At 57.9% G+C, this 69,505-nt stretch overlaps 1 protein-coding gene across 2 annotated transcripts; it reads right to left on the bottom strand.

Moving 5' to 3' along the window:
• Positions 1–12,251: 12,251 nt before the first annotated feature.
• On the bottom strand, positions 12,252–28,694 carry AHDC1 (AT-hook DNA binding motif containing 1). Of its 2 annotated transcripts, none has more exons than XM_075553000.1 (4): positions 28,595–28,694; positions 28,441–28,478; positions 23,261–28,177; positions 12,252–12,664 (listed from the first exon to the last, which is right to left on the bottom strand). In XM_075553000.1, the coding sequence occupies exon 3, from the start codon at positions 28,101–28,103 to the stop codon at positions 23,304–23,306; it is 4,800 nt and encodes a 1,599-aa protein (XP_075409115.1). In that variant the 5' UTR covers positions 28,104–28,177; positions 28,441–28,478; positions 28,595–28,694; the 3' UTR covers positions 12,252–12,664; positions 23,261–23,303. The 2 variants fall into 2 exon arrangements, with proteins under 2 accessions (XP_075409115.1, XP_075409122.1); XM_075553007.1 differs by having other exon boundaries at positions 23,261–28,180; positions 28,595–28,642.
• Positions 28,695–69,505: the final 40,811 nt, after the last annotated feature.

Genomic DNA, 69,505 nt, shown 5'->3' on the forward strand with positions numbered 1-69,505 from the left:
GCCCTGACAACCCTCTGCTCTGCTAGCCAGAGGCAGGGGCCGATTGGGAGCCATCTGTCCAGAACCTCTTCCCCAGTGCACTGTCACTACATCTAAAATGCCACCATTAGCAATCCACTCCTTCAGGAGGCAGCCTGGCATGGCTTAAGAAAAAACAAAACAAAAAAAACCCACCCTGGCTCTGCAGTCTCTCTCTCAGGCAGACCTGGGGCTGTCTCTCTACCGCTGAGCCCCGACTTCTCTATCTGTAAAATGGAGTCACCCTTCGCCACACACGCAAGTGTGTACCCCGCGCCGATGCCCTCGGTGGCACTCCTCCACTGGGCAGTGCTGCCGCCTGCCTCCCACAGACCAGTTGGGCAGTTACCACCCTCCTGTAATTGTGGTTCACATTTGCCTTCCCACAGACTGCGCCCAGGGGGATGGAGGGGGCTCTTCTCTGCTTGTTCCACCAACAAAGAAGGTGGATGGGGGAAATTGCTCTGCCTTTTGTTCTTCTTTCTAGAAGGTGCTGAGCACCTGGAGCCCTGGTCCCTGCCCTCTCTTCCCTCCTCTGGTCTTTGTTTATCTCTCTGCTATCCATCCATCCATCCTGCAAAGGTTCCCAAGTCCCTCCTCTCTGTGGGGCTTCTGAAAGGAAAGGACACAGGTGTGACTCCAGCCTACAGGTGAGGCAGGGGTCAGATTCCCTGAGCCCAGCCACCCACGGCACACCCACGGCTGGCTGGGAACCTCAGCCCAGCTGCCTGCCCCCTCTGTGTTTTTCCCTGCTCACTCCCCAGGCAACTGTCCAAGCTGAAAGGGCCCTGGAAGTCATTAGCTCAAGCTCCTGAGTCTGCAGCCAGATGAAGAAACTGAGGCCCAGAGAGGCTGTGGCTCGCTCAGACCCCACAGCAGCTCCATTTTTGAGCTGACAATGTACCAATTATGTGGGCCTGCTTGGGAGGCGGCTTTTGGCTCTCTCTGCCCTGCTGACAGCTGTGTTCCCAGCGGCAGCTGGAATGCCAGTGGGAGGCCGGTCTGGCCTTTGCCCCTGACTCCCCAGGGCAGAACCAGGTGGCTCTGGTTGGGCTCAGGGTTGTGGGGAGGACTCTGGGGGACAGCCAAGGTACGGGGGGGGGGCATGGGATGACTGGAAATGAAGAGGCAACATTGATTCCAGAGGCTAAATCCGAGAGCCCCAAGTTCCTGCGCCAGCTCTGCCACTCACTTGCAGGGTAACCTTGGGTGCCTCACTTGGCCTCTGACCGTGGGCTTTCTAATCTGTAAGGTAGTGCGTCCTTTACAGAATGAGAGCATTTTGTCAAGGGGCAGCTGTGAGATTAACGGGGTTTTCATTGTTGAGTGGCAAGGCTGCGGCCCGCGGAGGAGACAGGATCAGCCCCAGGCCCAGCGTGAACGCACGTCCCCTTCCCTCTAAGATTCTACATCAGGCTGAACACACGGCTTTGGAGCTGAACAGTCTAGACGGTTCATAGCTGAAGGAGGAAGCAGGACCAGAGAGGGGGAGCTAGTTGCCCTAGGTCACCCAGTGAGTCTGGGGCCAACATGGGCTCAGAGCCCAGACTGGACCTGAGGTCCCCCTGCCCAGCTGCCTCGCTTGCTCTTCCAGCCCCCCTTGGTTTTGTTTCCCCCAGTGAGTGGGCGCAGAACGGGCCCAGCTTCCTTCCTGTCGCCCTGCCTGCCGTCTGCCACGTTGGCAGCCGCCTGCAGCCTTCTTGTCCCTGCTGCTACTGCTGTGGCGGCGCGGCCTCAGCCGAGATCAACCCGCCGAGAGTTTGCCCAGAGCCGCCAGAGCCAGCCAGGGCCACCAGAGCCACCAGAGCCAGGGCTGGGGCTGAGCTGGCTGCCTCTGCCAGCCAGGGAAGGAATGAGCCAGCCCACAGAGGGAGGGAACAAGGGCGGAGTCAACTACAATCTTCCTACCTTCACCTAGCAGGGTCCAAAGCCTGGGGGGGCTGGAGGGGTCTGAGTGTGGGGTACAGGTAGCTAGGTCTGTTTGTGGGAACGGGCACAAGTGTGTGTGTTCGGAGGAACATGCTGGGCAGGTCATCAGTCTGTGTTTACTTCACAATGTGCACAGGTGACACTGTGTGTGTGTGTGTGTGTGTGTGAGAGAGAGAGAGAGTTTGAGGTCTATACACACACAAGGGCCACTGTGCATTGGGGTGAGTACAGGGAAAGGTGTGTGTTCTGACCTTTACACAACTGCCTGTGTACGGAAAATGCACGCCCCAGCAGTGTGTGCACAGAGAATCAGACTGTCACGGACACAGGCTCTGTGTGTGCACAAAAGGGTCTGGAGGTGTGCCTGGGTTCGTGTATGTGCGTGTGTGCTGGGGAACCGGCTGAACTTGGTACTGTGTATAAGAGAGCAAGGACATGTCTGAGAGCCTGAGCCCGTGTGGGCACGGGAACGCTGACTGTGCGCATACGGGAATGCCGCCTGCAGCTTCAGTTTTGTGCTTGTCCCTGTGCCCGGAAAGACACTGTGTGACCATGTGGGCTGGTCCAAATGTCCCAGGAGCAGGCGCACTGTGTCCCTGTGCTGGGAGGCCTTTGTAAGTGTGCTTGTCTCGTGCGCTGCAGCTGTACTGTGTGTGACGGGATTTGTTTGCCTGTGTGTGAGGGGACAGGCGGGCAGGCAATGTGTTCCCTGGCTGCCTTTACACCAGGTGGGGTGGCCATCGTGCTGTGCAGGGGCGGGGGCACCCAGCATAACAAGTCTGCCCTGCATCTTGGGACAGCGAGGCCTGGCGTGCGAGGTCTGTGTGCACCGCGTGCTGGAGACAGGGCAGGCTTCAGAGGCCGTGTGAGCCCTGGCTAGGGAGGGGGAGGGCAACCATGCCTGTGTTTGTACTTGTCTGTGCGCCCAGGGTCAGATGCGCGCCATGTGCTGCCTCCTGTGTGCACAGGTGGCTGCTGTGTCCAACCGTGTCTTTGTGTGTTTCGGGTCGTCTGAATGTGCGCAGGAGGGGGACGAGGAAGGGGGATTTGAGTGCGTGCCTGTGCAGGCCCCTTTAACGTGGCAAGTCTAAGAAATGTCGGCCTTCTTGGCAGCAAATCTGGGCTTGGTTCCACTGGGGGTGTCTGCAGAGAGGGGCTCTTAGAGGGGACGTGCTTGAGCGAGAGAGACAGGAAGGGAAGGGGGAGCCAGCCCGTGCTCGGGCTTTCCAGGAGGGGAAGCCAGACATTGGAACTTGTCAACGCTGCCTCCCTCCCTGCCCCCACACCCCCTCCCCCCACTGCTGCCTCCCCTCCTGGCGCCTGAAGGCTGCTGGAAGAAGGACAGACAGACAGACAGTGCACACATAGACTGGTGTACCATGCCCAGAGCCTGAATGTAAGCCCAAAATGCACAAGCAGGAGGCTGAGCTCCAGAGGGGCCAAGGAGGTGCTGGTGCCTGGAGAAGCCCGTGTGCTTTTCTGTGCTTGGGGCAGGGGGTGCTGTTGGCTGCCTGTGCCATCCAGGCTAGCGACCAGGCCTGGGCAGTGGAAGGCCTCTGGGGAGGGGCTCTGATTGCTCTAACTAGCCTCCCAAGGCCCCCAGCCCCTCTTCCTGTTTGTATGACTGCTACTGTGCCATTGAGAATTCCATTGCCTCACAATCATTGACTGCAGTGTCTTCTTTGGACTGAGACAGAAGAGGCCCAGAGAGGGACAGCAACTGACCCAGAGTCACACAGCAAACCGAGGAAGAACTCACTGGCATGCAGGACTCCTCCCAGCTTTCTCTGCTGTGAACGCAAGGCCAAGGGCAAGCCAGTCCCATCCTCCCTTGGCCTACTTAGCTCCTTCTCCCTCCCAGGCCTTCAGAATATGAAAATTACCTCTTTCTCTTCATGTGGTCCCAAGTCTGTTTGCCTATTAGTATGTCTGCTTGTCACAAGGGCCTCAAATACCCTCTAAAGCAGTAGAACCCAGAAGAGAAGAGGAGGGCTTGGTTCTGGGCCAAGGGCCACTGGGGAGATTGGGGTAGGATGGGAGATGGAGAGACAGAAAGTGACTCGCGAAGCAAGGAAGGAGCAGAGTGAAGGAGGGAACAGACAAGGTCTGAGAAGGGGTGGCCGCGCCCTCTTCACCTCCACCTCTAGGCTGGGCACCTGGGGCAAACTTGGAACTCTAGGCGAGTCCTGCCTCTTCCCCAAGGGATGGCATCCCAGGGATTCCCTAGGGCCCGAGATCAGCCCCCAACCCTGAAGCAGCAGTCTCATAAGGACAAAGCTTAAACCCAGGTATGTGTGGCTTCTTAGGCGCACAGGAGTTGAGTGGGAATGGGTGGTTGTGAGTGAGCTGGGACTGTATGTGTCCCTTGAACATGTGACAAACAGGCTGGGCCATGGCTGGGGGAGAGCTGGAGAGAGAGAGAGAGAGAGAGAGAGAGAGAGAGAGAGAGAGAGAGAGAGAGAGAGAGAGAGAGAGAGAGAGAGAGAGAGATGGATAGAAACATTCCCCCACTACCAAGAGGAGTGTGTGTGCATGGGTTTGCATGTGTCAAAACAGGAAAGATTGTGTGAATGTGCACTTATGTTGTGCTTTGTCTTCTGCATAAATGGAAGGTTGTATTCTGTATAAATGGAGAGTGAAACTGTATACAGATGTAGTGGTGTGTATGTGTATGTGGCGGGATTGATGTATGAGGTGTATATCTGATTGCATGCGTGCGCGGTTGTGTCTACACTGTCTGTGATTGTTTTGAGGTCATCTGGGGAGTGGCCTGTAGGAGTCCTGACTAGGGATTGTGTGTGCAACCGTGTGTCTATGTAGGGCAGAAGATGTGAGAGGGCTGTTAACATGCAGTTGCCTGTTATGGAAGAGGGGAGATTCTGTCGGTGGTTTTTGAGGCAAATACTTGACTTGCTGATGGGCTAACTTTACCCATCCGAACGTAAGCTCTTTGAGGGCTGGAATCTTTGGCTTTTTGGCTCCTGGTGTCCCAAATGTCTAGAATCGTGTCCAATACATCCCAGGCACTGCTGAATGTACAGTTCATGGATGAATTATGAATCAAGGTGCGCATGCTTGGCTGGCTGTGGTGGCTGTGCTGTGCATAGGGGTGTGGGTCCATTTCCGTATCAGGGATGTGCGAGTGGATATTTTGTGTCTAGGTGTGTGAGGTTTTAGGCATAAATGACAGGTAGACTAAGTACATGTACAGCTCTCTGTGTCTGCCTGGGGGGGTGATAGTGTACTTGGGTGAGCACAGCAAGGATTGGAAGACAGGGCTGTGTACTTGCTTGTGTGCAGTTGTGGGTATATGCGCATGGGGGCGGGAAGGCGCCTTTGGCTTCTCCCAGCCTTCAGCACTCACTCAGCTTCACCCCAGGTCGCCTGCTGCGAAATGTCAGTGGCAGAGAAGCTAAAAATATCTGCTCTCCTCCTCCTGCTTACTGCTTGGGCTGATGGGACTGTGGGGCCCCAGCCGGCCCCTTGGGCCCTGTGGGGAGGAGGAACTGCTGGATGAGGGGGCAGGGGAGGGGGAAGAAAGGAAGGCCCTCTTCAGTGCACCCTCCCCCAATTTCCTCCCCCAGCTCCAAAGGGAGGCTTCAGGCTCACCTCTTTCAGGAAGCCCTCAGGAGCTGCCATATGTGCGTGTGTGCATGAGAGCATGCATGTGTGGGCCTGTCTGTTCGCTGTGGTCTCAGGAGCTGCCAGGCCTGTGTTCAGGTGGGACTCCTGAGGGAGATCCTGCCTCTTCTGAGGCCGGGGAGTCTATCAGACCGGACCGTGCTTCCTCTGTCAGCCCGGGGACTTCCGAGGACAGAGCTGGTCTCTTTCTTCAGACAGAGGGCTCCTCGGGACAGAGCTGGTGTGGCTTTCTTCCTAGGGCTGAGGGTGAGGCTGGGCATGGGGGTGGGTGATCTGGTCCCAGGCCAGTGTGTGTTTGTGCTGTGGGCACTGTGTGGGTATGGGTGGGTCCTGTCCAGGCTGGCGGTCCTTCGGGGTCCTTGTCTCTTCACATGCTGGGCTCTTCGGTGTGTCTTGTCTTTGCCCTGTGGACAAAGTTTGGTGAGTTGTGCCCCTGTGTGGATGTGTACGAACGAGGGCAACTCTGAGTGTGGGTGGGTCTGGGTCTTGTGTCTTTTCCAATGGAGGCCTGCAAACACCAGCTGGCAGGAGTAGGGTTCACGCAGGAGCTGCTGGTGTTAGCATGTGTGTGGGGGGGGTGTTCTGTTGGTGTGTGTCTCTATTATATGGTCCCAGGCTGCTATCATTAAGTTGGTTGTGATGCCTAATGACTGAAGAAGGCGCAGAGTGACTGGTTTCTGAGAGTAAATGTTTACAGGAGCAGACACCGGCATCTCTCTCTCTCGTGGAGCACCTGGTGGGCTTGAACCGTCGACTTTGTGGTTAGCAGCCCAACGTCCAACCCACAGCACCACAGTCCCTGCTTCTCCCCTGATCCAGACACCTGAGGGTGTGTCTGCGTGTCAGCATATTGGTCATCTGATGACTGTGCTTCTGTGTACTCGTGTCTGACTGTCTGGGGGCCTCTCTGTGCCTGTATGCCAGTGCCTCACTGTCAGATTGATTGGGGGACTCTGTGTGTCTGATACATCCCGTGGCATGTTGGTGGTACCTGTGTGGGTTGGAATCTGTACACAAACGGCACTACCCTCTTCTCCACTCCATTCCACTCCACGCTCCATCTTAGCCTCCCACTATTTCTGCATTGAAGGCCTCAGGCTGCGGGTGTGCAGTGTGCACCCACTCCCCCCTCCCAAGCCTCTCGCTCTGGGCGCTGCTCTCCCGCTCACTCTCCTATTGGACTTGAGGTAGGAGCTGAAGCAAAAAGGGCAGGCAGGCGGAGAGCCCAAGACAGCCAGGGGCCGGGCCAGGCTGCCACAAGGGCCCTGCCTCAGCTTTCCTCCAAGCAAGCGCTAAGCCAGAGCCTCGGTTACATGTAAACACCAGCTGTGTCAAGACGAAGCAGCTTCTTCTAGGTCAACAGACAGCTGTGGGGTTGCTAGGCAACTGCCTGGTTTCCCCCCACCACCATTAGTCCCCCCCTCCCACAGCCTCTACCTGCAAACCCTTGGCTGGCTCCCCCACCACAGGGTACCACCACACCCCTCCCTGCCAATTAACACAGCAGGGTTGGGGGGGTCATAGCAGCTTGACTGGGGGGACTCTAGGGCTGGGTTTAAGGTGTTGGGGGGATGTTAACCCTTCTGGTGCCATTGGGCCCCACCTCAATAGTGGAGGAGAGTAGGACTGCATACGAAGGGGGAGATGCTGAGGGAGTGGGAGCTGAGTTGTGGGGCTAGCTGCCCACCCACTCTTGTTCCCAGGTAGGTAGGTCAGCCTGGACTGGAGCTGGGCAGGAAGCAGATGGAACCCCGCGGGTGTATTCAGGATTGTATTAATCGGTCAGCTCCCCTTCCCCTCCTGCCTAGCCAAGCCTTTGGAAGGCTGAAGAGCTTCTGGCAATCAAAGGGTTTAGTTCCCCCTTTACTTTCCCCCTCCCGGGATCGCCACCCCCATTTCTAAGGCAGCACCTGCGCTCCCAGCTGCTAGGTCCCGGCAGCCCTTGCAGCGCCCTGGGCCCTTGCTCCCGCCCAGGCCCAGCGCGCCTTCTGCCTGGCCTGGGTCTTCTCGGTGAGGATGTGGGGCTGGGAGACAGGGCCACACCGCCCCGACCTTCCCGACCACCTCCCCCAGCTCCAGGAAAGGGGTTCGCCTCTTCTGAGTGGGAATCCACGGGCCCTGGGCCGGGTGACTCTAGAGGAGCGGGAGGGAGTGGAAGGAGGGCGCCTGACTCGCAGAGGGGTGTCTGTGGGGGCAGCGCCCCTAGCCGCCATTAGTATGCGGCCGCGCTCTGCGCGCCATGGCAACCTCCCCCGCCCCCCCGCGGCGCCAGCCGGGCAGCCGGGGGCGCAGTGCGCACCTCTTCTCCCACAGGTGGCAGTGCGCGCGGGCGGGCACGCACGCACAGGCACGCACATACTCTGGGGCTGCGGGGACGCCCCAGGGTGCGCCGTGGGCGCCAGGTGCGCTGGGTTCCCCCCACCCCCCACCTGTGGGCGTGTCCCCAGGTGCTTGTGACTTAGCCCCAGAGGGGTGTGCGTCCCTGAGAATGTTCTTCTGCCCTGCCTGGGTGTGTCCTGTGTCTCACTGTGTGCCTGTGTCTGACGGCCCTTGAGCGGCTGTGCTCATTTGCCTCTTGAGCCTTCAGTCCCTTTTCTGCGGTTGCCTTAATGTAGCCGGGTCTACCTAAGCCTTTGTGTGCCTGTGTGCAGGTGTGTGACCATGTGCGCTAGTGCCGGAAGGCGTGTCCGTGGCCCTGGGTGACTGTGTGCCTGCCTGGCTATTTGTCAGTGTTTGACTGGAGCATGTCTGTGTGTGTGCGATCCCTGGTATCGCATGTGACCCTGTGTCTGGCAGGGCATCTCGGACCTTGTGTTTCTGGGTGTGGCTGGTTGTGTGTTGATTCTGTGCCTGTATGTCTATCCCTGAGGATGTCCTCAGGAGTCTCTCTGCCTCCGTATGTCACCGTGCCTTCCTGGGAGCACCCAGTGTGTCCTGGAGTGTGGCTGTGTGTCCAAGGGCTGCTGGCTCTATGCCCTCCTTGGCTTCACTCCCTGCTGCCTGAGTGAGCCAACACCTGCTCCCTGAGCACTGGCCCCCTTCCCCCACCTGGCAAGGACAAGGAAGGACATGGAGACAGAAACACAGTGAGGGGGACACAGAAAGCCAAGGAGTGGAGGGGGAGTGAGGCACTTTGCCTGCCCTGGCAACCCTCTGCTCTGCAAGCCAGAGGCAGGAGCCCGATTGGGAGCCATTTGTCCAGAACCTCTTCCCCAGGGCCAGACACCTGGATCAACTTCAGCACCTGGACACACCAGTGAGCAGCAGATGTGAAGACTCGGACGTTTGACACAGAATGACTGGCTCTGAGGTGCAGGGGCCTGGAAACACACACAGGACTCAGCACCAAGCCCGGAAGTGCTGAGACAGGCCAGTAACCAAGGATGTGGTTCCTCCGCTTCTCTCCCCTTTCCAGCCTCGTGTCCAGCCCCAACTGTGCCTCCCCCGCAGACCAAGCTGAGTGCACCTGACCCTAGAAGTCTGGGGCCCCGGGGCTGGGCTCAGCCTCTTCCTCCCAGCTGGCTTGTTCGAGTGCTCTTTCAGTACATATGGCTCGGGAATAAAATTGAAAAGATAAATAAAAGCTGTTATTCAGATAATAGTGTTTTCATTTGTTTGTAAAAATATATTTATGGCTGGACAGTATTAGCTCGTCTACCTCAAAATTTTGACAACTCCTGACCTAGAGGAGGGGAAAGTAGACTGCAGTGTCGCTGGGGTGGGTGGTAACCAGGGCCCGGGGCCCAGAGCTTTTCACAGTGAAGCAGCGATTCTGGAACCAGAGTGTGTGGATTTGAACCCTCACGTCACCATTGGCTCACTAGAATGGTCTTTGCAGTGACCTCTCCTCATTTGAATTTCCCATCAGTGAAATGGGGGGTGACAGTTTCAGTAAAGCCTTGCAGGATTGTTGTGGAGACTGGATTCGGTACAATGTTTAGAAGAGTACCTACCACTTAGTAAATGCTGTATAAGGGATGTTACTATTCCTTGTCATTGGAAAGCTTTCTCATGACCGAATGGATTCATTTTTGGAGGAAGTTTACAAGCAGATGCTGCCCCTATAAATCGCTATAGGAAAGACGACCTTGGGAGTCAACTTACCATGGGATCCGGAACAAGTTACTTACTCCACGTCTCCGGAGTTGTCGTCCCATCTGTGTCATTGCTGGGTGACTTTGAATTGCATCTGGCTGATAGTGACCTTGTGTGCAGGGGTGGATCAGCCAGCCAGCCAAGTAACCCCATGATGTGGTGAAACCCATGTGAAATTGTTCCAGAGATTAGTAAGCAAGCACAAGTACCTGTGCTTGCTGTGTTGATTGGGTAATCCAACACTGCTTAGATGACCAAGCAGAACTGCCCCAGAGGGGCTCCAAGGCTGTAGTCTTTATGGGGGCAGATGGTCGGGTCTCGTCTCCCAAGGAGTGAGGAGGGGCTAAGGGGTCCAAACTGCCCACCCACTGCCCTCCAGTTAGCAGCCAAGCCCTTAAGTAGGTCACTGGGCTCCGTGCTCGGCTGCGAGGTGTGACGAGCTTTCTTTACCTCGAAGACCTCAACACCTCAGGGAGGTGTTGAAGAGGGGCAGAATCCAAAAATCCAGGAACCACCTTGCTGTGGTGCATTCTGGGATCAGGTGTGGGACTGTGGCTATGGGTACTACCACAGAGCAGGTCAGGCCAACCCCATCCTGCCCCAGGCACCTGAGTTGTTCTTTTCAGAGACCCTGGGGCCAAAGGGCACGGAAGACCTTCCATCTGAAATGCTGGGACCTGGGCCTTGGTAGATCTCCGCCTGCCTGGTCTCCCAAAGGCACCTCAGCCTTCCCACACTTTCCAGTTCCAGAACCATGCCTCTGTTCTCACCACCCTCCCTATCGCCCAGGAGACCACAACCCTCTCCTTCCTAGGTGCCTAGGTCTTTGCCTGTGTCCTGTCTCTCCAAATGAATCCCATGTCCCTGGTGCTGACAGCGTCCCTGCACTCCCATTTCCTTCATGGGTCTCACCTCCACACCCCTTCTTGCCTGAGCTCACGCCCTCCAATCCTTTTCCTCCTGTGCCCCGCTCAAGACCCATCTCCCGGCACCCCATCCCTTTATAATGAATAATCTTCCCCCACTCCCTGCCTCATTGTTCTCTGAGAGCTGGCCCCACCTGGACAGCCTCCCCACTGGATGCTGCAGGCACCTCTGGGGCTGAATGCAAGCTTCCCAGCTTCCTATCCGTTCTTGTTACCATGCCACCCCTTCAATGGCCTCCACCCTGCTGGAGTGAAGTAGCTCAAGCCTGCTACAAGCACCGGGCTCTCCACACCCACAGTCTCTCTTCTAAGCAGAAAACCAAGCGTGGTTACCGACGCTGGCCTCCACACTTTCCAGAATGCTCCTTCCTTCTCTGCTAATTCTCCCTCTGCCAGGAAGCCTAGCCTTGGCTCTTTAACGGATTGCTCCTCCAAGCGGCTCTCCTCCCCCGCCCTGCTCCTTGCCCTCCCTCCGGCCGTTCTGGATTGTCAGCGTGAGCGCAATATTGATACTGCCTCCCCACCACCAGCCAGGAAGGGCAGGACCAGCATCTTCTTCTCTGAGCAGGGAAGGGGCTGTGGGTGAGAGCTTGTTGGTTTAGGGTGTGTCCCCTATCGGAGCCCTCCTGCCTCTTCTCTCAGAGAGGGGGGTCTGCAGACCAAGCATTCCTGACTCAGGGAGGGGCACAGAAAGGTTACTTACAGCAGCTTTAAAAAATGGGTCTTTGGGAAAAACTGCTTCCCCAAGACCAGAAAGCCTGAGGTGGGTCCTTCTGGGGCGAGGGCAGTCAAGAGCTCGCCAAGGTGAAGAGAGCTCCGCCTGCCAGGCCACACGAGTTAGCTTGGTTTTCAAAGCTCACAAAAGCAGGGAGGAAACTCAAGAGGCAGCTTTTGGGTTTTAGGCTAGAAAGGGAAAGCAGAGAATGAAAATGTGGTGACTCTCCTGGTCACCCCTAAGTAGACGTGGGTATTCTGGCAGGATGGAGGGTGGCACACAACCAGGAACGGGGTGGGTGGTCCTGGGACTTAGGACTAAAGAGAGTCAAAGTCAAGTGTCCTTGCACCAGACCAAACTGTGGGGCCCAAGGGCTAAGGAGACCAGGGGAAATGAAGGTATTGGAGACGGACACCTTGGACCTGGGGTGGAGAGGAAATCAAAGTAGGAGATATCGAAGCCCTGGCCTACACTGGTGGCTCTTCAGGATGAAGGCATCCAGAACTGGGAACAACATGGAAGTGGACAGCGGCAGGCATCCTCCTACCGGAGCGAATGTGTGGTCCAGAGGCGGGGAGACTTGGGCTTGGAATAGAATGTTCGAGGGGACCCAGGTGCAAAGGCAGCCCACAACTCAGAGACAAGTGACATGTCCCTTCCAGTTCACCCACCCTCACTTGTCCCCTTTCACAAGACACGAGTTTTGTTGGTGGTTTTTTTTTTTGCTTTTTTTTTTCATTTCTTTTTAATACAAACTTGGATCTTTGGGTGTGTCCTGCCAACAGAAAACAACAACAACAGAAGAGAAAACCCAGAAGAGTGAAAAATAAGAAAGAAAAAAAAAAAAAAGCTCCCGCAAGAGGTTCGTCTCCCTCCCCCCCACCATGCGAATCTGCACACCACGGGACCACAGCAGGTTTACAGAATGCAATATACAATCCACGATTTATAATAAAACAGTATGTACAATAAATAGGATCTTGTTCATTTCTGTCGGGTGACCGGTAGGTACATTTCTCAGTGCACACGCGCAGGGGCTCTGGGTACCTCGGGCCCCGCTCGCAACCTCTTGCACACGCTCGCTCGCTCTCTTTTTTTTTTTTTTGTCTTTTTCTAAAACTGTGTTTTGTTTTTAAGTTTTGTACATTTTTAAAAAGTATTTACAATTGCTGGTTTTGTGCAGAAAGGGCTCACCTTCGGCTTCTGCGTGGAAGAGATGGGTGGGGAGGGGTGGGGTTGGGGAGATGGGGCTGCAAAGGGGTGCAGAGGGGAGGCAGATGGGCAGGTGCTCCTGCCGGACGACGATGTGGACGCTGGGAGGGGTCTTGGCGTTGGTTCTCTGAAAGCAGCAAAGAAGCACAAGAGATGAGACCGAGGTTAGCTGGGTGGTACACAGAAACCTAGCTCTGAGACCAGAGGGGATTCTGGGAGGAGCTGACCCCATGGCCCCTCTCCCAGGAATCTCCAAATTGGCCTCCTTGTGATTGCTTCTGACTCTCTCTGAGCTAAGTTTCCCCATCTGTCAAACAGGTGTGTGTCCAAGCCCTAGATCACTGAGGAATGAAGCACGCAGTGGGCTCCAGGCGCGGGACTCTAAGAACTTGGGCTCTGGAATCAAACACGGTTGCAGTCAAATGCCTGGGCGCCACTACTTTGCCAGGGGGTTTCAAAACGCCCGTGGAAAATGGAATGAAAAAATCATGGAATTTTCCCATGAACTTTGTTGAAGGCCCTGCACCGAGTTCTATGACTTTCGGCAAACTATCAAAACTTTGTGCGCCTCAGTTGACACACCTGTACAACAGGACCATAGAAAGATCTCAGAGGTGTACGGGGAGGCCTCTGCGGGTAAAGACAGGTAGAGCCTGGCACATAATAAATGCTAAAAAGGACCACTTGGCAATTACGGCCCAAGGGCCTCGGCCAGTCCCCAGATTCTCTAAGCCTCAGTTTCCTCCTGTAACAATGTACTGAGTGAGACTCCGGACAGGGCAAGATATGACAAAATAACAATCTATAAATTATCAAGGGCTCATGAGGGAGGGGGAAGTGGGGAGGGAGGGGGAAAAAAAAGAGGACCTGATGCAAAGGGCTTAAGTGGAGAGCAAATGCTTTGAAAATGATTAGGGCAAAGAATGTACGGATGTGCTTTATACAATTGATGTATGTATATGTATGGATGGTGATAAGAGTTGTATGAGCCCCTAATAAAATGTTTAAAAAAAACCCAAAAAATAAAACAAACAAACAAACAAACAAAAAACAATGTACTGAGTGACCCCGCTGGTCTGAGGAACGATCTCCCAAGACAGGCAGGGCCTCGGCCCCACGCAGCACAGGTGTGAGCTGCTGCTTTAATTTTCTGCTCAGTCCAACCTGCTTCCCAGCCCCCACCAGCGAGTGCCATTCTGTTCCTTGGAGAGGTGAGCTGGTGAGAAAGTCTGTCGGAATGAAGGAATAAAGAAATCGCCCAACACAATGCCATCTGTGTTTGGCTGAATGCTGCCTTCCTGGAACTCAGCGGTTCCCAAGGTCCCAGTTCCTATAGTCACCAGATACTTGAGGTCTGAAGTACCCGCTCTCTAGGCTGGTCCGGATTACATGTGTGGGGTCCTGGGGACTCTGAGCTTGGCCAGGCCCTATGGATTTCCAGCTCCAGAGGGCCTGGGTTGGGCTCGGTCATCCCCAAGTCCCTCTCTCCAGGGTCCTGTCCTCCTCCCAGAGCCCAAATCCAGGTCTTACCCTCAGGCTGTGGCTGTTCCACCAGAAGGAAGGGGCGGGGTAGGCGAGGATGCAAAAATCCCCTCCCAAGCCTCCGCAGCATGCCCACCCACCCTCCCCTGTCACCTGCAGGCGCCCAGGCACCAACAGGCAGCCTCGCCTCCCCTGCACTCTTTTCTTGGCTTCGCTTCCCACCAGGGCCACATTGAAATTCCACTCAGCCTTGGTTGCTGCCGGCCAGGCAGGCAGTCTTGGGGACTTTTGTCCTGAGGCGGGGCTACCCCAGGCCGGGTGGGCTGCTGCATCAGAGTGGGGGGCAGAGGCAGAGAAGGAAGGCAGAAGCAGCACCTCTGTTTCTCTATCAGGCTCCTCCTGTGGGTAAGGAGAGGCTAGCCTCTTATGGTGGGCCAGCTAGGTGAGAGATGGAGGACTGGGAGTGGTGGTGGGGCAGGGCAGGGGGTGCTCTGCTGGAATGGATGTTAGTTTCCTACACGTAGGGTGACACCCAAAACAGCTGCAGAGGTAAGGTGGGTATCCATTAGGGGGCAATAGGTGCAGCTAGAGGGACCATACATGTCATAGAAGAACCGTTCTCAAACTAAGGTGGGAGCTCTGTTGGGGTGACAAGTATAATGTACTAGGGTGACAAGGGAAGGGGGACATTTATGAAGGGCTTCTCCAAATCACTGCTCAAGCTGACTGTGCCGAACCCCAGTCCTGCTTGCCCCAGGGCCTCTGCACACGTCCATACTGCCCCCACCCCCCAACCCTCAGCCTCCACCCTCCAGCCCTCAGCCACTGCCAGTGAAGTGACCCTCTCCAAGCCAGGTCTCCATGGTGATCTCAGCCCAGCAGGCAGCTCCTGCCAGCACTGCTCCTGGGGTGCCAGGCGACCAGGCAGCAGGGAGGCCTTCTTCCCTTTGCTTTGTAGCACCCCCCAACCCCCACCCTGTGGTGGTCTCACTTCCCCCCAGCGCCTCTCTGCAACCCCTTCCCTGCCCTGTCCTCCACCTGTTTGGTCAGCCCAGACTCTGGGGGATGGGGAAGCAGGGCCGGGATAAAATCCCAGGGCTCTCTGGAAGCCAGAAGGGCAAGGTCATGGCTTCCTAGAATCTCGGCCTCACTAATTTCAACTCTCTGTCCAACAGCACAGATGCTCCCCTGCCAGGCAGCCCTGTGCGGAGCCACTACCCGGGAGAAGCAAACAGCACAACATCCTGGTCCCTGCCCTTAGGGGCCCGAGGGCGAAATGGCAGGCAAGGCCCCAAACCTGGCAATCATGATGCAGGGAGATGGGCTGTGCCCAGGGGGGGGTGGGATGGGGGCACAAAGAGCACTGCGGAGGTTCCCAGCCAGGAGCCTGCCACACACATATAGGGTCAAGAGTGGGGGTCGACTGACCGGCAGAGATGGCTGATCCAAGTCTGAGCAGCATCTCTCAGTCCAGCACAGGTCTTGCACACCTCCAGGATGTCTCCTTAGACCACCCTGTTGCCATAGCTACGAGTGCACTTGTCATTCCCTACCACCCTGCTCCTTGAGGGCAGAGATGTGTGTGTGGCACCTCCACATCCCCAGCGCCAGCCTGTGCCTGGCCCCCCAGGACACCAGCCGATATTTGTAAGACTTAACCTTTCAGAGCCCCCACATGCACTTAGTCCTCGTGCCCCAGCCGCTCTGCTGTCTGAGGGGCCAGGGTATTCAAAAGCCTCCCCCTGTCAGTGGGGGCTGGCACCGGGGCACAGAGGGTAGCAGAGAGGGGATTAACAAAGAAACATGCTGCCATGCATCCATTTCAGCAAGTAGCACCAAGTAATTCACACTCACTCACTGCCAAGGCCACGAGCTAAGGTCTAGGAGGCCACGAGCAGGCAGCCTTGTAGAAGGGGGTATTCCCATCAGAGAAGGCAGTGGAGAAGGTATAGAGAATGCACTAGATTGGAGAGACTGGCGTACTGTGTAGGGGCCCTGGTGGCAGAGTGATTACGTGTTGGGCTGTAAACCTCAAGGTCAGCAGTTCGAAACCACCAGCTGCTCAGTGGGAGAAAGATGGGGATTTTCTATTCCCGTAAATAGTCTCATAAACTCACAGGGGGCAGTTCTACCCTGTCCTACAGTCAGAATCCACTCGCTGGCGATAAGTGTGGAATACTGTGACCTAAGGCAAACTGTGTGTGTGTGTGCGTGTGTGTAAAGAGGGCTGAACAAAGCATTGAGGGGGTGCCCCGAAGACTAGGGGCTGGAGGCAAACCCACCCCCGACCACATTTCAGGCAAGCTTGATGTGTGGGCCCCTTCCATGTGGGGAAGAAATGGCCTGCCTGGTGCCCAGCCATGCCTGACATGGAAAAGCCTCCACCTGTGTGGGTCTGAAGACCATGGAATGAGGTCTCCCCTGGGGGCTGGGGAGTGGTGAGGGCACGGCTCTCCCTTTTCAAACTGGCCAGCAGTCACCAGAGACATAGCCCAGCCAGGTCCTCCCTCCTTAGGAACTCCCCTCACCTACTCCACTGCAGGGCATGGAGAAGTGGGATTCCCAGCCACGATCACCCACTAACCTGGGGTGGACTGCATTGCCCTGGTGCCCCCGCGCCCCCGGCCGGCCCCTCCAGGCTGAGAGATTGGAGTAAAGAAGGGCTTGCTGATATGGGCTGTACTGACAGAGCACAGACACTCAGATAAAGGCAACAACTGAGCCGTGGGGCGGGGCGGTCCCCAAAGGGCCATTCCTGGCTGCTGGGCCCCTTTCCTTCTCTGTCAACTGGAAGGAGTCCTATTTGGAGAACTCCAAAAGCCCAGGGGCCTTGAGAAGATGAATTCAGGTACTTAGGCACAGCTTCCCCGCCCCATCTCTGGTGGTACTGGACTGCTAACCTCAGGTCGGAGGTTCAAACCCGCCAGCTCTTCCTCGGGAGTAATAGGAGGCTGTCTGCTCCCATCAAGAGCATCACCTCAGTGGCAGTCGGTTTGGCTGCTCTTATCCTGATGATTGCGTACAAGAGGTGGGTGGTTCCAGCCTGCCCGCAGTACTGCAGCAGCCTGGTGGTCTACTTCTGTGGGACCGTGGCCACAATGCCACCCCGAACCACGCAGGGTCACCACACGCTAGAATCAACTTGATGCCAAGAATGGGGGGGCCGAGGGGGCTTGCTTTCTTCTAATAGCGGGCCGAGTGGAACAATCCCACGCTCTCTCCAGGCCTCTCTGTCTTGGTCCCCATAGTTCTCCTTCCTCTATACTCTTCCTCAACTGGACTGAAAAAAGAGTCCCTGACCCCTGGGACATACACGGGGGTGGCAGGGACTGGGGGTGGAGATGAGTAACCGGCCCAGAGAAGTGGACGCGTGGGGAGGACGTTCCCAGGAAAAGGCCGTCATGTGCGCATAACCGGTGAGAGATTAATCGGGCCTGGGAAGGATCCTGGATGCTTCTTGGAGGAGATGTCATCTGAGTGACAGATAGGAGCTGACAGGTGGGAGATGCATGGAGGGGAGGGCAGGGCAACTGGAGCCAGGGATCAGCGAGCATAAGGGCCCAGGGAACACACAGCAGAACCCCCAGTGGCCTCCTGACCCCACATGCTCTCTGTGGCTGCTCAGGGCCGAAGGCGGCTGTGGGGGGCATGACGGCAACCTTGGCTACACTGAATACCATGCTAGGACATTGACCTTGTCAACAAGGAAGCTAAGCAGAGGGGGAGGGGAAGGAGATGCCACGGAAAGGTATAACACAAGGGCGCCACAGGACAAGATGTGCTTTAACCAGTTCAGGCAACAGGTATTTCAGAGGCTCCAAACACCGAGCTCCCAGAGAAATGGAAGCAACAGCACTTTGGGGGCCACGGTGGGAAGAGTGGACCCAAGGGGGCAGGTGCTGGGGTAGAGATTAGAATGGGAACTGCACCGACCCAGGTGGCTGAGCTAGGGCTGATGCCGCCCACTGCCCCTGTGCCCTTCGAGAGTGGTGCCCACCGAGAGGTGTTTAATGACTACCTGCCTACAGGGGCCCAGGTCAATGGGTGCTCCAGCAGCAGATGCAACACCTGGCTGGCCAGGTGACTGGCTCCAGGCGGAAGCCAGAGTGAACTCACTGTGCCCGGTCTGCGAGCCCAGGCAGTGCGGTAGCAGTGCAGAATCTGGCAAAGGCAGCAGGTGAGGAGTGGCCAGGACAACTCCATGGATGGGGTTTCTAGCTGACCTAAGTTATTTATGAGTCTGGATGCTGTCGCCCATTCCGGGTGGGGCCTATGACTCACCTTGACCCTGGGCCCTCCAGGGGGCACTCAATGGAAAAGGTGGTACTTCAAAGTTTCCCTCAAAGGCCCTAACCCCACACTTCCCTGACGGGGAAGGATAGAAGAGCCTTCCCAGGCAGGGAGGTTTGACTTTATGGTCCTAACTAAGCAAGGCAGGGAAGGGTCAGAAGGGTGTGAGTCCGATGGTGCCAGAGGCCCCGGTTCCCATCTGTTGTCCCTCTGGGGTTCTGAAGCAGGCCCCTGCCTGCCCATCATGAAGTGCCCAGTGTGCCAGTAGAGTTCCTAGTAGTGCACATGGCTACCTTGCTTAGCTGCTAACCAAACACTGGAGTTTCAAGGCCACTCAGAAGCACTTTGGAAGAAAGGCAGGGTGATCAATTAAAAACAAAACATATATAACAATAAAGAACCCCCCCAACAAATATATATTAGTCATTAAAAATCCTAGGGGCCACAATTCTCCTGACGTGCTTGAGGGTCACCATGAGTCAGAACTGACTCAATAGCGACTGGCGGGTACATGCCTGGAACGAGGCTAAGTGCTTCACGTACGATCTCATGTTATTCTCACAAGAGAGGTGAAGTGACTCACAGATCTCGGAGTTGGGAAGGGCTGGGGCTGCCTTATGCACAGAGGCCTGTCTGCATCCACAGACAAGCTACCAGCTGCCACCCACCTCTCAGGCCCTGCTTGGCTTCTTCTGAGCCCACAGAGACTGGGGAGATGGGAGAGGAGGGGCATGAGAGGGCGTGTTCACACAGAGACTCCACTTCCAGGAAACCAGGGCCCAGCACAGGAAGGTCTGGCCTGCAAACGGCCGCCGGAGAGGCCAGAGGGGCTCTGAGGGAGGGCAACCTCAGAGAGGCTGGCCCCTGACGTGAGTGCCTCTAGCTCAGATCTAGAGGCAAGATCAAGTGACCTCTTGAGGTTTTGAGACACAAAGCCCAAAGCAGCTGGGGCCTGTCCCAGGTCTGGTGTGCTTGCCCACTGACCCCGGCTGGAGGGTGGCCTTGACCTTGGAGGACCTGTGACATTTCTCCTGGCCTCAGGTGCAGGATAGAGAGGGAGGAAAGGGCAGGAAACCCTCAAGATTCCTAAACACCTTGGAGGACCCTTCCTATCCTCTCCCTACCATCCCCAGGGGAGGGCCGGCCCTGTGAGGAGTCAGCCTCTCTGGTTCTGTTGTCCATCGAGGGTTCTGAAGCAGCTTCTTCCTCCTGTCTTTCCTCTCCTTCTCGACCCCATCATCCTTGGCTTCCAGGGCCAGGCAGGACCCAGATCCCTGGCTCTGGGCCCTCTGAGTTTTCCTCTTCTAATTCACAGTGGGCTATACCCTGCCTTTGCCCACAGTTCCCTGCCTGGAATGCCCTCCCCGCAGTTTCTGCGTATCCAGGGCTTGTTTAGCTCCAAGGTCGAGCTTAAGTGCAGCTTCTTCTACAGAATCTCAAAATCCATTTGCAATGCCAGCCCCAGAAAGAGTTTTAGGGATCACCCAACCCAATCCCTCATTTTGCAGGTGGGAGCCAGGGAGCTAGGGGGTGGAGGGAGGTAGCAGGGCTGGAAGGTACCCCGGCTTTGGAGGGAGTAGGACCGGGTTCCAATCTTGGCTCCATGTGGGCCAGTCCCACCCAGCAGCACCTGTTCCAACCTTCCCATCCCCCAGGCTGCTGCCAGGCAGCGCGACACAAAGGACCCAGACAATGTGTCCCTTTTCTCACCAAGGTGGCACAGGGAAACTTCTGACCCCACCACCCACCTTCCTGGGCACAAGCTTTGTTTCTTCCTGCCCCTGGGCACCTGCCACTTTCACCCAGGCAGTTCCTAGGTCTTTGTGTACGTGTGCTAGCTTCTTGGGGTGGGTGCTGAACTCCCAGAGCGCAGGGGCTGGGTCGCTTTGTCTCCCTGTGCCTGGCACAGGGACAGGCAAAGAGGCGCCTGAGAGGTGAGGCTGACATGAATTACTGCTTCTCCAGTGCCCAGTGTCCAAATCGGTGCATGAGCATGTCATTGCCCTACACTGACAGTGTGACATCCTAATTAACGCCGCCTTCTTTACCCGCCCCCAGCCCCTCTATATCCCCAACTCTTCCTCACTACATGATCTGAACCAAACCCTGGCATAACCCCGACTTGTGAGCCATCCTAGCGACATGCAGGGGACAACCCTACCACCACCTTGGTCCAAGCCACCCCACTGCTTGCCTGGCCCTATGGCAGGTTTCTCTGCTCCAGCATGACCCATATCAAGACAGCTGAAAAGCCATTATTCCAAGACAAATGGCCCCCGTCTGTCTTGGAACAACATATAAAAGGTCTTCTGGCCAAGCTTCTGGCCAAGCTGACGTCATCCCAGGCTGCCATGTCATGATCTTCCACCAGCTCCCCAAAGCTCATCTTCCTCCCTCAGGGCCTTCCACACTGCTGCTCCCGCTGTGCAGTGCTCTTCCCACTCCCTGCCGAGCCGAAACCCACTTATCCTTCAGGCCTGAGCCGAGGGCTGGCCAGCCAACTGCAGGCTCTCGAGGCCCATTGTTCTCTCTCTCTTTCGCTCGCTCTGCTCTTCCCAGGGTCGCGGTGACCAAACGCTCTATGTCGTTCTGTTTTACTGTCTTTCCCTCAAGACCAGAAGCCCCCTGAGGGCCAACACCTTGTCCAGGCTGTTCCCTGCAGTGTCCCCCAGGGCTGGCATGGAGCAAGTGCTAGGCAGATGTTTCTGGAACCACCAAATGTCCTGGTTTGAGGGCAATGCTGTTAACTCGCAGCCCAGAGAGGGGAGCAGGGCCAGAGCGTGGGCCTGGAAGGCTTCCCAGTCCCTCCTGCGTCCAGGCCTCACTGGGTGGCTCCATTAAGTATCTCACTGAGCTGTGACCGGCCTGTACACCCCCAGCCCACGCCTGTCCATTTTCCCATCCAGAGCCTCGGTGGAACGGCCTTTAGACTACTTCACATTTCTGGATTATCCATGAGCCATCTCCCCTCCAGTGAGAAGGATCAAGACTCTGACATTTAAACTCTAAGCAGCTTCTCCCTGGCCTGCTTCAGATCTGGGGCTGTGCGGCTTACAATGAGCTACCTGGGGCATGAGAAGCCATTTTAATCGTGGCCTGGCTTCATTAGCAGGGAAAACACACTGCCAAGGAGATGAAGTTCGAGCCACTGCCTACGCCATGCAGGGTTGCAGAGACCGAAGAGATGAACCTAGTTGATTTGCCTGAACAGATGAGGAAACTGAGGCCCAGCGAAGGACAAAGGCTTGGGCAGGGACACGTAAGCAAGCTGGTGGCCAACTGATAACTGGTCCTCCAAGCCTTCTGACTCCCATGGGCTGTCCCTTGCCCCCCCTTCAGGCACTAAGGGAACTGAAGCCTGAGAGAAGGAGTAACGGTTCCACTGCTAATGGAGTCACCCTGACCTCAAGTGGCCTTCCTTCCATAGGAGGCAGGGCTCTCCTGTCTCCTGGACCATCTCCAGGAAAGACGACTCAGGAAGCTGTGGACATCGAGGGGCTCAGACTGCCCCCCAGCCCACGTGACCACCACCCCAATGGCAGACACAACTCTGGGACAGGCCTGCCCTCTGCAAGCAGCTGTGTTTCTAGAGTATGTGATTGTTCAATAAAATGGTTCCGTATAACCCGTCCCTGTGTACCACTTTGATTTTCCTTTCTGTAGACACCAAAGCTTGAGAATACTAACACCTCAACCTGTGAGGTCACTCACCCAAAAAACTCACTGCCATCAAGTCGGATCCAAATCATGGCGACCCCCAAAGGGCAGGGTAGAGCCATCCTGGTGAGTTCCCAAGACTTAACTATTAACGGGGTTGTCCTCGTCTCTCTCTCTCGGAGTGGCTGGTGGTTTCAAACCTCTGATCTCAGCCCAGATACATTTGTATTCACTACGCCACTAGGGCTCTTCAGGGTCACCATACCTGCTAGAACCGGTATCTAACACTGGACTCTTGGCAAAGCCGTGGGCTTTAGAGGAAAAATGCTGCGTGGGATCCCGGCACCCCTTCTCCACTTTGGACCCTCACCCTGCAGGTCATGGCCCAGATGATGAATGGGAACCTCCAGGCAGACTCCGGGGAGACCAGGAAATAGTGCTTTGTGCGCCATGTTGTAAAGCGCCACATGGAGTATGACCACGCCAGTGGGTTACCCCCTCAGCCCGGTGCTTGCCAAACAAACAAAGCTCTGGGGAAAATGAAGGTGCCTAGCAGAGTCGGTGGCAGCCCTGGTGGCATAGAGGTTACGTACTTGGCTGCAACCTGCAAGGTCTGCAGTTTGAAACCACCAGCCGCTTCTCAGAAGACAGAAGGGGCCGTCTACTCCCATAAATATTTACAGTGCTGGAAACTCACGGGGCATTTCTACCCTGTTGCTACGAGTTGGTATTGACCCCACGGCAGTGCACTTTTGAAGAAGGGTCAGCAGACCACTAGGCCACACACTGGATGGGCTCTGAGTGGGCAGGCACTCTTCTCATTCAACCTGCTGCCCATCCCTTCGCTGGTCTCACCCTGCAAGAGTCCACTCAGGTGTAACGCTGAGTGCTTTTGGGGCTCTGGGGGCCCCTCCCTATAGGACCCAGCATGGATGGGGAACTACACACAGGGAGCCCAACTAGGTGGCCCCATCTAGTGTGTGGTCCTCTGGTCATTTCCGTAATAAAATCCCTTGAAATGTCCAGGCCCTCTGCCGGATTCCTGCTCCAGTTTTGGGTCCCATCTGTCCCTTTCCTCCAATCTTTCAGGCCTCAATTCCTCATCTTTCTACCTAGATACTGCTCCAGTGTCAGATTCCATCTGCTCACCCGTCCCCCACTCATTTCTCTCTAAGTCCTACAGTTCCTCAGCTCTCCACCTCTTCCTTTTGCCCAAGTGCTAATGCTTCCACCCCTAGGTCCCCAGGGCCACTTCCCAAGCCTCTACCCTCTGCACCCACATCCCCAGACTCACCCAGGAACAAAACCTCACGGTCCAGTCGGCACTTCAGTTGGCACTACAGGGAGGTGACGGTGAATGTGTCCTCAGGATGAGGTTCCGCCATAGGCCCCAGGAAGCCGCTCTTGGGGCCCCCACCCAGGCCGGGATGCGCCTGGGGCATAAAGCCTGGATACCTGTAGGCGGTGTCCTGCAGGGGCAGCAGCGAGTCCCTCGGCACAGGGGACAGGGTCAAGTCACTAAGGAGCGGGCAGCCATAGCCAGCGGCGGCTGTGGCCGGGCCACGGAGTGGGCCAGGTGGCCGGGCCATCTCCAGTGACTCCTTGTCAGCCTTGGGCGTGGCCGGTGGGCTGGCTAGGTGTGGGGCACTGAGGCACGCGGCCTCCGTCCTGCCCAGGAAGTCGGCTAGCAGCCCCGTGCCGGCCTTGCCCTCATAGGGTGGGCTGCGGGCAGCCGAGCCTGGTGGGTACCAATAGGCCGTGCCCTTGCAGCTAGGAGAGTCGTAGTGGGGCTGGCCCAGCGGCAGGTCCCGGCAGCTCAGGTGGGCCTGGGCTGCGGCTGAGTGGCCCAGGCTAGCCCCCTGGAGCCCGTGCTTGAGGGGTTCGCAGGCAGCCAGCTTCGTGGGCGGCCGCAGCTCCTCCTTGAAGCCCAGTGTGGGGGAGCAGGTGGGCGAGTACGCCTTCTGCAGGCCTGCATCGAACACCGTGGGCGGGTGGGTCAGTGGAGGGAAGTGCTTGCCGTCCAGTTCGGGGGCGCCCAGGCTGGGCGAGTCGCAGTGGAACCCTTGCCCAAAGGTGCCGTCAGAAGGTGTGGACGGGTTCATGGAGTAGGGTCCCATGAAGTCACAGGGGTCTCGTTCGCCCACGCCGAACGCCCTCGACTGCGAGGGCAGTGGTGACATGCTGCTGTCCCCGCTGTAGTAGTCCAGGCCCAGGTCTGGGCTGTCCTGGAACAGCGGGTTGACAGGCTGGGGCTTGGGGATGAACTTGGCTTTGGTTGCCGCCCCTCCGCGCTCTTTCTTGGCTGAGCAGGCCCCACCACCGCGACCGCCCCTGGGCTGCCGGGGGCCGGTGCTCCGTTTGGACGGGTAGCCTGAGGCAGCGGCCGAGGCGGACGACGGGAAGCCCAGGTGCGAGGCCTCGAACAGGTCCACCTTCTTCCGCCGGCCACGGCCGGGCTTGGAGCTGCTCTGGAAGAGGACGCTCTGGTTCCAGTTGTAGCCGGGGGCGGAGGAGGCCTCGTTCCAGTCCATCATCAGCTTCTCCAGGCTGGACAGGCTCGACTGGCCCTCGCTGCTCGAGGCCTCACTGTTGGCACGCCGGAAGCCCCCGCTGCCGACTGGCTGATTGAACTGGGTGCTGTCGGAGGACGACTCGGAGAAGGTCTCCGACGCAGCCGTCTGCTGCTTCACCTTCTGGGGCGTGTAGTTGGAGATGTCCAGGATGACGTTGGGCTCACTGACGTGGCAGTCAAACCCGGGATTGTAGAGCTGACTGAAGGCCTCCGAGGCCCAGTCCAGGCCTCCGTAGCCCTGCCGGAAAGGCCACTGAGAAGCCCCCACAAACTGCCGACAGTTCTCCGGCGAGGGCTGGAAGGAGGAGGAGGAGGAGGAGGCGGCGGAGGCTGTGGTGCCCTTGGGCACCATGTAGCCACCAGGCGAGACAGTGCTGGCCCGGCTGTCACAGCGCAGCGGGGTGGGGGCTGAACCGGAGAAGGGGGCCCCCTCGGAGCTGTTGAAGAAGGAGGCCTTGCTAGGTGGCAGGCAGGGGCCGCCGGTGGGTGGGGGGGCGTAGCCAGCACTGTGGGCGCTGCTGGGTGAGGCAGGCAGGCTGTTGCCGCTGCTGTAGGCGAAGCTGCAGTCCTTGCTGCTTGCGCAGTCCTGGCCCGAGAAGGGCTTAGCTGGGGTGAACACACTTTGACCAGCGCCGTAGCCGCTGTACTGCGGGGCGTAGGTGTTGGTGGGCGGGTGGGCCGTGGGCGAGCGGGCCACCGCCGAGGGCGGAGGGACCAGCTTTGGGAAGGTCTCGGCTGCCCGGCAGTCAGAGGCGGCCGGGGTTATCCCATAGCTCGCTGCCCGGCCGGGCGGGAAGGTCTGGCGAGTGGGCAGGACTGGCTGGAAGGAGGGGTCTGCACCGGCCCCACTGCTGCCCACTGCCACGGGGCTGGCCTTGGCTCCCCGGCTGGTGAAGGCGGCCAGGCCACGCTGGGCAGGCAGGGCGCTGGTGGGGGCCCCTGCATAGGAGCCCGAGGCTTTCCGGGACTCGGGCCGGGAGGCCGAGAGAGCGAAGTCCAAGAGGTCGGAGGAGTCGTCCGAATCGAGCAGCGAGCGGAAGTAGCCGGTGAAGAGATTCTGGCGCTCCTGGCTGAGCCCCGCCTGGCCTGAGGGCGCCCCCGCGCCATAGTAGCTGCCCCGGCCCGATGCCCCGCTCTCCAGTCCAGTCGAGGCAAAGGCCCGGGTCTCGGTCCCCTGGAACCCACAGTTTCGGCCAGCCTGCCCGCCAGGGTGCCCATGGTGTGGGGCCCAGCCTCCACCCTTGTCCCCGGCCCACTCAGCGCCCACCTCCCCAAAGCCAGGGCCACTGGGCACCTGCTCCGGGAACAGAGTCCCGTTCTTCCGGGACCGCCTCTTGCGCTTGGGCTTCCCGGTGGCAGCATCCACCTCCCCTCGGCCCCGCTTGCGAGGGTGCCCCAGCTCGGTGAGGCCGGGTCCCCCAACCCCAGCAGGGGCCACGGCCACCACCTTCTTTTTCTTGCCGATGCCCTCGAAGAAGTCGCTGAAGGAGCAGCGGGCTCCCTTGGCTGCGTGGCCCCCACCCCGGCCCCCGAACCCGCCTGCTTTGCCGCCCCGCCGACGGAAGCCCTGCACGCGATGCAGGAAGTGGGAGATGCTCTGGGTGTCCGGCGCCTGGTGCACCGACTCGGGCTCGCTGGGTGTCCAGCAGCGGGGCGGGGAGCAGCGCCCGGCGCACTGGCTCTGGCGGTTCAGGAAGGCCAGCTTGGCGAGCACGTCCGAGTACTCGGCCTTGCTGTCGTTGGCGTCCGCGGCGTAGGACGGCTGGGGGGACGCCAGCTTCTGCTTCCGCCGCCGCCGCTTCTTCACCTCGGGCATGGCCATGGTGGCCGCCGTCACAGTGGCTGCCTCTGCTGCCACCACTGTGGGCTCCTTGGGCTTGGTGGGACCCAGCAGCAGGTTCTTGGGAGGGCGGCCCCGCTTCCGCTTGAGGATAATGGGCATCTCGCCCGGGGGGAAGACCACCACCACATTCCGCCCGTTGTTCTTCATCTTCAGCAGCGGGGTGGGCTCCGAGGACACTCGCAGGCCCAGCTCCTTGCCCTCCACGCTCAGGCTGCTGCTCAAGGACGACACCTTGTACGTGGTCTTGTTGCGCCGGCCCAGCGACACGGGGATCTTGGCCATCTTCACCACCATTCGCCGCACGCCCCGGCACTTGTTCTTTCGGGGAGGGATCGCTAGGGGCTGAGAAGATTCCGGCTCCAGCGCGGGGATCGGGCCTGGGCCTGGCAGGGCAGGAGGTGGCGGTGGCGGCGGCGGCGGCGGTGGCGGCGGGGGCTCAGCCAGCGTGGCCACCAGCCCAGTGGCCATAGGCAGGGGCAGCAGGCGGCCCTCGGGTCCAGCATCTGCCTTGCGCCCCCTCCCGGCCTTCCGCCGGCGACACAGGATCTTTGGCCTATCGGTGCGCCGCAAGGCGTACTTGGGATGACCCTCTGGCCCAGGAGGGCCATGGGGTGGACACAAGTCCAGGTGCAAGGGCTCCGCCAGGGGGCAGGGCCCCAAGGGCTGCTGGGGCTCTAGGCGGCAGCCAGGGACGTCGAGCAACTTGGGCAGAGGGTCTAGTGCCTGGGGGTCCAGCAGCTGTGACTCCAGGGAGTCCGGCAGGCTGTCCAGGGCCTGCAGAGCCAGGCCCGGCAGTCCCAAGGGGTCAGCAAGAGGTTGGAGAGGTGGCAGCTCCAAAGCTTCCCCAAGCGGCTCTAGTGCCTGTGGGTCTAGGAAGCGGGGCTGGGAGTCCAGGAGCTGAGGCTCTGGCTCTGGCGAGGGCGGCTCAAGAGCCTGGGCCTCCAGCAGCTGGGCCTCAGGGCACGTCAGGGAGGCCAGCTCGCTCAGGATGTCGGCGTCGGCCAGTTCCGAGTAATCAGGGCCATCGGGCTCAGGCTCTGGAGGCAGACCCGTGGCCACAGCTGTGGCTCCAGGGCCGTGGCCTTGGCCAGGCTGGGGACTGTCCCGAGGCTCAGGCTCAGGGTCGTAGAGGGGGTGGCTGGGCCTTTCAGACTTGGGGTGAGGGGTGGCCCGCTCTTCAGGGCTGCGGATGCTGTTGGCCAGACTGGGTGAAGAGAAGAAGCTATATTGCAGGTCGCCAGGTGGCGGGGCAGGTGGGCGGCTGAGCCGGAGACCACCACAGTCCAGGTGCACGCCACTGTGCTGCAGGTCCTGGGAGAGCCGTGTCAGGTCCTTCATGATGTCGATCAGCTGCACCACTGGACGCAGGGTCACCCGCCCGTTGTCCCAGCGGCGGCGGGAGCGGGAGCTGCTGCTGTCTCCGGCAGGCGTAGGGCAACGGGCCTGTGAGACGGGGCGGGCCGCACGTGGGGGCAGCGGGTCGTCCCCCTTGGGAAGGACTGGTGGGCGCCGGGTGCTGGGGTCCCGGCGCGGGGGTGGGCGCGGGTTCTCAGAGAAGGTATGGGCGAAGGCCTTGTCGGGTGGGCTGGCAGGGGGCCGGGTGGGAAGCAAGGGCCGGGGGGTGGGGGGGCCGCCGGGGTAGTACTTGGGCTCGCGGAGGTAGTCAGGAGAGCTGCACACGGCACTGGAAGTCACCACCAGGCCCTGGGGCTTCACACGCATCCTGACCTTGTCCTCCGAGGGCCGCCGGGCGGGGCCGGGGCTGACATGAGGGTGCGAGAAGCCGGGACCAGGACCTGCTGGGCAGCATGGGCAGGAGGTCCCTCACTGAACACCCCAGCCCAGCAGCTTCCCGCGTCCTCAAGGAACCTTACCGCACGCCAGTCCCTCCTCAAGCCCTGCCACCTCTGTTGGCCCAGAGTTATGGGCCCAGCTCATTCTAGGCCCAGAGTTATGGGCAAGACTCTCAGCAGGGCAGGGTCACCACCCAGACCAAAAGAGGAAATCCCGTGAAGTACCCGGGCACTTTCCAAGGGCTGCAGGAAAACCAGCTACTCACCCTCGGCTCTGCCGCCTGGGTTGTCACACTGGAGAGATCTGTGGGCGACAAGGCGGGTGAGAGTTCTGAAGAACCCACCCACCACCCCAGTGGCCCGGGCTCCTCCTGGCCCCACCGTCCCAGAGCTCCCGGTTAGTGAGCACACCCAGCTCACCTGAGAGAGGGGGTCCCCGGGCCTGGGGGCTCTGCCAGTTGCTGGCTGTCAGCTGGGGGTGCTGTGGAACAGCTTCGGCCTGAGCCCAGGCCTTAGGGTGTAGACAGCGCCTGCAAAGGACCACCGTAGCTCAGGTTTAGTGAGCACCTACTGGACACCAGGGGCTGCGCTAGAAGCGGTCCAGGCATCATTTCACTTAATTCTTCATATCAATCCTGCGAAGTAGGGGTTATTCATCACCCCATTTTGCAGCTGAAACTATGGAGGCTTAGCAGGGAAATCACATCACTTAGTCATACACCCACTCTCTACGGAGGGCTTAAGCCTAAGCAGACACACTTTGGTCAGGGGCTCCAAAGTGACCGAATTGCTGCTAAGGAGTGCAAGGTGCTCCTCCTGAGGTCAGAGGTCTAAGAGGCGCGCCAGGGAGTCAGAGCAGTACGAGCTCCCCCTCTGCTGCCACGTCCTGGGGATGATCTCATCTGACCTTCCTGCACCCCTGACGTCACAATGACCATGCCCTGTTTCCACTGGTGAGGAAAACATGCCCTGGAAGGTGGCAAGTGCCCCAGGGCAAGGATTTCTCTCTCTCACTGCTGAATCTTCAAACACCTGCAACAGGCCGTGGCCCACAGGGATGCTGCATTCAAAACAGCGGGTGGTGGATGGATGGAAGAATGAATCGGTGGAAAGAAAGAAGAATGGACAGATGGGAGGAAGGATGGATCAGAACTGCTTTGTTCCATGAAGATGTCCCTCCAGATCAACAATGTGACCCCAAAGTATGCTGATGGAGGCAGTGAGATGAGAAGAAAACCCCCCACCCCCACCTTTTCTTCTACCTTAATCAGAAAGGCTCTAAGTCCTCATCCCACCCCTTGGCCAGGCCCCTCCCATAGTCCTCTCTATTTCCCCTTCTGAGTACTTCTCACCACTGTAATCAGTGGCTTGTGTAACTGCCTTAGTGTTTCTCTCCAGGGTGTAGGCGCTCGGGTACCAGGGACCATGCCTGCCTGTTTACCACTGTATCCCCCAGCCAGCCCCTGGCCCCTGGGCCATGGAGGGTCCACAATAGTTACTAACTCCTGAGCTGATCAGAGCACAGCTGGAGTTTAAACCCAGGCAAATATGAACCCAGGAGATCTTGGGCACTCAGCCTTGGCCATGCCCAGGTGCTGGATCTCTGGGAGACGGGAGGTGAATGGAGCCTGACCCTGAGGGCACTATAGACCCTAACCACTGCCGGGCCTGGCCCTGACCTATACCTCACAGACATGTAGAGACTCGGCCATCCTGCCTTGGGTCGTCACTCCACAGGAAGACTTTGGGGCAGAACAAGGTGGAAGGAGACACTCCTCCGTTCCCTTTAAGTGGGCAGCAGTTTGCAATCTACCAAACACCATCACACAGATGATCCAAGAGGCCTGGCGTGTCACCCTATGGGATAGAGGGAAGTGGCTCAGGGCAGTGGTGTAACAGAGCGGCTCAGAGAGGCAGGGTTCCTCCTAATTCTACCCTAGCTCCAAAGCCTCCTTCCGCTCCCAGCTCCTACAGCTCTCCACCAGAGACTCCTGAAACCGTTCCTCCTAGAGCTCTGGTCTAATTTAAGGCTGGGAGGAACCTTAAAACCATCTAACCCACTGGTTTCCAAACCCTGGGCCCGGGTGGGGGGAGGGTGTAGCATTCCAGATACCCAGGCCCCAGTCCAGGGCAGTCTGACTCATCCATCTGGGAATCTGTATTTTTAGTTGGCTCCCCAAGTGGGGACACTGGCACAGAGCCACCTTATGCCCCTCCCATTTTACAGATGAGAAAACTGAGACTGGAAGAGGGAGAAAGACTTTGCCCAAGGTCGTAGAATGGCATGGGAGAGGCTCCTGGGCTGCTCATTCAGGCGAGGCAGCCCTCTGCCCACCATCCCTCCCCTGCCTTCCTGGCCAGGCCTCAGCTGCTCCTCACTCACCCAGATTCTGCTCTCCCCCAGGCCCGCCGCCCAGGGGGGGACCCTGGTCAGTCCCCACCCCCACCGCTGTGCTCCTGCCCTAGCAGGAAGAAGCTCAAAAGGAGGGTTGGGCTCAGGCTCTGCAATCTCCTAGTCTGATTTGTAACAGGTCGGTGGACCCCAGACCCTCTTAGAGATGCCTATCAACAAGCTACCCCCTCCCACCTTATTAAGTGTGTGTGCGCGCGCGTGCGTGTGTGTTCGTGTCTCATGAAGCCTCCCTACTCTGAGACATGCAACTTGGGGCCTGAGGGTGTGATACTGGCAGAAAGAGAAAACTTCCTCTCCAGTGGGTGCCTCGGCTCCACCCACCCGTGAAGACCTTTGGGCATGTCCTCTGGCAAGACCTCCTGACTACTGTCTACTTTCAGCCTCAGGGATCCCAGAGAGCAGCTGGCTCCCCTCCCCGCCACAGTCCAGCGGCTGTGCTCTTGGCCCCTCTCTGGTCTGTGAGGGAAGTCAAAAGGGCCCTTCTGTCTGTCTGTCTGTCTGCTTCTGGGTCAGTGTGTCTAAACCTGCCCGTGGGGACACCAGCTGGCTGGCAGGGGGCTGGGGGCCCCAACCTGCTGTGCACAGTGCCGGGAAGCGCCAGCCCACATCCTCGAGTCCCCAGCCCCACCCTCCCCACTGCGGCCCACCCCTTCCCCAGCCACCTCCCCTCCCCCACCCACAGCCTCCCCAGGGGAGCTGGGCTGCCAGCCCCAGCTCTCACTTCCGGCCTCATGACCCTCTCTCCAGCCTGCACACTCCACCCCCCCACCCCCATTTCCCTCCCAGCCTGGAGCGAAGTCCCAGGGATGTCCTCAAATGGAAAACAGGGCATCAAAGGAGCCCTGGCCGCTGCCGCCAGAGCTCTCCCAGCACGTCCCCTCCTCAGATCTCGCCCCGGCCGCCCCCCCAGGGATGGCTCACCACCAATCTTCGCTCCTGCTACCCTCACCCACCAGCCTGCCTCCAGGTCAGTGTTTTAAAATGGTGGAAATGCCCGTGGCAGCTGCCCTTTACTTGGCTCTTAAAGAGCGGCACAGAGAGGTTGAGTTATGCCCTTAAGGACAAACAGCCATGAATCTAGGTTTGTGGGGCTCCTCTAAACCAAACTGCCTGTTGTCCAGAAAGTCCACCCTCACCTATGCAGCTCACCCCAACTGCCCCAGCCCAGAGTTTCCGGTTTTTTTTTGACTTCTGGTTTACTCCCTTCCCCGTGGCTGGCCACCCCTCCAACTGCGGTCATTCCGATGCGGTACTCTCCCTCGCCACTAGGTGTCCCCTTGGAGCCATCGATGCCCCCAAGGGGAGCAAGCCCCGCCCTGCCCCAGGAGCTATCAGGCCCCCCCACCCCAGCACAGCACACCCCACCCTACCCTACCCCTGGCCACACAGAGCTCCTTTGTGCAGACCTTGCCCACCCCCTTCCTGCCCGGAGCAGGGCACCTGGCAAGCAGGTCTGCCCCAGCCCCACCTCCTGCCAGCCCCCTGCCCTGGGTGCCAGGTGTGCGGGTGCCGCCAGCTCTGGCTGGACCCGAGGGTCACCCTGTCGGGTGGCCCTCCCTTCCTCCCTCCAAGGTCACCCAGGGACTGCTTCCCGTCCTGCTCCACCCCCATCCCCTCCTGCCCTTGGCCCTTCCAGACTCCTGTCCTCTTTCCTTCTGTCTCCGGGAGGGCTCCCGCCTCCAGCCCCACCAAGCCTTCCCTGGGCCAGCCATTCGCCCCGCCCACCTCCTTCCCCTGAGAGCTCTTGGTTCCGCACCCCCTCCTTGCCCAGGTCAGAAGAACTCCTCCTCTTGGAAAGTTGCTGTTGGAAAGGAAGTGACTTCAGCGATTTGGCCACAAGGCTGGGCACTGCTGAGCCGAGCACCACCCCCGGCCGCCCCCTCCCGCCTAAGCCTGACCCGGTGTACACGTGGATCCCTGTGTACACAACCCCGTGGGCTCAGATTCTTGTCTACAACCAGCTCGCTGGGCCCTGACTCGTTGCTCCATCAGCCCCTGCAGTTGTGGGGTATACCCCATGCCAGTAGTCACAGGCCTGCCCAGTGCACACTTTGGACCTGCACACTCACCAACCACCTCAATGTGTCTCACACACACATAGCTCCTGGGCATTTCCAAGGCCTACCCCATAATAACACTTGTGTACACAACCCTGTGCACCTATCGAAGTACCTGCTTGCACACGAGACTTCCTGTACATTTACTGTCTGGTGTGTACAGACACACACACACACACACACACACTGACACACACAAGCCCTTCCCCACCCTTATACCCTGGGAGGCTCCACCCTGAGACCTCAGGCCCCAGGAATGCTCCTTTGGAAGTTGGGTGGGGTCCCCAGGCAGGCCAGGCTCCAGGGAGCTTCCTGGAGCCTGGAGGCTTCGTGTGTCAGGCCCGGGAGTTGCCTCTGCAGGGCAAGCCTGCCCCACCTGGCCTCTGCAGCTCTTGAGCTTGGGTGGGCTCACAGGGCCTGGCCTGGCCCTGCCCTGCCCTGCACCAGTGCAGCTCTGCAGACCTACCTGGAGCTGGCCTCCCAGCTCTCTGCTTCTAGACTCCAGGAGAGAGGGCCCTGGGGGAGGAGTGCACACAGCAGGCACTCTGGTTTCTACCCAAGTTCTGGCCACTGTCACAAAGCCCTCACTTCCCAGCTCTTGGCCACCAGGACACAGGGACGCACACACGCACGCAGACTACAGGGCAGGAGCCTCCATGGCTGCCCAGGGATCTCACTTCCCCTTGCAAGCTAGTGGGGAGTGTGCTTCAGTTCTTTTGGTCTAAGCTGGGAGGTGGGGGGGAGTCCCTGCTGTAAATGGGAAGCAGGTCCCTGATATAGCTCCTAGGTACCTTCCCCATACAGTTACCTGAGCAGACTGTGCAGACAGGCCCCGCTCAGCAGGAAGGGCCTGTCTCCTCCAGCGTCTCTGGGATGGTTGGCGCAGCCAGCCGGGTGCTGCCCCGCACCCGGGGCCCTCTGCACACGCTCAGCTGGGGGCGCTCCAAGGTCCAGGCCACTGGGTAGGCAGGCAGGCAAGCTCCCATCTGTGGAAGCAAACACAGCATCCCAGGCATGAGCCAAGACACAGAATGAGTCAACCTCTCTGCTTCTCAGTTTTCCCATCCCTACATGGGGAGAACAGAGTGACTGCACCATGCCGCGAGGCATGCTCTGGGGAAGCCTACAACACGCAAAGAGCTGCCTGACAACAGGCAGGTGTGAGCTGCTGCCGCAGAGGAGTGATGGAGACTGCACATCCCACGAGAGGCGTGGAGGCAGCTGGTGGCTGCCCTTCTCCTTCAGCAATGAGGGGAGCGGGCTGTCTCCTCTTTTGTGGTAGCCCTGGTCCTCACCACCCCCTTCTTCCTGCCCATGTGCCTGCCTCTCTGAGGTCTGCACCGGAGACCAGAGTGTGTGTGGGGGGGATCTGGGAACCAGGTCCCATCGACTGCTTCTAGCTTCTAGTTGCCTGGAGTGTGGGTGCGGGGGAGCCTGCCTACACACATGCATGTCCGTGAGGGTTGAGCTGTGTGTAAGTACATACACCTGTCTGGGGGCTCCTGGGTCTGATAGGTATCTTTGTGTGTAGTTTTCTATGTCTATGGATGCACGCGTAAGAGTGACTGATATATGTTTGCTCAATGTGGCCTCTGTGGTTAGCAATGTGCATGTATGTGTGTGTGCACCTGCCCGAGTATACACTTGGGCTTAGCGTGTGTCCTGGTGCACCTGACCGTGGCTAGGGTCCGAGTATGGCTGTGGGGGCACACTGCTTGGCTCCCAGCTCTCTGGATGTGTTTGGTGGAGAGGGAGGGAGGATGTGGCTGATCCTCTGCAGGTTTCCAATCTCGGGCCTGTGACTGCAGGCCCTGGTGTCAACTGTGAATCAGTGTGGCCTCCTCCTTCCTCTGGGCTCTCAGGGTCATGGTGGGACTGGTGGCACTGTCCCCGTAGGTCTGTTTCCCCAAGGGTCAGGATGTGCTTGTGTCCAGGCACGCATGCATGTGCATGACCTTATCACAGCATGGAAGCACACCACTGTATGCTCCTGTGTGCCAGTGGATCCCTGGGCTATGTCACTGTGCGCCAGTGCCCTGCTCCTGGTGTGGCATCTTTGTGTAGCTGGTCAGGGCACATGTGTGTGCCTGCATGAGTGAGACCCTTTGTGCAACACTGAGTGCCTGTGTCACTGTGTGTATGCCTCCTCCCCTCCTCCCTATCTCCTGCTCGAGGCGCTCTCTCTCTCTCTCTCTCTCTCTGTAGGAGCCAGACAACTCCCCAAGCCTGGATTAGGGACAATTTATCCACAGGCAGAGAAGGAGAATTCCAACCTGCCAGAGCCTCCCTCCTGATCCAGCCCCCCTTCCCGTGGTTGGGTGGGCACGGAAATGCAGCCAGGCAGCTCCCAAGCCCTCGAGGACACCGCCCCCTGCCGCAGCTCCCTGGAGGCCTAGGAGGGTAGAAAAGATGGAAATCTGGGTGGCCCCAGAGCCCTCCAATAGGGGCAATGGGCTGTCCCCCTCATCCCCCCCCAATCCAGGCTCCATAGTCCAGCACATCTTGGCCCTATTCTCCTACATGTGGTGGTGGGCGAAGTCTGCATGGGGTCTGCTTGGCCCCAGGGGCTGGGGAGGGGGGCTAAGGAGCACAGCTTCCTCCAACCTCCTGAAACTGTAAATGGCTGGGAACTTGCAACTGTGCCCACACAGGCCGGGGACAGGAGGGACAGTGGGGGTGGGGGGGGAGCTGGGACTACGGCTCCCTTCACGGTGCTCCAGGCGCACGGCAGAATCACATGGTTCCCATTAGCTGCTCTGGCCTCCTTGTTCAGGGGGTGTTGGCTGGGGGAGATTTGTTCTGGTTGCAGACACCAGCCGAGACCACACAAGAGAGAGAGAGGAAAAGAGGAGAGAGAGAGAGAGAGAGAGAGAGAGAGAGAGAGAGAGAGAGAGAGAGAGAGAGAGAGAGAGAGAGAGAGAGAGAGCGCCAGCCAGAGGAGAGAGGAAAAGACAGAGGGGGAAAGCAATGAGGATACACAAGGCAACACAGACAGAGAGAAACAGAGACAGAGAGACGTGAGAAATAAGCACACTCCAACACCAGAGTGGAGAGATAGTCAGAGAGGGAGGGTGAGATGGGGACTGGAGGCAGAGAAAGGGGTATCCGTGGGGCCCTGGTGCCAGTCAGAAGGTAGAGAACCTGACAGAGGTGCAGACACAAGCGGAGAACCAGGGGCCACGCAGCTCAGGGAGCAGGAGAGATGGCTGCAAAGGGAGGGAGGCGGGGGCACCGGCGGGAGGCTGGAGGTGAGAGCCTGGTGTGGGCAGCAGACTGGCCAGGAGGGGTGTGGGTGGGTACACTGGGCACCGACGGCAGAGATGGTGGTGTGTAGGCAGGGGGAGTGGACGTGACTCCCAGACTTGGCTGGGCGGGGGCGGTCAGCGCGCCCAGAGCCTCCCGCCTCCTGACCCCCGAGCTTCAGAGAGATAACAGGCCCGAATAGTGCTGACTTGCGGTTCAGAAATCCAATATCCTCCCCGGCGCACTAATCGACTACCTGAGCTCCCGGCCCGCGCCAAGCTGCCCCGATTAATCCTGCGGCTCCACAGCCTTAATTAGTTTAACAGTTTCAGGGGCAGAGGAGGCAGGGAACAGGGTCCCCCATGCCTTCAGGGATGCTGGCCCCCATGTGAACCGGGCCTGGGGCCCACCTCCCCATGCTCCACAGACTCCTTTCCACGCCATCTGAGAAACTCTGGGTCCCTTCTGCTGGCACCTGGGGTGGAAGGCAGATAGGGGCAGGATTTTGCCCACCCACACTGCTACTTGTGCCTAGGGCCACTGGCCAGCAGCCCTTTGGGAAGCCCACAGTACCGGGCCAACACGTCTCCTCAGGGTGAGGGAGAAGTTCCCAAGAGCATGAGATAAACATGTCATCCCCACAAGAGCATGAGATGGGCACATGGTGGCGGTGGCACCTCTCTCTCTCTCTCTCTCTCTCTCACACACACACACACACACACACACACACACACACACACACACACCCAACAGTCAGGCAGCTGGGTGCACAAGGCAGCAACAAGCCTTCTACCCTCTGAATAGGATGAGGTAAGCACTTAACTGCCCCCCCAAAGGCAGGAGATGGGAGCTGACACCCCCAGACAGTAGGAGACAAGGACAGAGGACACTAATCCTCACTACGAGGTAGTCAGTATGCAGATGGACACCCCCAAACCTACTCACTGTGCACGAGACACACAAGAAAACCCATCAGGCACCCGATCCATCACACATGTGAGACAGGTGTCCCCCTCCAGATGCGAACAAGGTTCCATTCCACCCCCACTCCATTGTACAAAGTCGGGGTACACCTTCCCCTCCCCTTCCTCATGAGCCCTCCCTTCAGACTGTAGGATGGGTACACGACAGGTCACCTCCCTGACTGGGACAGGTAACAGCCCACCCCCACCCATTCCCCTTCCATCGCTGTCACCAGCCTGGGTGGTGCTGTCCTCTGCCTGCAGAGACGTCACAGCTCACAGGGCATGAATGTCACCCCGACACTGCCAGGGCTGGGCACAGCTGCACGTTGCCCCAGTGACAAACACCACTGGCCCCAGGAGGAGGTGGAGACGCACAGGGCTCTAGGCGTGACCTTGGTCCCTGGACACCAGGCGGGGAGGCGCTGTGGCCTCAGGGCCTCCTGGGTTGCCCAGTGGCCTGGTGTGGGGGAGAGTACTGGGAAGGAAGCCACCTGGGCACACAGACAGCCTGAAAATGCCACCACCCCGTGTCCCCAGCCCCTGCCCAGTTTCTTATTCACTGAGGGGCAGGCTGGGTGAGGGAGGAGGGCTGTTCCTGAGGGGCTGCTGCTGTAAGGCTATTCGGAGATCCAAAGTGTATGTAGGGGAGGCGTGGGGGGGAGGGGGATCCCTCCAAGTACCCAAGACTGAAGAGAGGGTAGAACGATGGCTTGAGGCCCCTATTGCTGCCAGAGAGCTCCTTTTCTTTACAAAACCCTCCTCTCCAAACTTCAGGCCACAGAGTAGGGGACAAGGAGGCCAAAGTCGCGGGGCATGACTCATTCAGGGAACAGGCCTAGCTGGCTGGCCAGAGGGTGGTGAGGGAGGAGGAGAGCCAAGAGGCCTGGGTTCAAGTTTGCGCTCCTCCCAGGCCCAGCTGGGTGCCCTTGAAGCAGCAGTACAGCCTTGCTGGCTTTGGGGAAGGGACTGTGGTCAGGGAAGTGCCAGGGTCAAAAGGAGCTAGAGGCCCAAACTCAGTGCCATGGGGCCCTGGGGCAGAGGACACAGTGGGTCCAACCTTCAGCTCCAGTTCTCACAAAGAACTTCACCTTCCTCTACCTCACTGTCTCCACCTGCAACATGGCCAAGACCGCACCAGCAGTGAGACAGTGTGCCGTACAGTGGGTAGGTGCTCAGAAAATGGGAGCTTCCGATCAACCAGAAGGGCAGGTTCGCATCAGCCGAGTCCAAGCCTCCGCCTCCTGGCTTTCCACTTGCAGTTGTCCCTCACCCGCTTCTCTATGGATTTTGAGGGTCTGCTAGGCACAGAGCTGTTTCACTGTCTCGCAAAGAGACCGAGGAATCAGTAAGACTTTGTTACCCACATATTCACCTTCGCCCTAGATCCTACTTGGCCCCAACTTAAAATCACCTGGCGCTTGGAGAAGTCAGAGATCTGGGCTATCGAAAGTCCGCCAGGCCCTCACCTATCGGAGCCCAGAGAGGGCCTGGCTTAACCCGAGGTCACACAGCACAACAGCAGGAAGGCCCAGAGCCCTGGCCAAGGAAAGCAATCATGCAGAATCCCCCTAGCCTCTGGGGGTGGCTGGAGCTGGGGGGCTCTGGGGTACTGAGCAAAACGTGGCGACAGATGGCCTGCCGAGGCAGCGGCGATCTGGGCGGCTGGCAGGCATGCTTGCTCCCGCGCAGGGAAGCGGCTAATTTTAGCTGAGGCCTCGATGCCAGCTTTGTTCCCCCCACCCATCCGCTGAGGGGGCCCAGCATGCCTTGCGAGCAACCAACCCGCCTCCCCCAGGCACCCCTGCTCCCCTGCCTGGCCCCTTGTTGAGTAGTCCCCAGACCCCAAGGGCCTAGAGAGGTCTGCCTGACCAAGCCTCACCACACCCAAGGGCAAGGGCTAGGCCTCGGAGGTCTAGCTCCTCCACCCAGGGACTGTTTCCCCATGACTCCAGCTCATTCCCTGAAGGGTGGTGGGGCGGAGGGTTGAGGCCGCTGTCCAGATGGGGCGGGAGGGCTGGACAGCCAGAAGGGGCTGCCAGTCTTGGGGTAGGCGGGGCACTATCCTCCACCCAACACTTAAGGGAACAGAACCCAGTCCCACCCTGCCTGGGGACATCAGCTCCCCACACCCCCACCCAGCAGCCCTGCCCCACCACTGGCCATGTTGGTGAGCATCCCTCTTCCCCTTGCTTGTCTCTCGTAATCCTGACATTGCTCCAGGATCTTACGGTACCTTCTGGAAGTCAGACAGGGCTAAGGCAGTGCCTCGGGGGGAAACTGTGGCACAAGGGCAGCCAGTCATTGCTGTGGCAGGAAGAGGACACATCCTTGGGCTGCTAGCCCACACAGGCTCTTCTCTGAGCCCTTCTAGGTAAGGACTTCTTGGGCTGGCTCTGCCCCCAACTGGGAGGTGGATAAATGGAGCCCACCCTCTGAATCCTTAGGAAGGGTGGCATGGCACCCAGATTTCTTATTGCCCCACTCTGGGTTGGCTTTTTACAGTTAGATGCCCCCAAGCTAACTCCAGATACCCATGAGGCTGCCAGGGCCTCTGGCCCTACTTGAAAGGAGGCCTCTCTGAAGTGAATCTGGGGGGTGGGGCCAATTTGGAGATAGAGGTAGACCTAGAAGGTCCAATCCTGAACCCCATCTAGGCCTGGAGGGGAGGAGGTAGAGAGAAGAGAAAGTATGAGAGGGAGGGAGAAGCCAAGGCAGAGAATCGATCTGGGAAGAGAAAGAGAGCGAAGGAGGTGAGATGAGAGAAACAGGGCAGAATAAGGCTGAGGGGGAGAGAGAGAAGGCAAGGAGACACACAGATTCTCAAGAAGAGGGACAGAAGGAGGAAGGAAACAAAGAGACAGTCAAGACAAAGACAGAGACACACAGAGAGAAATACACACACACACACACACACACACGGAGAAGGAACTGCCACAGACAGAGCAGGCACAGAGAACCAGCGACCCAGGGAGCTGGAGGCAGACAGAGGGAGTGACACACCCAGAGACCAACAGAGACAGTCGAAGAGGGTGAGACACTCAAAGATAATGGGGGCGGAAAGAAGGGGGAGACACTAAGTGATAGAGTGTGGGGGGAACAGCAGGAGTAGGCAGAGGCAAGGAGGGAGGGGCCTGAGGAGGAGGGGGGGAGATGTCTCCAGAGCCGAGGGGGACAGAGGACAGAAATGGAATGTGGGTCTGGGCATGAGGCTCACAGATGCAGCGGCTCCAGTTTCAGCTGGGGCAGTTGGTGGCTCTGGTGGGGGGGGGGGGAAACCAGGAGCAGAGCTGGTGAGGGAGGGGGCCTGTTGCCATGGCGGCGGGCACGGCAGGGGCACAGTCTGCTGGCACTCAAGAGCTCTGGGCATGGTAGGGGGCTGACTGAGGGGGAAAGAGAGGGGGGGCAATGAAGAGGCTTCACCCCTGCCCATGGGGCTCTACCAGGAAGCAGAAAGTTTCCAGAGAGTGGGTGAGAAGACAGGGGGTGGGGCGGAGGAGGGCACTGGGCCCTGCTCTACCCCAGGGAAGCTGCAGGGGTAGGGGTGCGTCACTCTCAAAGTTGCCTGTGGGCACCTTAGGTTTTTATTTGTGCCTTGGGCTGGCCCCAGGGACCCTCTTTGCTCTGTCCCCTCCAGTCTAGCTGAAGATCCCGCATGCTGCTGCTGCTGCTTGCAGGGAAGCAGCAAGATTGTGAATTCAGGATCTGTAATCCTAACGCAGAGCCCAGGCCTACCGGGCTCCAGTTGCCAAGGCGACGGCGGGTCAGAGGGCAGTGCGGGGCGCCCGCTCCTCCAAGTCAGAATCCCAATTGTTAAAGCCCAAGAATAAACAGCTGAAGCGGCCGTGGGGGGGCCGGGAGGGGGGCTGAGGTCTGCATTGGCTCAGTGTGGTGTTGTCAAGCGAGAGGTCACTAATTGTCTGAAGGAACGGGCTGAGGCAGCTCTTAACTGCTTCTGTGCCACCGGAGACACCTTGGCTGCCTGGCCCATCCCCCGGGCCTCCCAGCATTCCACTGGGCCCCATGCTTTGGGGGTGGGGTGGGGTGGGAGAAGAGTACTGGCCCAGCATAATATCTGCCCTGCTGTACTGAATCCCGACACGTTTTGGCTTCCAACATTCCTCTTGGCCAACTTGAGACCTCCTACCCACAAGCTAAATCCTTGTCCCCAGAACCAGAATCTCCCAATCATTGGGCCCATGCTCCTCCTTGTAGCCCTGGGGTCTCCTCTTCCCTTTCCTGGAAGCCAGGAGTTCGAGGAGGAGACATGCATTTGGAGCAGGGGACCGATTCTGTGGTGGTGAGGGAGGAGGGAACGCCAATAGCAAGCCCCTGCTAGTCCCCATTCTAGTCACACACCAGAGTCACCAGGTGAAGGGAGCCAGGAGCCCTGGGCTTTAGCTCTGGTTGTTCTACTGACTTGTTGTGTGACTTTGGGCAAGACATGTTCCCACCCTGGGTCTCTGTGTGCTCCTCCTAAATGCTTGGTAGTGCCAATTCTGCGCCAGTCCTCGTCCCTCAGGGCCTCCCAAGTGAAGAAGGCAGAAAGACTTCCTCGCCCAAGGTAGAAAGCAACCAGAGGGCTGTTGGGTGAGAGCAGTGTAGGTCCAAAGTAGTACTGGTACTGGGGCTGTTCTGAAGGAACCACTAAAAGGGGCAGGTCATCAGAAAGAGATTCGGGGGAGGGGCGCGTGTCACTTGGAGGAGGATTTGCAGAAGCTAGTACTTAGCCTGATCTGGACCACGAGTAAGTAAGAAGGTGGAGAGACAGTCTTCACCTTCAGGGAGGCTGGCGGTGAAGCCTCAGGCCCGTCTCAGGTTCAGCCTCTCCGCGAGCAGGAAGGGCGAAGCCTTCAGCGGTCTCCCCGCCTCCTGGGCGGGCCCAGCAGCCGCCTCCACCCACTGCGCGCCTGGGACACTTGGGCGCGGTGCCTGCGAGGGGGCGGGCCGTTCATGGGCAGGGCTCCCGGAGATTGGTAGCACCTGGGGTGATGTCACAAGGGGCGGGGCTTCGGGAACGCCAGCTGTCCTAGACCCCTTACCAACGCCTGCAGCGTCCGGAGGAAGAGGGGGGCTACCTAGCCTGCCATCCCAGGTCCACAGGTGGGGGCCCGTAGCGGGAGGGGTGAGGGCGTTGTCAGTGGGCAGGGAGCGGGGTGCGGAAACAGGGACTCCCCCCTCCCCAAAGGCTCAGTCCAGACCCGGGTCTGGGCGGGCACAAAAGGCGACTTGTTCTTCCTGAGATGTCTGCGCCTTCTCAAACATACCTACCGCCGCACGCCAGGGGCAGCGACACCCACACACAGGCGCACAAAGCCTGCTGGGGTGGAAAGTGGGGGCTCTAGGCTGCCCGAGAACCCTGCCTGATGTATCGTTGGCCATATATGAAACATCATTCACGCCGTCCCCAGTCCCTTGGCTGTCCCACGATGCCTCAGGCCCGCGAAGCACCGACCACTCCACATTCTCCCACCCATCGCTTACTGACTCCCGCTCTGATCAACTGTCAGCTGCAGTGACTCGGGCCAGTTACTTGACAGATGTTTGACACGCAGTAAGGCTCAAGAAGGTGAAATTGTCACTGTGCCCTTACTCTGCCAATCCTCAAAATGACCTCAAAAATGTGTCCTCGGTCCCATTTCATCGGTGGGCAAATGGAGGCTGGCCTACAGCAGAGACAAGAATTTGAATCCTGGTCAAGTTTAACTCCAGCGGCTATGTTCTTGCACATAGGATCACCTTTACCTCCCATCACACCGATGTACACCCACATCATCACAACCACAGGCAGCCAAGCCATCTCCTGGCTGAGGTGGAGTTTCCCACCCCAAACACATCTCACTGTCACCGTGGGAGATCAGACTGCTCTCATTAACCGGACAGAGCCACCCAAGTCTCCCCCCTGGAAAGCATCTTCCATCCCCCATGGTAGCTGTCAGAGTCATTAACAATGGGACCCAGAGAAAGCAGGCTACCTCTAACCTTTCCAGCAGCCGTACCTCCACCTCCCCAGACCCCAGGATGACAAAGCACTGCCACACTGCTGGAAGTTCTGCCTGACCCCAAGGACCTGAGCCCTCCCCCAACCCTCAGCCCCCACCCCCTGCTGAGAACAAGTTGAAACAAACCCCTTCCTAGGGAAGTCAAAGCACCTTTCCTGGGGAGGCAGCTCTGTGATCCCCAGAGCCTGGCTGGGAGAAGGATCGGGTTACTCTCTCCCCAGCTGTGCCTGGACTCCTTGGGGCTGACCTTTCACCTCATCCAGGCCAGGACCCAAAGGGGGCTGGAGTCAGCCCTCACCTTCTGTTTAACCCTCTGCATTCCTCACCCTTCGATTTCTGGGCCCTTGCCCAGCGCCTTGAAGGTCCCAGGAAGTCCAGCCAGGCATGCCAAGTTTTCCCAGCCCTCCCATTCTAGGGTCTGGTTTCCCAGAGGATGTTACAGAAGGTTCCTCCCTGCCCCCTGCCCAGCCCTGCTAGGATCAGATACCTCCGCCCAGGCAGCTGAAAATGACCTGGGCTATTTTTGCTCTGGGATCACGTTGCAGACTCCCCCTTGAGCTGGCAAGTTCCCACGCCCCTCTAGACCACTGCCCCCTACCCGTCATCCCTCCATCCATAGCCACTGGCTAACCAGACTGGAGGGTTTCTGGAGACCACTGGCTCAAGTCCTGCAGTTGAGGGCACCGAGGCCTTGAGGAGTCAGGGCCAGAGCTGGGCAGAGAACCAGGTTCTGTGGGGCCCGCCCAGGTCTCTCTCTCCTGTCTCACACAGCCTCCTCTGCACCCTAGATCTCAGAGCCTCTGACCCAGCCAAAAACCCAGCCAACTTCCCCCAAGCACCAGAAAGTCACACTGGCGGCTACCCACAAGTCCCTGTGCTTCTCTGCATGTCAGGAACCGTCTCTGCCACACTCTTCTTTGTTTAGATTTGAGACCAGGTATGTACCTGTGCACAGAAATGTGGACCACGAGGAAGGTTTTGGGGGGAATACAAGCAGGGAGACTGAGGCACAGGTAGACTCAGGCTCAAGACTTTCATGTTCTCAGTAGCCTCTAGCCCCCAGCCTCTGGGTCCCCAGCCTCCTCTCTACAAGCCCAACCCCCTCCAGGCCCCAACCGCTCCACCCTAAGCCCTAGTCCTCAGGGGCAGGAATGTGACTGTTCAGGTCTGGGCTGACCACATGAGTGGCTATAAGGCAACAGACCCCCATGCTCCCACCCACCCCTCAGCCTGGGGGGAGCAGCACATACCAAGGGGAAGGGGCCATTCTTTAACCCTTCACAGCCTGTCTTTCAGGGAGTCTTCAGTTCCCCCATGGTCACTCCCACAGGAGGGTTGCCAGGTGCGGGTGCGGGGGCGGGGGGGGGCATGTGGGTGGCACCTCCTTAGGAGGTGCCCAGCTAGTCCCCCATGAAGAAAGATTACCCATCACCACCCCAAATGTTTAGCTTTGTTTCCCTTGACATTTGGAAAAACAGTTCATAGGCTGGGGGAGTAGTGGGGAGGGGGGTGCAGAGGAGAGGAGTCATCATGACCCCAACCTCAGGAGCCTCTAGTCTGATGGGAGAAACACAACCCTGCCCTGGGGAGTCTGATGGGGGCGACCAGGCCCCGAGGCTGGGACAAAGAGCTGAGAGCAGAGAGGCATGGAGCTGCTACTGCACAAATGGGCGGGCGCCAGGGCAGCGGCAGTGGGAACCAGGTGGGGTCACAGCGGCAGGGCAGGCTTCCTGGAGGTCCCTAGGCCCACATCCCTCCCGCCCAGGCTCTGGAATCTAGGGGGTCAGAGTGGAGGGACAGCCCCACCCCCTGCTCCCCTCAGGCTCAGGAATTCCAGGGGGGGCTGCTTCGGCCTCAGTCCAAGCAGGCTCCCACTGGACCAGGAACTGCAGCTCTTCCACGCCCCCACGCCCCCCCCCCAAGCGCCTGGGCTGGCCCTGGGCCCCGTCTCCCCCTCCCTGCTGGCACGGTGAGTGCCAGGCGCTGGTGGAAAACAAACCCGCTGGGGTGGGTTTGCAGGGAGCGGGGTAACCTTGACACAGTTGCGGCAGTCGCTAATGGCAGACACACACTCCGCCTGTTCTGGGGGGACTGTTGCCGTTGCTAGGAAACCGGCAGCCGCGTGAATGGAAATGGGTCAGTAAACCTGGGGAGAGATAGTGTGACACTCGAACCACTGCAGCTGCTCCAGCCCACACCGAAATCCCTCCTCTTCAATATTTATCACTCCCGCCTGGGCCCTCTGCGCCTGCCAGACCCAGAGCCAGCCTGGACCTCAGCCCCCCCACAACCCCACAAGCCCCAACATGGCTGTGGGGGTGTGGGGGGAAGAAAGGAGATAGAAGGGTTTGCTTATCCACTCCCAGGGGTGGGCACCAGGCAGTATGGAACAGGTTCTGGAGGAGATTGAACAGGAAACAATGTCTAATCCCACGGAGGGGAAGGGGTTAAAAGGTCAATTCACGCCTGTTCCAGACTTAGGCACTGTGGTAAAATTACCGAGTAAGCGGGCTGCAGCTGCCTGCCAGCCTACCTGCGTGGGGACCTCCCTCTGTAGAAGAGATGGAAGAAGAGGTCCCCAAAATGTGGCCAGGAGTCCCTCACAGCCTGGCAACACTCTCCCAGTGTGCAGCCTAAGCCTTCCTAACCCCCAGAACAGATCACCCCACGACAATTTGCTAGCACCTGCGTGGCCAGGTTTCGCCTTTAGCCTTTACAACACCCACCTGTACAGCCACAGTCTCCCCAAGCAACCAGCCATTGTGAGAAAACCTCAACAACAAACACCTCTACGTGGATACCCCCTCCAACAGAAGGGGACAATTGGCAATTCAGAACAGCATCGTTCAGCTCAACACCCATACAGACGTGGACAAAACTGCACTGTGTCAGACTGCGCCGAATCTTCAATCGCTTCTTCATAAGACTGACTGGCGCTTCCCCTTGTCTGCTGACCCAAAGCCTGGCTCTTTGGTTCCCTCCAATTGCAGACTGTCCTGTGGCCACCCTTCTGGACACTAAGCCACAAGCTAAGCGCCTCTCACATGGCACCCCCACTCCCTGGTGGCTGATTGGTCACTGTGACCCACATTCCCTCCCCCTAGAAGTGTGGACAGTTTCAGCCCCGCCTAACAGCCCAGCTTTTCTCAACTACAGGAACCCCGGGAACCAGCAGTACCACCTGCGTGGGTGCTATGCCCTCTCCACCCACCAGTCATCTCAGAAGGTGTGTCTTGGGAAGGGAGGTACTCTAATCTACGGGGGAGGGTACCCCCCCAAGAATCCCCTGGCTAACTCCCTTCTCTGTATGCTTCTATCTCCTAGGATACATCAGTCAACAAGCTGGGAGCTTGTCAGTGCTAGAAGGCGCCTTAGGGAGTCCCTTAATCCAGCGGCCTCTGCTATACAAGAGGAAATGGAGGCCCAGAGAGGGGAAGCACCTGCCCAAGGTCACACAGCCCTACTGCTGTTTCAGCGCCCTTCACCATGTGCACTCTCCATGTGGGGGAGAAACTCCAGGGGTGGGAGTTGTCAGCCCAGGATGGCTCCCCTGAGGCAGAGGAAGAAGGCCAAGACTGCAGTCCTTGAGAAAAGCTTATGACTACACAGCTCAGGGGACTCCAGGGTTTGGGCCATATACATTTGGTCTAATCTGGACTTTGCCAAATGCGCTGGTGACACTCACCTCTGTCCCTACCCACCTCCACCAAATTCCTGCCCGCATTCCTGGGAGCTCCCGCAAGTCACAGAAGGCTGCCTTCCCCAAGCCAAGCTTGGCATAGACTACAAGTTCCCACTTTGTTCCAGGGCATCCTGACTTTTCTTTATTTAAACAGGTCTCCAACCAGGAAGAGTCATAGTAGCACAGTGGGTTAAGCACTGAGCTACTCACCACAAGGTCTGCAGTTCAAACCCAAGAGTCATTCCGAGGGAAAAAGATGAGGCCGTGTGCTCCCACAAAGATTTACAGTTTCAGACACCATGTGGAGTAGTTCTATGTCCTTCAGGGTCACTCAAGAGTTGGGATCGCATCATGGTGATAGGTTTTGTTTTTCCTACTCTGCCAGGAAGCCTCAGGAAACGGGTTAAGAAAGTTCTGCTAGGTAGTTCTTATTTCAACTCCATTTTGCAGACTAGCAAATTGAGGCTCAACAGAGGCTGGGTCATTTGCCCAAGTTTACGCAGACAACAAATGGAACCCTGAGTTCCTTCCACTACACTAGTGTTTTTCCCAGTGGGCAAAGAGGGCCATTCCGAGAGGAGATAGATGTGGGAGTCCAAGTCAGGGTGAGAAAATATCTTGGGCTGAGTTTCACCTCTTTTGGCAGTGATGCACTGAGTTGAAGGGTCAAGGGTGGGGGGGTGGGCAAGCAGAACTCCCCCAGTGTCTCATCCTTCCTGGGTCATATTCCTGGGAGCCAGGCCTGGAGCTATCCCACCTTCCTCCAGCCCAGTGTTTTCTGCCAGCCCCCACCCTTTAGTTCTCCTTCCACCTTCCCAGTGGAACAGTGGAAGGAGCACTGGGATGGGGGACCTGAGCCTCCCTGTGGGCTTCAGTTTCTTATCCAGACTAAGAAGGGCTGGCCTGGCAGGATGGGCTCCTATAAGGACCATTCTAGCTTGAACATCTTGGGACCACTCTTGGTCCTCAGTGCCCACTACAAATTTAGAGTGCCACAAGGACCATGTTTAATGAACACATGAACACTCAAACCAAGGTCTTTCTTTCGTCCTCCCCAACCCAACCGATGGTCGCTACTTACCTTGGGAAGCCAAAGGTCAGAGTTGCTGGCGTCAAATACTATGCGGGCTGCTTCCACCCCTCTGTTTGTTTGTCAGGTACCTTTTATTTTCCGCCCGAGCAATGGGCCAGACATTATGCTAATTGATTTAAATATCACGCAACTTTTGTGATCCTACAACAAGGCCATGGACAGCCTACCTACCATCACCTGGCTTTTCAGATGCGAAGAGGGAAAACATGGGAATGAATGGGCTTACTCCAGGTCACACAGCCAATGAGAGGCTGGGAAGGGATTCGAACTAGTGGTTAAGCATTGGGTCTGTTCCCTTGCTTGTTCAAACTGATGTGAGGGCCGTACTGGGTGGTTGCAGGAAATGGAGCTGAACAGGAGCTACTGGCAGGGGGAGAGGGGTCCACCCCAGGCGGGGGAGGTGCCTGCAGAGTTGCCAAACGGCTCTTCAGTTTGCAGAGTGCCAAATGGAGCTAGGATGTAGGCGAAGTGGTAGGACGCCTCTCTCCCTCCCCCACAAAGGGCTGGACAGTCCTCCCACCACCGCCAACCCCAAGCACTAAGTTCCAACAGGGAGCTCTCGCTGGGCACTTACCTACCGGACAGCCTATTTCAGGGCTTGGGTGAGAGGAAGCCCCTCCCAGACAAGGGCCCTAGTCTGCCTGGCCCGCCCAGAAAGGTGCGGACCCGCCCCCAAAGAAAGCTGCAGCCTCCGCCGTCGCGGAAGTGATCCAGGATTTTTCCAGCACGTCCCCCACTCTGCAGTTGAGGGTGTTGCTTTACCTCCCTTCTGAAAGCCCTCAGACACCCCCTGTTTGTGCAGGGGGCCAGATTCCCCATTTGGGGCTATAACCCCTCCCAGCCAGGCATCCGGGAGGCTCTGGTCCGCGGACCCAGGAGTTCCAGGGCCCGAATAAGCCGCCTCCTGTTTCCCCTTGGGCTACCTGGCAAGCCTGCGTTGCCCCCAGAGCCTGCCACCCCCGCCCCCTCCCCGAGGAGGCCGCGGAGCATCTGACTCTCGGAGGAGGTGACGGGCGGAGAGGGAAACCAGGCGGCTGGGGGAGGGGAGTTGCCTGCACCTGGCCCCTCTCCCTGGCCCAGGCAGGGAGGGGCGGGACTGGACCCCCGCCAGACACGGAGAGAGCGGCGGGGGGAGGGGAAGTGTGCCTCTCTCCTCGCACCCAGTCTGGAGGCGGGTAGGGAGGAGGGCCCCCCCATAACCCTATTTGCGAAGGCGCCCCCTAGGCTCGGGCTGGGAGGTACCCCTTCCCGAAGGGCGCTCGGCCCGCTCCCCCGGCCGGCTGCGCTCTCCAGCTGCAGGAAATTCCACAAGCTCTCCATCATCCCGGCAGAGCGCGGAGTCCGGGCTGCCAAGGCTCCCCGAAGGAGAGCCACATGCCGGCCGGCCACAAGGCCCGCCCTTGCGCCGGCCGCCCCCGCCACCCCCCGCCCCAACCCCGGTCTCGGACAACAGCCACGATGGGCCGGGCGCCCCTTCCCGCGCCCCGGGCGCCCCAGGCCCAACGGAATGCGTGGCAGCCCAGGCCGGGGGCTATTTCGAGCGGGTGGGGAGCGGCCCAGCCTCGGTGTTTTCGGCTTTTTCCTGGCCCCCGGCCCACCAGCCCAGGCCTCGGCGGCCCGCACAGCGAGGATCACGTGGTGGTGGGAAGGGAGGGCCGCTGAGATCTCGATCTGGCTCGGCCGGACCCTGGTCCGCGAGGCGCCCAGTGGCAGCCTGGACCTGCGCGCTCCGCCCCAGCCGGGAGGCGGGATATTAATTGTGCGCCTGGTTAAGGCGGGCGGTGGCTCCAGGGCGCCCGCTAACCTGCACACCCCTCTTCCGAAGAGCGCAGGCGGTCAGGGCACTCCCTCCCTGGAGGCGGACTCCGGCATCACTGGCTAGAGCAACTGTACCCCGGGAGCCAATCACCGACCTCGATTCTTCACCTGCATGTGGGTGATGCGCTCCCTGGCACGAGGTGGGGCGCCATAGAAAGCGCCTTCCCACTTTCGGCCTAATTTTTCGTTTTATATAATTAAGGGGACCTTAGCAGCCCTGGTGGTGCAACGGTTTAAACATTCGGCAGCTAATCGAAAGGTCAGTGGTTCGAAACCACCAGCCTCTAAGGGGGAGAAAGAAAGATGAGGCTGTCTGTTCCTAGGGGGTTCTGCTCTGTTCCAATAGTCACTGAGTCCGAATGGACTTAGTGGCAATGAGTGAGTGGGGAGCGCCCTGTCCAGGGGGAGAATCTGTCCCAGGCAGTTCCCCCTCATGCTATCTTTTGGACCTCCTCAGGACCGACTACTCACTGGTAACAGTCAGCCCTGAGCAAACACTTGCTTCATTCTAAGGTCACTGTTGTTGGGGAGGGTTAGCCCTTCCTGATGAGGACACTGAGGTGCTGGAAGGTTACCTGACTTGCCAAAGGTCATGAAGTGGCAGTGCCCAGAATCTGAGACACTCTGGTTCTGGCATCTGAGTTAACCACTAACCTATATTGCCCTGAGACAAACAGAACGAACATTGCCCCCTTTATACAGAGAAGAAAACGGAGGTTCAAAGTGTGAGGTGTCAAAGTTGCCTGGCCAATTAGTGGCAGAGGTGAACATGCCATGGACCTCCAACTCCTCGTTGGAATGTCCCCCTGCAGCACCTTGAATCTGGGCAGCTCCTGTCTTGGGGGGCAAGGAGATCCCCAGGATGGGCACCAAGCTGTATCTAAAGCCCTTGCCGACAACCCTTTTCCTTGCACATGTGGTGTCAATGCTGGACTCCTGGATTCTGGATTCTAGACCCAGCTCAGTTTCAGAGTTATGGGGAGGAGGGGGCAGTGTTCTGGGGGTCAGGAGAGATGGCATGAGGGGGGAACTGCCTGGGACAGAGCCTGGAGCTGCTTCCTGTCTCCCTCAGCAAGGAAGCACAAAGGGCTGGCAGCCCCTGCCACCCCCACCCCCCCACTCCGCCCCGGAAACCTGGTAGTTTATTTCTGTCTCTGGGCCCCCTGTTTCCACTGAGTCCGGCCAGGAAGGCTGGCAGCAGCTGGCTTGGCGGGGTGGAGCTCCTGCTCCCTCAAGGGTCCAGTTGCCACTCTGCCTGACCTTCCACCCCCACCCCACTTGCCAGGCCAGACTTCATAGTTAAAGGTGACATTGAGGGATGAGGGAGAGAAGCTGGGGTCAGTGTTCCAAGGTGATGCAGGAACACCCTGGGAGAGCCTGAGACTCCACGGGGAGGCCAGTCAGGACCCCTGCCCTCTCCCCAACCCCAGTTGCTCTTGCAGGCCAAGCCAGCTGAACTCAGCTCAGGCTGTAGCGGCTAGTGCGCCCAAGCACATCTGGTCTAGTTCACTCTAACTCATGACTCCTCTGGACCCAAGGCCCAAATCAAAACCTGCTTCTAAGTGTCTCCTTTTGTTACATGGTAGCCAAGAGTGCCATGGGGCTGCTGAGCACTGGGAATGCGGCTACTTAGAATGGGGAAGTGCTGAAAATGTAAACCACTGGATTCTCAAGTCTTCGTACGAAAGGAAAACAAGGAAACTAAGGGCAAAATATCTCATTAATTTTTTTACACTGATTATATGTTGAAATGATATTTTGGACATATTGGGTAAGATAAAATATATTATTAAAATTAATTCTATTTTCTTTTATTTTGTTTAAATTATATCTAGGGCTCCCATTACATTTCTATTAGTCAGTGTTGTTCTGGATCATCTAGTGTTTAGGCTTTGCATGCTCCAGATCAATGTGGGTGCCTTCAGCTCACCTAATCCTACTCTTCCTCCCCACCCCATCCCCCAACCCCTGGACCAGCCAGATCACAGGTGGGCCTAGATTTCATTTCCTGCCCCAGCTTCTGGGAATCAAGACTCTGCCAGCAACGTGACTTAGTCTTCTCTAAACCACTGTCTCGTGCACTTCTGTTTCACCAGTTCCCAGGATCTAGATCCCAGCCAGCGTGTGGCTCTAAACCATAATACGTCTGCCATGGATCTAGACGCTAGCCTCAGACCTCAAACCTTGATTGTAAGCAACCTTAGGACATAGACAGCCCCCAGGAAGAGTGAGGTTCTCAATCAGGGGTTAGCAAAGTATGGTCTGGGGGGTCAAATCAAGTCTGCTTAATGTACATGAAGTTTGTAACATAAGTCAAACTCATTTGTTAATATAGTATCTATGGCAGAACTGAGTATTCATGACACAGGTTGAATGATATTTATTATCTGGCTCATTACAGAAAAAGTGTGTTGACCTCATTCTATATGGCCAATATGTCCAACCCACCATAAACCTTGATTTGAGGCTGAGAAATGGCTGAGATTGATCTAAATCACCTGGTTCTGGATCGTGCTCCAGACTAGGATGGTGCTCCAGGCTAGGATCTAGACTCAAGCCTAACCGGGTCCCATGCTGCTCTGGTTGCTGATTCCACGGCGATCACTTTTAGCTAGGCCCCAGACCTTCTCTCTGGACTGGAAGGGGTATCTCTATTTCAGAACTCCCTTGGAGACATCAAGGTTCATTTGCCCTTCTCAATGGCCTTGGGTGTGCGGAGGAGGGGGGTGAATTCCAGAAACTGTGCTAGAAAGAAGCTGAGTCAAGGGGTCAAGGGTAAGTCCTTCCCTGCCAAGGGGACAGAACATGATCAGGCCAAGAAGATAAGAGTAGCCCCATGTTCTACCCCCTTCCCAGTTTCCTAGTCACTTAGCTGGTACTCATGTAGGTGGGGTGGTAGTGGGGAGTGGATACCAATCCTCTGGAAGTCAGGCTGAGGTTCTAAATGGAAACTTTATTTCCAGTCCCTTACTTCCACCCACCAAGACTTATCACCTCCAGGCTAGGCTGGCACCACGGCCTCCATTCCCCTGGTTTACCTTGATCTCTGCCTTCTCCATGGTTGTCTTTGAAAACCTCCTCACACCCGCCCTCTTCCCTGCCCTTTCCCCTGGTTAGACGATCTCAGTGCTGATTTGGGGCAAGTCCGTTCACCTCTTGACGCCTCCTCAGTGTCCTCATCTGTAAAATGAAATGATAATCATGGTGCCTACTCCTTAAGGAAGATGCCCTGGTGGCACAGCGCTGGGCTGTAAACCCAAAGGCTGGCAGTTCAAACCCACCAGGGAGAAAGACATGGCAGCTGGCTTCCTAGAGATTACAAGTCTTAAAAACCCTGGGTTCTAGTCTGTCCTACAGGGTTCCTACCAGCTCGCCCCACCTCAACAGCAATGGGATACAACTTCCTAAGGTTTCTGTAAGGACTTAATGAGCGCAAGGTGCATCTCATAGCTGCTAATTTTATTACCATTGACCATCTAACTTGGCTCCACGATTGACTTTGGTGGATTTGTCAACCACAAAGTTTTTGTGAAAATTTGTTGTTCTTTTATGGAGAGAAAGTCCAAGTCCTTATCTTCTCAAAATGTGTCCTTAGCCCACATGGTAAATCAATAAAATTAAAGTTACTTTTACTTCAACCCGGATGGGGGAACAGAAGTCCATAAAGGGGAAGGGACTAGCTCGGGGTGCTATAGAAGAGTGGGGAGCAGATTCCATGGCTTGAAGCCAGAGCGTTCCACCCACCAGACCCAACTTCCATCACCAGTCCAGGCAGTCCCTCACATTCAACTTCACCATTTCTCACCTGCTCAGCCGTGACAGCTTCCCGGTGGACTCCCCACCTCCAGTGGCTTCTCCTGAATCTCTTTCACCTGGTGCCAGATTCCTCTTCCTCAAATCCCGTTCTCACGATACTGCGTCCCTGCTCCCAAACCTTTAAGCGCTCCTTACTACCCCAACCACATTGAGACCAAGGTCTTCAGCCCGACGACACTGACACTCGAGGACCTTCACAGTCAGTCCTGGCCCCCACCCACCTCCTGGCTCTTTCCTCTCAACTGGTCAGAGGGGCTGACTCGCCCTCTTTCCTCCCCCCTCTAAGGTCACCACCACCCACATATCCACCCAGTTCCAGACAAAATATGCCCCAGTGCTCAATCACAGTGTCTCAGGCTCAACCTGCTGCCTCTGCTCTGCCCTCGGGGTTGCCCTTGGGGTCCAGTCAGTCTCTGGACTTGGCCTTACCAGATCAGCCCAGGGGATGCCGGACCACAGTTCTGGTTCTGGAAACTAGGCCTCTTTCCCTAGTCTTCCGCTAGGCTCCATTGCTGAATCTGAGCCCACTTCCACCACTGCCCACTTCTCCCCTTGCTTCAACAGACCAAACAGCTCTGCATCCAGACCTCTCCACTCTCAGGAATGCTGCTCCCTCCAGTCACAGGGAAGGAGGGAGTGGGCACAGCACTGTTTTCAGAGCCATGACTCCGGGGTCTTTAAGCCTCCGGGGCCTCAGCTCTGAAATGGGTACAGCTCTGCCTATCACCTCACATGTCTCTCATGAAGATGCAAGCCTTGTCAACTGGAAAGCCTACTACATCAATAATTCTAACCTCCTCTCCATTCAGAAGCCCATTTAAAACCACAACAACCTAGCCATCTTCCCATTCCTGCTGTGTGATGGCTGAGGAGCCTGAGAGCTGAGGCACCGTAATCCTGTGACAAAGTAAAACTGCCCCATAGTGGGGTTTTTGGAGGGCAGTATCTTATACTTGCATTTGATGTACTCATTCAAGAAAGACTCATAATGACAGCCGTCATTTTTGAAGCAGGCTGTAGCTGGAACTTAGAAAGAACCCCTTCTTCCACTGCTATCTGTACCCCCCTTTCCCTCGGCCAGCACTTCAGCTGGTCACATTTTTCTTTGGCCGGGTCCATAGGCTTTGCTCCACTATTCGACCTGTTAACATTTTGCCTTGCTACCCATGCTTAATCGTTGTGCCGTTCCCCAGGAAAGTGCCTGAGAGCAGGCATGCATTTAACTCCAAATGAATGAACCCAGTGCTGTCTGTGTGCTGGGCACGGTACTTTCATTGACCCTCAAGTTCAAAGGAACTGTTAGGTAAGTGGCTTGCCTGGCAAGAGTTAGGATTTGACCCCAGAGACTTCGGGCTTAATCACCTGGCCAGACTGGGGGAAGTGGGGCAGTGATTTCTATTTCAATATTAGCTAAGCCTCTTGGGGCTGTCACCTCCCTGTGTCTCTGAGGCCACCAGCCCTCCCCAGTTGTTTCCCTCCTCTGCATGTTTAGGCCTGCTGATGCCATTTGGCTTGCCAGGAAAGCCCTCTTTCAGCTCTGCTCACTTCTCAAGATCCACCCCTTCTGGGAAGCCTTCCCAGCTTGCTCCCTTCCCTGAGTTCCTGCCTTGCTGTTAAGAAAACCCACTTGGGGAGCGAATGCTGACTTGGTGCCTTCTCTAATTGTTTCCGGCACTCAGAGGCCTTGCCCACCTCTTTCTCTCCCCTTCCTTTCTACTCCCACCCTTCTCCTGGCTTGGTCTCTCCCTCCTCCCGCTATTCTCATCCCTTAATCACCTTGACCGCTTTCTGTGCAAAAGCATGGCTTTTGAGACAACTGAACTCCAGCTCCACTCTCGATCAGCTGTGTTTCTTCAGGTAAGCCCCTGGACCTCTCTGACCCCATTTCCCATCTGCAAAATGGGGATAAGAGCTCTGTCTCATGAACGGAGGTGCCTGGAGCACAGTCAACACCTATCAGTTGTTATCAGTTCTCCGGCATCTTATCGTGACCCTCCACCCCATTCTAAAGGCTTCAACTCTCCTGCCGAATCTCTCGGGAACAGGACGAGGGTTATAAAGCTGTGGGCATGTATTACGGTCTGATGTGTCCAGAAGCATGCCTGGCATCCAGCAGGTGCTTTGATAAGATCTGTCCAATGAATAAAGTGACTAATGTCATCCTCACAGTACCCTGGGGTGGGGGAAAGGACACAATTACAATACCCGTTTTAGAGACTACGAAATCAAGGTCCGACTTGCCATGACGGATTAACACCCAAGCCAGGACTCCCGTTGCCCTTCCCATCCTAGATATCCCCCTCTTTCAAGCGCTTGGTCCTTTATGCACCTGCACTGATGCCACCCTCGGGCAGGGCCCTTCTGTTCTCCAGCTGGTGGACCTTAGCGCCTGGCCGGACACTTCCTGAGCCCCTGCGGCAGAGCTCAGACCCCTCGGGTTGGATCGCATTTGAGCCTCGCAAAGCCCTGTGGAGTTAGGGCCGGACTCCTTTCCCCATTGACAGGTGAGAACAGCGAGGCTCAGGGGGAAGCCAGTACCTGAGGCCACACAGGCAGGATTCAAGGACAAGCCCTTGCAGGTGCAGCAGGTCTCCCGCCCGCTGGCTCACACACCTGTGGGTAACTGCTCTCAGCTGGTTTTCTAGTCGGATGGCAGGCTCTCAGGGGGCTGTCCCTGTCCAGGGCCGGCACTGCAGTGTGTCGCGGGCTATGATCCATAAGGGCATCCCAAATGCTGACTGGGGCTCTCCTCGTCAGTACATCCTGGTACCTCCCTGGCTGTCTTCTCCACAGAAGCTCTGGGCTGGTGGGCCTGCTCTACCCCATGATCAGACTTCCCCCTTGACCCAGACTAGTGACTCTCCAAAGATGCCATCCTCCTTGCCAGTGAGCTGTCCGTAAATCACAGTGACCCGCAGGAGGAGAACTGCCCCGTGGGTTCCGAGGCTGGTCATCTTTGTGGACGCAGACTTTCTCCTGCAAAGCAACTGGTGGGTGAGACCACTGACCTTTGGGTCAGCAGATGAAAGCTTAACCTCTGCACCACCAGGGTTCCTTAAAGACCCCCGATCTCTTGGTAGGTTACCTCCCACATAGACCATCAAGAGGGCAAGATAGTTCTTTAAAGAAATGCTGAATCATTAGCCATCTGGCTGGCACGAGGGTGGGTATTGTGTGGGAAACACCTACTTGATCCTTTCGAGTGGAAAACCCACACCAAACCAAATTTACTGCCACCAGCCAATGCCGACCCACACTGACCTGATAGCACAGAGCAGAGCCGCCCCAGGTGTCCAAAGGGACTCTGATAGAAGGAGGTTTAGGACCACTGCAAGCAATTAATTCATTTCTATTTTTCCCTGTTTCGATATGCCCAAGAACATGCTACTATAAAATAGCCTGTAAGAGAACTAAAAGAGGTGATTGAAAAACAAACAAACAAACACAAGAGGAGAGGGTAGCATGGCAGTTGGAACAAGGATTCTGCACCCATGTATTCTTGGTTCAAAGGCTGCCTCCACCAGTTCCTGGCTGTGTGTGACCTTGGGCAAGTAAGTCACTGGACTTTCCTACATCCCAGTTTTCTGAGCTACATGATGGGGGTGACAAAGCCAGGGGAGCATTTAGAAGACTGCCTTTGTATGTAAGTGCTTGTTAAGAAATAGAGTCAAGTCAGGGCTCCACCTAGCCCCGACGGGACTGCTTGGTAGAGTAATGGCTGAAGCCAGCCCCCCGTCCCAGACGGACAACTCCCCCGTCCCAGACGGACAACTGCAGACTCAGAGAAATGGAAACAGGTGGCAGAGGCCTAGCACCTCCCCCGGGAAGTACCTTGTGGCAGGGACCCAATCCTCCTCCCCCCACATCCTCCAGCACCAGAGGACCCCATTTCCTGGTCCACCAGGCTTCTGGCCTAAGCCACCTCAAGCCCCAAGCCACCACACCCCGGAAACTGTGAGTCCTTTCCATGCAGCAAGACAGATTGTAGACAGGATCCAGGACCTGCTTCGTTTAGTTGCTCTGTGACCGAGAGGCAAGTTACTCAGCTTCTGAGTTTCAGCTTTCTCCTCCCTACCAGTGAATTTGTCCCTCCACCCCAGAGGATTCATCCTGCAGATGAAGTCATGTCCATGGATTTGTCCACACACAGGTGCTTGGATGTGCCAATGCCACACCCCCCCCACCCCCTGACCTTGTGATTGACAGGTTGTTTGGCCACTGATGTGGGGAAGGGGGCTGGCATTAACAACTAGCCCTTACTTCAAAAGTCACACTCCCTGCCTCCGCCTCCCTTGGTTTCTAACCACAGCCCAAGCCAAGTCCCATGCCCTTTAGACCACTACCCTGTGAATTCAGATTCTGTGGCTGGGGGGAGAGGCAGGGGCCTCATGGCAGGCCTCTCATCTCCACGCTAACTCTGGCTGAGGCCCTGGGACAGACTGGGGAGGGTAAGGGCAACCACAAATAAACGAGTGGGGGAGGGTCAGGGAGACTGCTCCAGACCCCAGGAGTGGGGGGGAGAATGAGGGGGGTAGGAGGGGAAAGGGCATGTTCCTAAGACCCCCTTTCTCTCCCTTAGCTAATGGGTCCATCACCTGGCCCAGCCTGTTCTTCCTCCAAAAAGACCAGCAGCAGCGAGTTATGATAAGCGATTACCCGTCGTTCGTTAATTAAAATAAACAGCAAATTAAATACAGCAAAATTAAAATTGCACAGGAAATTAACTCCCCACCAGCCCCACCTCACAGGTGAGACAATTAAAGGGCCCCTCTGCCCAGGATCCAGGGCAAGTGGACAGTTGTGTAAAGTCGCCTTCCATCACAGTTCCTGCCAAGCCCCACTCTCAACCTGGGCATCTACCTGGCACTGCCATCTCACAATCTGCCGGCCAGTTCCTCACCCTCAGGGGACTCCAAGTCCTGGGTCATATTCCTTAACCTAGTGCTGGTCAGTGGGCAGGAGGGGTCAGGACAACTTCGGAGCCAGGGTGTGGGCACTGGGCCGTCCTAGGCACATGGCCCACATCTACAACCACATAGGTCAGGGGAGGAGTGAAGACAGGCAGGCCTCTCTTGAGGGTCCTTTCTGGGGCTTGGGACCAGATCCTAACAAGGACCCTTCCCTCTCTAACTCAAATGTCCAAGAGCCATCTCTGGGACCTCTCACTTTACTCCTTTCTTTTGCTGGGAATGCACTGCTGAAGCCCTGCGTCTCAATCCAGAAGATGCCCAGCAAAGTCTGCCATCTCGACTCCTGTGGGTGGGATGTCAGATCCCCTCCCACACCAGACAGACCACCTCATCACACAGGTGGGGAAACGGAGGCTAGTGCGGACAAGGCATCTGTTCCTGGTTAGCCAGTGACTTAATGGCAGACACTGAGGTAACATGTTCCTGTCACCACCAAAAACCCCAGCTCTCTAGAGTGCAGTTCAGCTTTGGGGAGACAGCAATCAAGGGCTCACCTCTACTATCACTGCCAACTACGCCTGCCCCACAGTTTCTTCCCCAACCTCTGACTGGCCAAGTCCCACCAGCCTGAAGCTCCTGGCAGCAGAGCCATCCAGAACCTCGATGTTGCTGCCTGTGTTTCCAGGGTGCTTCATCCCTACTCCTTCCTGCGGGCCCCTCTGCTCTCATCATGGGCTGGGTTATCGGAAGCCACAGACCTGCCTATTTCTGGGGCCAGCACCTGGCACAGGCCCCAGCGCTCAGTAGGTACGCAGAGAACCTCCTCACATCACTCTTCATGTCTACTGACAACTGACCATAAAGGCCATCATTTCTTTTTTCTGAAGGCTATCATTTCTTGAGTGTTAATATAGGTCCAACAACTGCACTGTTTCATCTGAGCGTGGGCTGCGTGGCTTCCCTGAGGTCACATAGCTCTAGAACCGGAACCCGACTGGTCCCTGCCCCTCAATGAGTCTCCACTCCATCTGGGTCATCTCTTCTGTGTCAGGCCACCGTCATTCCGCACCTGTACTTCTCAGATTTACCGACTGCCCTTCCTGCCTCTCCTCTCTCCCCTCCCCTGTCCTGTGGTTACAGACTTCCCATGGCTCTCAGTGGCCCACAGGACCAATCTCCAAACTCTTGAGCCTGGTTCCTGAATTCTGCAACAATGTTGCTTCTGTCTTCTTTGCGGCTTCTGCTAGGGACTCTGAATCTCACCCTGGTTTTCCCAGCATATCATACTTTGATTCACTTCCAGGCTTTGCAAATGCAGTTCTCTCTGCCCCGAATGTTCTTCTCCTATTTTTCCTCATGAGAATTCTTATACATCCCTCAAGTACAGATCAAGGGGACCGTATAATCCAGTTGGAACAGACAAGCAAACAGGCTGATCACAAAACTGGGAGTTATGGGTAGGAAGGGCCCAAGTCACCAGAGAACCCCCGGTGTTTGACCCATAGGCAATGCTTAATCAACAGTCACTGAATGAATGAATGAACGAACGTTCGGGGTTTCCTGTTGATGGAAGGTAAAAAACAAGAGACTACAAGGCCACTGTCCTCGGGGCTAGGGCCAGGGTGGAAGGCCTGAGGCCCAGGAGGCTGTGGAGAGCAGAGGCAACCAGGATCCGGGCCGCTGTGCGCAGCGCTAACTCGTGGCAGACGGAGTGTTTGTGAGACAGAGGAGGGAAGGTGAGGGTGTACGAGAGGCTCTGAACGTGTGTGTGAGCCTGTGCACACCTGTGAGAAAGAGGTGAAGATGTACGTGAGGGGCTTTGGTGTGCATGTGTTGCATGTGGAAATTCATCTGCGAGCGATGAGGGTGTGCGTGAAGGAGTGTCAGGCCTCGTGCTGGGAGAGTGTGTTTATGGGGGGCTGGGAGAGGGAAGGTGATGGGGTATGTGAAGGAATGCATGGGTATGAGGGAGAAAGGTGTTATGTGACGGAGTGTGTGTGTGTGTGGTATCTGTGTGTGTGGGGATTGTGCAAGGGAAAGTGAGTGTGCACGCCCTGAGGGCTGTGAGGGGGGAGGGCACATGTGTTAGTGAGGAAGACTGTATGTGCACCGAGTGCTGTTAGTGTGTCTATGTGACAGAGGTGGGACATGTCTGCAGGAGAAGAGGGAGGAGTGATTGAGAAAGAAAGCCAGAAGAGGGGGGCCCAGGCGGGGGTGTGTGTGTGAGAGAGAGGCTGAGAGGGTGTGGGTGAGTGCTGTGAGCATGTGCAGGGGAGCCGGTGTGCCTGTGAGCGTGTCCAATGAGGAAGGGAAGGTAGATGTCAGGCCTCTGTTAAGGGTGTGGCTGCAGTGGCCTCGGCCACAGGCTCCGTGCCAGCGGTAGGGGCTGGCCGTGGGCCCAGAGTGGGGGGCTCTGGGAGAGCAGGAGATGCCTCGCCTCAGAGTCCTCCCTGGAGCCACAGGCGCCAGATTACCAAGTCCCCGGGCAGGGGGGTCGAGGAGGAGGCCCAGATGCGTGTGAGCCTCTACATCTGTCCACAGAACCACCTCTGGGCATTTATTTGTCTCTGTCTGTGTCCGGGTGTGCACGCCCGTGCTTGTGTGAGCACCGCCGGCTGTGTGTCTGTGCCTGTCTTTGTGTGTATCTGGGCCTTTGTCTGATTGTGTGGCTGGTGCTCTATGCCTGTCTGCAGGCCTGGGTCTGGGTTTGTGTGTCGAAGGGTGTCCGTGTGTTGTTGAGTGTGTGGGTCTCAGCAGAGATGCAGGCGCCTGCCTGGCCTGCCTGTTGTACTCATGGTCTATGTGGCCTCAGTGGGTGGGAGGGATGCGGTGTTTTGGGAGGTTCTGGGACTAGACCTCAGTGTATCTAAGTGTGCGTGTGTGAGAGAGAGAGAAAGACGCAGTGTATGAGCAGTAGTAGGGGAGTGCTTTCTGTGACTGAGTGATGTGTTTGTGAGGCCAAGGATACGTGTGTGCCTCTGTGTGTGTGTGTGTGTGTGTTGTGTGTGAGGGTTTTGTCACAGACTGGTGAGCAAGTTAATCTCAGACTCCGTGACACGTGGAATAAAATCACGCTCCCATAATGGGATCATTCGTCTTCCTGTCCAAGGAGAGAACCAAATCTTCACCCTCCGCCCTGGGGGAGCCAGGAGGGCCAGGACTGGGCCCGGGCCCCCATCTGGGCCCCCTTCTGGCTTCAGCACCCCTCACTCCCTCCTCTGCTGGGACCAGGCTCAGTCTGCCTCCAGAGTACCCGGTGCCCACTACAGGCTGGGCTGCGCTCCAAGGCATGTGACCGGGCCTTAGAGGTCTGTCCTGCCACCCCCCCACCCCTGCCCCTGCCCCACCCACTGCTGAGGAGGGCCCAGCTCTGAGATGGGAAGGGTGGGGGGGTGCAGGAAGGAATCTTTGGGCCCCTCCTCCTCCTAGAGGGGAGGGATGAGCTGCAGGCCTGGCCGGGATTTTCCATCTCTCAGCAACACGATTCCTGGTGAGCAGGCTGCGGGGTTTGGCAGGGCGCCTGCTGGAGACCCGCCCTCACCCGCCAGGACGCCTGGGTCCCGGGGCTAGGCAGCAACGGGTTCCCTAGGGAGCTGGGAGGGCCCCAGAACTCCAGCCTACTGCTGGCCAGAGCCTGTGGGAAAGTCAGACCCTTGCATAAGACCACCCCCAGCCAGAGATGGCTCCCCAGGCCCCCCTCCCTTCCACCCCCACCCCAGTCAAACCATACCCTTCTTGGGCCTTCCTAAAGCCACAGCCTGGCTGCAGAAAGCCTCCACAGAGCAGCCACCCAGCACCACCCAGCTTGGGTTCTAGACCTCACCTCTGCTGGGCTTGCGGGCTTCCAAGGGCAGGGCAGGACTGCTCCTCTCAGCCTGGGGCTTCTGAGGACAAGGCTGCTTCTGCTAAATCCCTCTGGGTCTCACTCAGCTCACAGTCCTGACTGAGCTGAGAGGCACCAGGGTAAAGTTTCAAATCCAGAGTTGGGGAAACTGAGGCAGTGATGCCCTCTGACCCACCTACCATCATAAGCCAGAGAGCAAATCTACAGTCTGGGTAGGTTGTTTCAATCCTGTCCAATGTCAATCACTGGCTGTGGGAAGGGGGAGAGGGGAATGAGATGGCAGGATGGGTGGGCAGTGGGTGGGCAGAGAGGGCAGTGAGCTCCCTTGCTCCCAGCCTAGCCCCTTGGAAGAGCAGCTGCAGTGCCAATTTGGTAAGAGATTATTGTCAAGAAGAGAGACACTCCTAAACAATGAGCTTCATCCGTCCCCTTAAATGCCCCTCGGAGCCCCCCCAGTCCCTGCCTCCTTCTGTCCAGGGCCATTCTGTGGGCCCAGGCCAATATCAACTGCTGCCCGTCCATCAGCTGTTGCCAGGGAGTTTCCACCCGAGTGGGTTCTAAAGGGAGCGACTCAACTGGCACCAGGGATCTAGATTGATGGGGAGAGGGGACATGGCCATCACGAGGCAGCTAACAAGCCCCCTTCACCCTCCCAGGACCTGGAGGTTCAGAGACCCCAGGGAAGAAGCTAGGTCAGTGGGTGGAGCCCAGAAGGAGGTAGCCTCTCAATCCTGGCACCACACCCAGCCCCACCCTTGCAAAAGCCAGGGAGACCTCAGATCCCACAGGGCCATGAAGCTCATTGGGTGTGTGACCTTGGTCAGTCAGGGCTCCTCCCTGGACCTCAGCCTCTCCAGTACACAATGCAAGGAGTGGCTTAGATATCTCAGGTATCTTCCCCTCTCCCCACCCCCCGCGCATTTTTAGTCCAGCCCCCTCCACACTAAGCCCTGTCCTCTCTCCAGTCTAGGGGTGGTACCCACAATCTAGGTCAGATGGGATGAACCTGTGGCGGCCACCCCAAGAGGAGGAGTCCTGGATGCCTCTCACAGGAGACTTAAAGAGGCTAAGGTGATCACCCTCCACCACACCCACCCATCTAGGAGTAAAAGTGAGGCCCAGAGGGAATCTCGGGCCGCCCCAGGACTGAGCTCTATTGGGGAGAGAGAAAGACCCGGATTAAGAGCCTACCTGCCCCAGTACTCGTGCTGTGAAGTCCAGTGCCTTTGTTGGGCCTCCCCTCCTCTCCTGGGAAGTGGAATCACCAGGGAATGTGAGTGAGACCTTCGGGCTGGAGGAGTACACTCCTGCATCGTTTCTGCCTCTTCCTGGGTACAAATTCCTGACCCCCTCATAAGCTTGGAGTCCTCATCTGTAAAATGGGGTCATAGTGGCCCACGCCAGGACTGCTGAGTTAAAATGCAAAAAAGCATGGGCAGGGCTTGGCCCAGTGCCTGCCACATAGCAAGTGCTGGAACAATGGTTAACGACCATGACGATGGTGAGCATGGACAGACACCAAAGGGCTGGGAAAGGGGAGCAGGGATCTAGGGCAGACTCAACTTGAGCCAGGTCAAGACCTTCGGGGCCCTGCGCAGGAGGGCCAGCCAAATTCCTCTCAGTCCCCTAGCCCCCCCACCCCCCAAACTGGCCCCCTATTTCTTAGAGGCCTCTCATTAGTGAGCCTGGGCACCTGCCCTTCCACCCATAATAAGCCTCATTAGTATCTTAGCCCCAAGCTCTGAGCCTCGAGTGTATGCCTGTGCACACACATGAGGCTGAGGGTGGGGGAGCTGCAACAGGCCACCAGCCAGGAGACAGCATCCCCGCCAACCACACCCCCTGCCTGTCATCCACAGGGCCCGTCACCACCCAGCTTGTCACCTGCCTGCCTCGCACCCGCGCCACCTGTCACCCACCCAGCTCATCACCCACCCAGCCCATCACCTGCACCACCTGTCACCTACCCGGCCTGTCACCAGAGCTGCCTGACAGGCATCTGGGTGGGGAACAGAAATGGGGAGACGACCACAGGGGTGTGGAGCTGGGGGGCCTCAGAGACCCTGTGGGTCCCCTACTTCAGCTCAGCTTCCCGCATCATCGCCATGGCAACCTCAGCCTCAACCACTTTCCCAAACATCCGTGCCCCCACCCCCACCCCCCAGGCCCTGCTCTTAGCAGAGCTGAGAAGAGCCTGAGTGACAGCAGAGGAATGGGGCAGTAAGGAGGGGATCCTCAGTGGGCTGGCCTTGGCCCCGCTGCCATCTCTCGGGCCTTGCCACCTCCCAGCTGCAAAATGGAGGAGCTAATGTTTCTGGAAGCACCCAGAGTGCAGGCCACCCCTCTCCAGCTGGATTGGTAGAGAGCAGCTGCAATTAATCGGGGGGGGGGGGGCGGCGCCACGGGGGGAGTGGACACATGGCAAGGGGCTTCTTCCAAACACCTTTGCTCCTGGCCCAAACCAGAGAGGCTAAGACTCTGCCCAAGGTCACACAGCAGGCGAGGCACAGGGTGGGAGGGAAAGGGCCTCCACAGTGGCAGAGGTCACACTGCCCCTGACCAGGGGCTGAGGAGGCCCCTACTTCCGGACTGCATTATTTATAAAACCCAGAGTTCGGGAGCTGAGCCAGAACTGCTGTGCTGCCCCTCCGGGTGGGGCACAGGCCAGAGGGATTGGAGAAGCCAAGTCACCTCCTGAGGAAGGCCACTGGGGTCCCTGGCTTCCTAGTGCTGGCTGGGGCAGGGCGGAGGTGTGAGGGGCAGTGGCTCCCCCACCTCCCTCACCCCCCAGCCCCCTCAGCGCCCCTTTCTCCTCCAGGCAGGCAGCGATGGGATTACTTCTGCATGACTGCCCGCTCCGCGGGGTTCCAAAGACCCTCCTGCTTGCAGCAATCTCTAAAATCCCTCCAGCCCAACCTCGCTCTGTCTCCCTGCAGTGAGAGCTCCCGTCTACCGCAGTGTGCCCGCTGCTGCCACCAGTGCTGCCACCACGGCCAATGCCCCCATCAAGCGGGCTGGGGCTCAGGTCCCTGTCACCCCTGGGCAAAGGTGGACCTGTCCTTGGGGTGAAGCCCAGTATCCCTCAGAACTTTCGGAGGCCCCAGGTCCTGGCCCCTCCCCTCTGACCCCTGGTGCTGCTCCAACCCCACGGGCCTTGGTTGAACTGGGGTCAGGCAGCATGGCAGTTGTGCCAAGGCACCCATGTGCAAACATACCTGGTAGGTCCTGGCATGCCTTGCCCACGTCCTCTGTCGCCAGGCCCTGGTTGCCCCAGCCTCTGCTGACCTCCTCCCTGCACACCTCCAACCCCTGCTCCCTTGGGGTGGGCCAGCAGCTGGGCCAGGCCAGCATCTGGGGCTCCCTAGGGCACCACACCACGGGCTGGCGGGCAATCGATCCACTGAATGTTTTAAAGCCCTAATGGAACCTGCATCCCAGGACTTGCTGGCCTGGGACATAGGCAGATGTTGTGGGACCCCCCTGGGAGCCCCCCCCCCAGCACTGCAGTTGCACCCCCTTTCAGGTCTTGGCTCAGGGGGACCTCTCACTGAGCCCTTCTCCAGCAAGAGAAGAGACAAGGGACCCCTGGGAAAGAGATGGTACTGGGGGGCTGTGAGCAATACTCAGACACACACCCCCCTTCACACCATCCCCAACCCTAATGCAGGCAGCAGCAGCTAAGCCTCTAAATCACTCCCCTCATGCTGCCCTCTGAGGCGGAGTCTGTGCATCTGTAATTAGGGGGTGGAACAGATGGTGGAGATTCCGTTTAAAATCATGCATCTAGTAAAGTAACCTTCACTGTCGGAACTGACTCCCAGGGAGACCAGCCCGCTTGGGGGAGTGGGGGGGGACATCTCAAGCCAGAATCCTCCCCCATCTTGTTCCCTGAAGCCCCTGGCCCAGAGTCCCTCTCAGGTGAGCTGAGGGGGGTTGTTGGTGGGCACTTGGGAAAGTGCAGACTGGGGTTAACTTCCCCTAGCATTCAGCGCCCCCCCCCACCGCCCCCCACCTCCGTGCCAGAGGTAGGGCTGGACTGGGTGCTCAGAGTTCTTGGCTGAGAGACAGGGGTGACCAGGTGCCAAGGCAAGGCCCCGCCCCCAGTGAGGCCCAGAAACCCCAAGCTCGGGCCTGGGGTGCCCAGAGCCCAGGGTCCTGGGCGGGGCAGCTTTGAACCAGATGTCCAGCCTCACTATCCAGGAATGAAGGGCCCGGGGCAGTGAGGGGGTGGAGGTGCCTCCCCAGGCAGGCGGCCCTGGGAAGTGGGGGCGGATTGGGCAGCAGGGAAAGCACACCAGAGTGTGTGAGAGGGAAGGGAACAAGGTGGGTGGGGTAGCTGAGGGGAGGCTGTGCAGGAATGTGCGACGGTTGACAGTGGGCGTGAGGACCACAGACTTGAGGTGGGGTATGTAGCCCAGGGCTGGGGCACAAGAAAGAGCCCTTTCCGAGCTCAGGGGAGAGAGGGCGCAGGGTGGTGAGGGGGCTGCGGCTGTGTGTGTGTGTGTGTGTGTGTGTGTGTGTGTGCTCATGGACCACTGAAGGCCCTGTCCCTGGGCTGTTGGATGGTGGAGGAAATATCAGGAGCTGGAGGAGCTGAGACTGTGTTGGGGGAAGTATGAGGGTGTCAGAGAACTGACTGTTGGAAGAGATGTTGAGATTGTGTGTGTTTGGAGAATTGAACTGACATCTCTGTTTGTGGTGAGTGTTATGGCGATAGAGGGTACCGAGGCCCTGTGTGGGTGAGACAGTTCCGGTTGTTAAGGTGTGGGCTGTGTGTGCGTGCGACAGGAGGGGAAATGTTGCGGGAAGGTATCACGGTAGGGGCTGGGTCCTGGATGTCTCTGGGAGGTGCTGGGGTTCTCAGCCGAGCTGATACAGTTAAGATGTCAATGCAGTAAAAGCTGGGTGTGCATGGATACGTGCTGAGGTGCGTGGGGATGAATTGGAAGTCTTAAATATCTAGGCTTGGAACTGTGTTTGGAAAGGGGTGTGTCTACCCTGTGTGTGTGGGGGGGGGGGTTAACACTGCATTTAGGGAGCGCTTGGGGCTGTGTCTCTGGAAAGGTACTGGAGTAACTGGGATCTGTATGGGCTTGGAGCAAGACATTGCTAAAGACGGGCTGTCGGTGGGAAACTAGTCTGTGTAGGTGTGCCTTTAGGGAGGTGTCAGAAGCTGTAAGCCCTCTTTATCTGGGAAGGTAAGCCTGGGCCCCTGGCAGTAGTGATGTTGTGGGGACTATGAAGGGTCTGTGAGGAAAGGCAGCAGGGCTGTAGCCGTGTTGGTGAAGGTGTGGGAAGTGTGTGGCTGTGTGGTAGGGAGAGGCAGGGCTGCGTGTGCGTGTGGAGGGGCTAGCTGCTGGGGAAGTTGTACCTGGGGCGGCTGATCTAGGGAAGTGCCGGGGGAGGTGGGTGTGGGTAGGGTGGTGGAGTTGGTGGACAGTGTGTTTATAGGTAGGGCAGTTGTGTGCTTAGGGAGGGTTTGGAGTGTGTATGATGTGTGATTCTATCTTTCAGGAGGTATTGGGGCTGTACTTGGGTCCCTGAGCAAAGAGGCGAGAACGGGTGCCCCTCTGAGGAGGTGAAAGGCCCATCTGGGGGCTCCCCCGGAAGCCCTTTGCTGGGGTGCTGGTACCCCCCAGGCCTTTTGTGGAGGCAGCGAGACAGCCAGTCCATCTGTCTCCGCCTGTGCCCAGGCCTAAGGAGCAGAGCCGCCTCCTCACTCCCTGGGGGGTGGCAGCGGATCCCAGTCCACCCATCTGCCTTCAGATGGTGGAGGCAGGAACCTCCCCAGGCTGCCTGGAGGGCATCACTGTTTGAAGAGGTCCCAGCGGTAGAGGGCAGCTCAGGAGTCCTCCTGGGGGAGGCTCCTTTGAAAACCACTGAGGCCAGGAGAGAAGAAGAGGGAGGACAGGGGTGGGATGTCTGTCCTGGTGCATGTGTGTGGGCCAGTGCCCAACAGTGAGACCTGGAGCACCTGGCCCTGTGCTCCTGTGGGGATCTCTGTTCCGTGGAAAACACCCCTCCACCTTGGGCCCCACCCAGGCAGCTCCACCGGCAGACATGCACACCCTCCTTCTATCCCCATGCGCCCACAGCCACACCTCATATGTGCCCGCCGCCGTGCACAGACAGCTCACCCCACGTCCTTCCTGATTCCTCCACATTCGGACCTCTTCTTGCATTCCACCAGGCCCTTGGTCATTCTCACACACCCACCTGTGACACACACATCCATAGACCACACGTGGCTATCACGCATTCGGCTCAGATAACACATACACAATACACCACACACCTTGGCTCTTCCTGTCAACCTTCCCTATCTCAAACTCACTCACTCTCTCTTAGACACACACTTGGACTTGCCATCCTGTGCATCTGTACGGGGGTGCATGCACACACTCTCGCGTGCAGGCACCCCGACCACTACCACCACCAATTTTCAGGTATCTCTTTCACACCACTCAGTCGATCAGCCCAGGGCCATTGCCCCCCCAGGAGAGCTGCCACTAGCTGAGAGGTCTCCTGTGTGCCCACCCTGCCATCTAGGGAGAACCACCCCACTCCAGACCCCACTGCACTCTGGCACCTTGCCCTCGGCATGGGTGTGATGGGGCGAGTGAGTATGTGACATGTGCATGATGGGGTCTGCGTGTCACCACCTCTGTCCAGGTAGGGGGAAGGAAGTACAGGTGTATGTTCACCAGCTAGGCTGATGGGATGCAGAATGGGTGTGAGGGTGATGAGGTGTGTGTGTGTGTGTGTGTGTGAGATGTGTAGACAAGCGTGAGTACCAAGGGTACATTTATACAAGGAAACATCTCTACCTAGTGTGACAGGCTATTTTCTGAGCATCAGCCTGGAGGGGTCAGGGCCAGAAAAGCCAGGCTCAGCACATCCCTCCCCCAACGGAAAGGGGAGCAGGGGGAGGAGGGGTCTCTGGGAAGCTTCTCCAGCACCCTGACCTCTTTAGCAGCTGGAAACTGAGCTGAGCCGAGGGTGGAAGGAATGGAGACTTGGCTGGCCTGGGGGTTTGGGGCGGGAAGCGGGAGAAAACACCTTCCAGATCCTCATCAAATCCGGGGTTGTGGTTTATAGCCTCAAGTCTCTCTTCTCTCCCTTTCTTTCTGGCAGGGCTTCCCCCACCCCCACCCCTCCCGCCCCCTCCACCTCCAATCTCTCTCCTCCTCCCACCTCAGTCACCTTGCCTCCCTCCCTCTTTGGACCTCTCTTCTCCCAGTCTCAGGCTCCTGGTCGGTGGGCTTCACTTGCCCCAGGCCCTTCCACATCTCTGATTTCTCTCTCTCCAGCTCTGTCTGCCTGTGCATGGGTGTCTCTGTCCATCTGTTCTACCACCCATCTCTCTGTCTGTCTGTCTGTCTGTCTGTGTGAGACCTCCGAAGGGTGTCCACTTGTTCCTCCAGTGCCTTACCCCCAGGTCAGCAAAGGCCTTTCCTGGCTCAGGAGGTGGGGTTAGGGGCAGAGCTGCAG

The sequence above is a fragment of the Tenrec ecaudatus genome, chromosome 1 (genome assembly GCF_050624435.1).
Source record: "Tenrec ecaudatus isolate mTenEca1 chromosome 1, mTenEca1.hap1, whole genome shotgun sequence".
Lineage (NCBI taxonomy): Eukaryota > Metazoa > Chordata > Mammalia > Afrosoricida > Tenrecidae > Tenrec > Tenrec ecaudatus.

Coding starts and splice junctions, on each gene's coding strand:
- AHDC1 (XM_075553000.1), bottom strand. CDS start 28,103: ATGCGTGTGAAGCCCCAGGGCCTGGTGGTGACTTCCAGTGCCGTGTGC.